General features: G+C 42.5%; 3 protein-coding genes across 6 annotated transcripts; 2 read left to right on the top strand and 1 right to left on the bottom strand.

Moving 5' to 3' along the window:
• Window positions 1–17,242: 17,242 nt before the first annotated feature.
• LOC115101223 (hamartin-like) lies at window positions 17,243–40,111 on the bottom strand. Of its 3 annotated transcripts, none has more exons than XM_029620547.2 (22): window positions 39,830–40,111; window positions 34,034–34,237; window positions 33,763–33,866; window positions 33,453–33,605; window positions 33,140–33,284; window positions 32,831–32,985; window positions 32,615–32,688; window positions 32,295–32,473; window positions 31,860–31,978; window positions 31,064–31,229; window positions 26,114–26,229; window positions 25,900–25,990; window positions 25,671–25,760; window positions 23,744–24,362; window positions 23,109–23,152; window positions 21,852–22,018; window positions 21,329–21,511; window positions 21,122–21,232; window positions 20,833–20,955; window positions 20,371–20,558; window positions 20,043–20,219; window positions 17,243–19,894 (listed from the first exon to the last, which is right to left on the bottom strand). In XM_029620547.2, exons 2-22 carry the CDS (start codon window positions 34,140–34,142, stop codon window positions 19,210–19,212), a joined length of 3,798 nt encoding a protein of 1,265 aa, XP_029476407.2. In that variant the 5' UTR covers window positions 34,143–34,237; window positions 39,830–40,111; the 3' UTR covers window positions 17,243–19,209. The 3 variants fall into 3 exon arrangements, with proteins under 3 accessions (XP_029476407.2, XP_029476406.2, XP_029476405.2); XM_029620546.2 differs by having other exon boundaries at window positions 39,852–40,111; XM_029620545.2 differs by lacking the exon at window positions 39,830–40,111 and adding an exon at window positions 39,492–39,578.
• A 4,010-nt stretch (window positions 40,112–44,121) lies between these two features.
• On the top strand, window positions 44,122–48,178 carry LOC115101222 (zinc finger protein Gfi-1b-like). Its single transcript, XM_029620544.2, is given in 7 exon segments — window positions 44,122–44,155; window positions 44,158–44,220; window positions 45,941–46,102; window positions 46,263–46,492; window positions 46,663–46,800; window positions 47,002–47,167; window positions 47,676–48,178. Coding segments are annotated over 7 exon segments (972 nt in total). The 3' UTR covers window positions 47,855–48,178.
• Window positions 48,179–53,241: 5,063 nt separating this feature from the next.
• Window positions 53,242–68,045, top strand: LOC115101220 (general transcription factor 3C polypeptide 5). 2 transcript variants are annotated; one of them, XM_029620543.2, is made up of 11 exons: window positions 53,242–54,145; window positions 54,886–55,084; window positions 55,566–55,764; window positions 56,049–56,244; window positions 58,035–58,139; window positions 58,639–58,753; window positions 58,880–58,960; window positions 59,063–59,148; window positions 59,254–59,336; window positions 61,997–62,134; window positions 67,769–67,883. In XM_029620543.2, exons 1-11 carry the CDS (start codon window positions 53,924–53,926, stop codon window positions 67,788–67,790), a joined length of 1,446 nt encoding a protein of 481 aa, XP_029476403.1. In that variant the 5' UTR covers window positions 53,242–53,923; the 3' UTR covers window positions 67,791–67,883. The 2 variants fall into 2 exon arrangements, with proteins under 2 accessions (XP_029476403.1, XP_029476402.1); XM_029620542.2 differs by having other exon boundaries at window positions 53,247–54,145; window positions 61,997–62,139; window positions 67,769–68,045.
• The last annotated feature ends 4,044 nt before the right edge of the window (window positions 68,046–72,089 follow it).

The following is a 72,089-nucleotide window of genomic DNA, read 5'->3' as shown; positions in this document are numbered from 1 at the left end:
TTCCTTAGGTGAGATAACAGATCAACAAGAGGACAGAGGTCTGGCATTTCCTTAGGTGAGATAACAGATCAACAAGAGGACAGAGGTCTGGCATTTCCTTAGGTGAGATAACAGATCAACAAGAGGACAGAGGTCTGGCATTTCCTTAGGTGAGATAACAGATCAACAAGAGGACAGAGGTCTGGCATTTCCTTAGGTGAGATAACAGATCAACAAGAGGACAGAGGTCTGGCATTTCCTTAGGTGAGATAACAGATCAACAAGAGGACAGAGGTCTGGCATTTCCTTAGGTGAGATAACAGATCAACAAGAGGACAGAGGTCTGGCATTTCCTTAGGTGAGATAACAGATCAACAAGAGGACAGAGGTCTGGCATTTCCTTAGGTGAGATAACAGATCAACAAGAGGACAGAGGTCTGGCATTTCCTTAGGTGAGATAACAGATCAACAAGAGGACAGAGCACAGAGCACAATACTCACGGTTGAAAGTATGGTTGGTCGTATGTCACAAACATTGTTTCAGAGGAGGTTTAATTAGGAAAGATTGGCATACAGTAAGGGTCTATATGCGTAAACATTTGTATACATATTACATTTACCATTGAACCATGAATAAAACATTGAAGCAGTGATTCTTAACTATCTAGAAAAGCGTCAAACCTCAGAGAGAGAGAGAGATAATTCATGATAATTAATAGACACTATCTTTCTCCTCGATAACAAACCAGCGCACATGTGGCGAACAAGTGCAAGTATATGTGTATTGTGGGCAGCAACCTTTATTAGATACAGCAACATATAGCTAATAAGGGCACTAGGGCACATTATTACAGTGTGGGTAATGAGAGATAACTTCCTCACCATGGAGGTAGCGAGTGCATTGCGAGTCAGTCCACCACCACTCCATGCATTTTGTATCAGTCGCAATTACTCAGAGGCTGTTGATATTTCCCATTCACTTTATTTGTAAAAATGTACATGAAATGACCAGAGGCCAGCTGTAGGGGATAGTGGCTTGAAGCACCACACTAAATAACAGGTCCCTGACAACATTCTGGGGATTTACTAATAACTAGGCTGCTTGTCAGGAAGGAGGGCTAGTCAGTTACATTTAAACTACGGTATATGGGCTAATGTAAATCCTCCCCACTCCTCCTCATGTCGGAAGTTGGAAGACTTTCCTCAGTCAATATGTTCTCTAAGAGAGATTGACATTTACACAATAGTTACCTGTAGGAAAATGGGGGAGGGTTTAGTTTTTTAGCCCAGGGAGGTTCATGTAATTTGTCTCAACCGGTCTCAACCTTTAAGTCTTTACTGAAGACTCATCTCTTCAGTGGGTCATATGATTGAGTGTAGTCTGGCCCAGTAGTGTGAAGGTGAACGGAAAGGCTCTGGAGCAACGAACCGCCCTTGCTGTCTCTGCCTGGCCGGTTCCCCTCTTTCCACTGGGATTCTCTGCCTCTAACCCTATTACAGGGGCTGAGTCACTGGCTTACTGGGGCTCTCTCATACCGTCCCTGGGAGGGGTGCGTCACTTGAGTGGGTTGAGTCAATGACGTGATCTTCCTGCCTGGGTTGGCACCCCCCCTTGGGTTGTGCCGTGGCGGAGATCTTTGTGGGCTATACTCGGCTTTGTCTCAGGATGGTAAGTTGGTGGTTGAAGATATCCCTCTAGTGGTGTGGGGGCTGTGCTTTGGCAACGTGGGTGAGGTTATATCCTGCCTCTTTGGCCCTGTCCGGGGGTATCATCGGATGGGGCCACAGTGTCTCCTGACCCTTCCTGTCTCAGCCTCCAGTATTTATGCTGCAGTAGTTTATGTGTCGGGGAGCTAGGGTCAGTCTGTTATATCTGGAGTACTTCTCCTGTCTTATCCGGTGTCCTGTGTAAATTTAAGTGTGCTCTCTCTAATTCTCTCTTTCTTTCTCTCTCTCTCTCTTTCTTTCTTTCTTTCTCTCTCTCTGAGGACCTTGGCCCTAGGACCATGCCTCAGGACTACCTGGCATGATGACTCCTTGCTGTCCCCAGTCCACCTGGCCATGCTGCTGCTCCAGTTTCAACTCTTCTGCCTGCGGCTATGGAACCCTGACCTGTTCACCGGACGTGCTACCTGTCCCAGCCCTGCAGTTTTCCTGTTGACCTGTTGCACACTCGACAACTACTGTGATTATTATTATTTGACCATGCTGGTCATTTATGAACATTTGAACATCTTGGCCATGTTCTGTTATAATCTCCACCTGGCACAGCCAGAAGAGGACTGGCCACCCCTCATAGCCTGGTTCCTTTCTAGGTTTCTTCCTAGGTTTTGGCCTTTCTAGGGAGTTTTTCCTAGCCACCATGCTTCTTACACCTGCATTGCTTGCTGTTTGGGGTTTTGAGCACTTTGAGATATCAGCTGATGTAAGAAGGGCCATATAAATACATTTGATTTGATGTAATTTGTGATCGATTAAATATCCTATTGATCCATAGCCTATACTACAGGCTATAGGTCTAGTTTATATGAAGAGCATGCTTGGAGAAGCACAGGGCAAAGTTAGATTTCTAAGAAAGATTATTCATACAGCACTTTTACTCGAATGGAAGTCTTTTCACCCCCCTTGTCTGCAGTGGTCTGCGAATCCACAACCTTCTGGTTACTTCGCCATGTGATGCTTACCAAATGAAGAACAGTTTCTAAACTGCATATCTAAGGCTCTGGTCAGTCCTAAGAGTGAGGGTAAATGGTAGGCATGTTCTCTGCTATCCACTTTACGTTCTAATGGTTATTTCGGGTGTAGGGGAGTGTCACTTTTTTTTAAAGCATTCAGGGAGGGTTGGGTAAAAATACACTTTACTGGAGGGAGGGCCATCCATTTTAATTCCAGAGAGATGAGATTTTCTCCAGGTATCCCTCATTATAAATAATATACATTCCCTCAACTGAACATTGCTAAGAGCTTCTCTTAGATTCAGTTACTAGTACTTGTACTGTATTAAGGTTGATTTATTGTGATAAGTTGGTGTTCAATCTCTCCCTCAGTGTGTGATAGGAAAGGGAGGAGGTGGATGGGTACTGTCAGGCAGACCTCTGCTCTGATAAGGCGATAACAGGTCAGATTCAGCCATCGCTCTGAGAGTTGCCTGTTGTGATTGACAAGTACAAAGAGACATCAGAGAGGTTTCCTGGTGGAGCTCCATGCTTTTATGTAGATAAAGACTTTCAAATGAAATAAACAGATAACTACTATCAGGCTTTTAGCCTGAGGCAATAGCATCACTACTAGATTAAACAAAACAATCATCTTCAAAAGTAGAAAAAGTAAATTGTCTTAACCGTCTTAATTATTTAACTCTGGGACAAAGCAATTCCCTGAATTCATTAGGGAACCACGAAAAGCATCATGGGCAGATTTGAATGACAGCAAATTCTTTCAACAGAAACAGTTAGACACCAGACGGATGATGATTATTCTTGATGACAGATTAGTGCCTCTGACAGAATACCTATCCATCATGCCATTACTGTGGTTTCAGGCGAGTCATATTTGAGGGGTGGACTACAAAACCTGTCCAAAACCTACCCACAAGGACAGCCCTTATTCCCTGAGCAGCCTACCAGTGAAGAAACCAGAGGTGGTATTCTGGAGGGAATTCTACAGAAGAATGCAAGAGAAAACAGACAGGGAATCAATTGAATCCCATACAGTGTTCATGTTCAAATAAATCCCATTTTCTTTGAAATTCAAATGAGCCGATAGTCTTCCATCCAATAACTAAGATGTGTAGTAATCAAAAGCAACTGAACTGCCGTTGGACTGCACTCGGATTGTAGTCCTTTCACACATGTTTTGCCTTTGAAACAGATCATGTATTGCGGTGAACGGCAGGACAGCGAGCCCAAGTCGCTGGCATGAAAGGAAAACAACACCACTGTCACGGCAACCCAGTTGGTGGGAATTGTAACGTGGCTTATATAGCAAGTATTGCTGCATTGCCCTCTGCGAACGGGAAGGCACGTCCCTGTGTTTTGACCTACCAAAGCCCCATCAGATGTCCAGACCGTACATTCCGATGGCCTCACGGCCGCCATCCCATTTCTGACACCAATGTAGTGAACAAAGTGGAAGGGAAGTGAACCTGGGTTGTTAACGTGAAAGGAAAACACCCTGCGCATCGCGCCATTAGAGTTAATCCACTTGGTGGAAACTGTAACGTGGTAGCTCGTATATATTTTTACCCGCAATAAAGTGACCAGGAAAACTTCAACTCTCATATCTCTAAACCCAGTGCAGTTTCACTTAAACACATAACTCCCCCTAAATTGACTAGCAAATTGCCCTGGGCCTCCAGCCCTCTCCCCCCTCCCCTTTTGACCTTCACCCTTACTGCGGTCCCAAACATCCCATATTGATTCTGAGAACTATCTGTTTACTCCTCGTAGGCCTCCACTCCCTCCCAGCTGTAGGAGAGGAGCATTGTTTGCCCCGAGGCAATCAGCGGGGCCCAGCTTGTTCCAGACTTTGATCATCGTTCAGTCAGAGGATTAACATATGCACGCTTTCTTCCTCCAGTTTGTCACCGTGCCTGATCATAAATCTATGGGCTCCCCTCTTTCCCTCCAATATGGGATGAGCCCCATGAATCAATGGCCGTCTCTTGCTCAACATAGATCCTAATGGTGGATGAATGTCTGTAGGTAAAACTGTGTTTATTCCAACTCCATGACTGATTCAGTATGCCGCCTCTCATCCACATGCATGCCAGGTAGTAGAAAATCTAATCACGGATATGAATATTATCAAAATGTATATGGGGGACGATGAGAGAGAACAATCTGAAATGATTTCTGAGAACACAGCGTACATTCAAAACAGACAAAGCAAAAAGCGAATTAAGTCAATGATTTTCTAAGTGTTCATGCTGGCTAAAATGGGACTACTATAAAAGGCACTGCAGTGCAGGGGTGCATCTGGCTCTCTGTCATGCCAGCCCTAGCTGTGAAGTAAGTGTACTAATTGCAGTGATATGGGCCTGCTACAGTCTCCACTGTTTGTCTGCACTAGCTAGAGGAACTAATTTAAGGGCTGGGGAAGAGCTGAGAATGCAGCCTGATAGGCTGAATGGCTGTGGAAGTGGGACACGGTGCCCTAACGGGGCGGGAGGGGGGGTTCTCCATTGGCCACTGTTGTGCTGTTGAGCTGGTATACCTACACTCCCAACTAACTGAGCCAATATCACCACGCTTATTATGACCTAATTAGACATTAGCTAATGTGCCTATATGCCCATCATCCTGCCCTAAATACCATAAATTATCTCATGGTCAACCTTTTGGTTATCATGTGAAAAGGCAGTCTCTATAGTCATGGGCAGATTGGCCATCTGGCATTTCGGTCAAATGTGTTAGAAATACCAGGGCCAATTTCCGGTCCCAGTCCGCCCCCGTCTATAGGTCATAACACAATTAACCATGGCTATTGATTCACATGAGCACCACTTCCATTGAGCCTTGCAATGGAGCCTCAAAAAATGCAATGAAATAAGAATTTCCAGGTAGCTGAGCTGCATGCAGTGAATAAAAACACAGTAACGACACGAGCCAAGGTTTGGCTGCAGATTCCAGGTTACAAGCAGCCCAAACTGTACGAGCTCTCATCCTCATCAACCTGCAGGTCTAAACTGAGCAATGAGCAGAGCGACCTGCAAGGTGTTGGAGCCCAGGCCCTAATAAACCTGGAGCGCAGCTTGCCGTAAGGATACATCTTTTCCTGTCATGGAAAAACCAATCCACCCGCCCCGACAGTGATACCATCAGCCGTGCTCTGGGCGGCGTGACACAGGGATGACCCGCTGTTTCCTGCGTGAAGCCGGCTCTACAGACTGATGAGCACAAACATCAAACAGGCCGTGACAGACCTCCCAGCGACGTCTCTCCACTGCCCTGTTTCACGCGCTCCCCTTTTATTTGGGGTTGATGTAGGAGGACGGATCGTCAAATATCGATCATGGTGTGCTCCGTAAAATTCTCTCTCCAGGTTTGAGAGGTGATTATAGACCCAGGCCCAGCTGATGCAGACAGTGGTGTGTGTGTGTGTCTCTCTCAGATGCTGCTACCCAATATGTTCCAATCATCCAGACACAGACACCCCAAAGAGAATGACTAGAGGGAAAGATATCTAAAATAGGCCATGGAAATACTGAGAATAATGCATATGAAATCCAATCATAAAAATTATAATGATTTGGAGCCATCCCTCCAACCATCCTCCTTTTCCTTGCCTGCCTTCTGTTGAAGAGGCTCCAGAATTCCCCATAAGATGCAGCTAGATTCCAACTGTTTGCAATAGGAATGGGCTGTTATTAATTAAGGTTGTGGGTAGAGTTTTTGACAGGGGCTCCAGAGTGCAAAGCGGTGTGATTCTTGGCGCTGACCTAGCCCAGCGGGGGTACTCGCTGCGTCTTTGAGGAGGGGGGAAGATAGAGGGTGGCAGAAAGGAGAGAGGCAAAGTCGTGGGGGCTGGCTCCATGCCGGCAACCAGGCCTGCCACGTCTGTGTTCCTGCTTTGAAGTGTCACCTTGAGAGAAGAGCCGATGGCCGGGAAGCAGGGAGGGCGGGAGCCGTGGAAAGGAGTGGCACTGTTGGCATTGCTAGACACGGCGTTTTAATATTACATGGGCTCCCGTCCATCTCTCTACACACATAGAAAATTCCTTCTGCTTGATTTAGTTTGAAAGTAGATCTTTGGGGTTTTTCTCCTCGCCGTGCTGTGGCTCAACACCTGTGCTGGTTCTGTGTCCACCCTGGCCTGAACAAATGTCAAGCTCTCAAAACGGAATATATTTAGTAAGGCATAATATCATTCAGCATAACACCAAATGGTCAATAATGTATGACTAGGTGCTTATATTCTGATCAATTTGATGTACAGTATTTCTACAAGAAAGTAGGCTTGAACCAAACATGTAAGTTGGCAGCAGAGGCAATATAACGGACTATAAAACTATACTGAACAAAAATGTAAACGCAACATCAATTCAAATCAAATCAAATGTTATTTGTCACATGCGCCGAATACAACAGGTGTAGGTAGACCTTACCGTGAAATGCTTACTTACAAGCCCTTAACCAACAATGCAGTTCAATAAATAGAGTTAAGAAAATATTGACTAAATAAACTAAAGTATATATATTTTTAAGTAACACAAGAAAATTGATGACTGGGAATACAGATATGCATCTGTTTAACCTTAACCAGGAAGGGCTCATTGAGATTTAAAATATATTTTTCAAGAGCGTCCTGGCCAAGATAGGCAGCACCAAGTCATTACAAAAATTACAGACAAACAACATGAAAAACTACAAGTAACCTAGTAAAAACCATAGAATTCACAAGAGCATAACAAAATCAAAAACAGCTCATTAAAAACATTGACAGGTCAGGGAATCAGTCTCAAGATCATTCATCAGTGATTTAAAAATACCAATCGGGACAAGTTCTTCCAGTTTAAAAGTATTTTGTAAGGCGTTCCAAGACGATGGCGCAGAGTACATAAAAGCCCTTTTACCAAATTCAGTTCGGACATTTGGAACAGTTAGCAGGATAAAGTCCAACGAACGAAGAGAGTACCCACCAAATTTCTGAACAATAAAAATGCCCAAATAAAAAGGTAGTAAACTCAAAATGGCTTTGTAAATAAAAAATATACCAGTGCCTGAGCCTACGAGTGACTAGAGAAGGCCAGCCCACCATGGTATACAAAGTGCAGTGGTGAGTAAGGGTTTTGCAGTTTAAAATAAATCACAAAGTGCCATGGTAAAGGGTGTCAATTGATCTCAAACATTGAGGGGAAGCATTCATATATAAAATATCCCCATAGTCTAGTAAAGGCATAAATGTAGCTGATACTAGCCTCCTTCTGGCTTCAAAAGAAAAACAGGCCTTATTCCTAATATAAAATCTCAATTTCAGCTTCAATTTTTTTGTAAGTTGTTGAATATGCAATTTAAAAGAGGCCGTCATCAATTAAAATTCCAATATATTTATATGAAGTTTCAACCTCAATCTCCTTTCCCTGACAAGTAGTAATAGGTGAAATGTTCAGAGGTCTATTTTTTGCTTTAGAAAACACCATTAGTTTAGTTTTGTCAGTATTGAGGATAATCTTCAATTGACACAAGGTATGTTGAACAGTATAAAAAGCAGTTTGCAAGTTCTGGAAAGCTTTTGTAAGAGATGAGGCACAACAGTAAATAACAGTATCATCAGCATAAAAATGAAGTTGCGCATTTTGGACATTTTGTTTATAAATAGTGAATAAGAGAGGACCAAGTACAGAGCCTTGGGGCACACCATTAAAGACATACAATCAAATTGAGTGCACTGAGTTCTATCAGACAGATAGTTAGCAAACCATGCAACTGCATGCTCTGAAAGACCTACCCTCGACAACCTCTGCCTTAGCACAGCATGATCAACTGTATCAAAAGCCTTAGAGAGATCAATAAAAAGTGAGACACAATGCTGTTTTTTGTCAAGGGCTTCAGTGATATCATTTAAAACCTTCATGGCTGCTGTAATTGTGCTATGCTTCTTCCTGAAGCCCGATTGGTACATTGATAAAATAGAGTTAGTAAATAAAAACTCTTTTAGCTGTTCACTCACAAGGGTTTCAAGTATTTTCACCAGGGGTGACAGCTTTGAGATTGGCCTATAATTATTTAAAAGAGTTGGATCTCCCCCTTTTAAAAGTGGTAGGACAAATGCTGATTTCCAGATTTTCGGGATTTCATTACATTCCAGGGTTAGATGGAACAGATATGTAAGTGGTTCAGCTATGAAATCAGCTGCCAGATTTAAAACGCAGAGATCCAAAAGATCAAGACCTCTAGGCTTTCTCTGATCTAAGGATTTCAGGGCTTTATGTACCACCTGCACTGAGAATGGCAAAAAGCTAAAAGTTTGACCAGCTCTCACTGGTTCATCCACACAGGGTTGTAGAGACAGAGGACACTGAATCAAACAGCCTACCAGATGATACAAAGTGCTCGTTTAAGCAATTCAGCATTTCCGTTTTGTCATATGCAGCAACAGAGTCCTTCAAAACACATGGCGGTAATTCATTAACATTACTGTTACAGACAGACTTAATAGCCTTCCAAAACTTTCTAGGGTCATTCAGGTTGTCAGTGGTAACAGACATAAAATATTCAGACTTGGTCTTCCTGAGAAGAAAAGAACACTTGTTTCGTAAGTGCCTAAAAATAAGCCAATCAGCATCAGAACATGATTTCCTTGCTTTAGCCCAGGCTAGATTACGGTCATGAATAATACAAGACAGCTCAGAAGAAAACCATGGATTATCCCGCCCTTTAACCCTGAACCTGCGGAATGGGGCATGTTTGTTTACTATTTGGAAAAAATCATCATGAAAGAATTTTCAGGCAGTTTCCACATCAGGGATAAACTCAATCTTGAAAGAAAGCCTGCTCATTAAAACACTTCAAATTTCTCTTACGAATTAAACGTGGGTTTGTCTTAGGAACCTTAATATTTCTAACAGCAACAACAACACAATGGTCACTTAAATCATTACAAAAAAAACACCAACCGCAGAATATTTATGTGGAACATTTGTCAATATCAAATCAATCAGGGTAGATTTATCTGGGCATTTCAGATTTGGGCGATTGGGTGAGTTAATCAACTGGGTAAGATTCATAGAATTACAAAACATTTTTCAATCATCAGACACCGGCTTTAACCAACACCAGGTGAGATCACCAATCAAGATCATTTCACTGAAAATAAGTTTAGACATAAGGTGTGTCAAGGGTAGCCTAGTGGTTAGAGCATTGGACTAGTAACCGAAAGGTTGCAAGTTCAAATCCCTGAGCTGACAAGGTACAAAATCTGTCGTTCTGCCCTTGAACAGGCAGTTAACCCACTGTTCCTAGGCTGTCATTGAAAATAAGAATTTGTTCTTAACTGACTTGCCTAGTAAAAAAAAAAGAAAAGAAAAGAAAAGAAAATGCATCACCGAGAGCAGAGGGGGGTCTGTAACAGCCAATCACAGTTATAGAGAGCAGAGGGGGGTCTATAACAGCCAATTACAGTTATAGAGAGGCCCTTTGAAACCTCAATATTCAAAGCAAGAAATTCCAAATAGTTTCAGACTTTGCCACACTTACAGGGAATTTAGTTTTTACATACCACACCTCCACCTTTCTTAACCCGATCAGTGCGATAAATATTGTAACGACTTATACAAATATCCTTATCAAAAACAGACTTGCTGAGCCAGGTTTCAGAAGACACAATTACATCAGCATCAGTTGATTTAGGCCAAATCCTAACCCCATCAATTTTTTGACAACAGGCTGCGTACATTTAAATGAAAAATACCAAAACCAGATCTTGATTTAAAATCAGAGGGGGTTTGGAGACATTGCATATCAGGGCCAGGGTTAGGTTGTATGTTACCTGATATCAACAAAAGAAGAATAACTAGGCACCTCTGTTCAAAAACCTTGCACGGCTTCTCTTTTTTTAAGAGACCTACTGCAAGCGAATTCTACAAGTGAGTTTCCAGACAATACCAAACATTCATTTAAAACCATTAGACTTTGGTAGTGACACAAATTCGTACTGTTCACATCATGCCACAAATACATCGGCACCTAGACGAGTGGACCGAGTGAAAAAGAGCTATCTGTTGGTCACAGATACCTTAAAAAAAGGTAGGGGCGTGGATTAAAAAAACAGTCCGTATCTGGTGTGACCAAGCAGCGAGACATCTCCTTCTCATAGAGTTGATCAGGCTGTTGATTGTGGCATGTGGAATGTGGTCCCAATCCTCTTCAATGGCTGTACGAAGTTACTGAATATTGGCAGGAACTTGAACACGCTGTCATACATGTTGATCCAGAGCATCCCAAACATGCTCAAAGGGTGACATGTCTGGTGAGTATGCAGGCCATGGAAGAACTGGGACATTTTCAGCTTTCAGGAATTGTGTACAGATCCTTGCGACGTGGGGTCATGCATTATCATGCTGAAACATGAGGTGATGGCGGCAAATTAATAGCACGACAATGGGCCTCAGGATTTCGTCGCGGTATATCTGTGACATTGAAATTGCCATCGATAAAATGCAATTGTGTTCGTTGTCCGTAGCTTATGTCTGCCCATACCATAACCCCACCGCCACCATGGGGCACTCTGTTCACAACGTTGACAACAGCAAACTGCTCAACCACACAACGCCGCACACGTAGTCTGCGGTTGTGAGACCGATCGGACCTAATAACAAATACTCTAAAACGACGTTGGAGTCGGCTTATGGTAGATAAATTAACATTCAATTATCTAGCAAAAGCTTTGGTGGACAGTCAGTATGCAATCAGCATACCAATTGCACATTCCCTCAAAACTTGAGACAGTTGTGGCATTGTGTTGTGTAACAAAACTGCACATTTTAGAGTGGCCTTTAATTGTACCCAGCACAAGGTGCACCTGTGTAGTGACCATGCTGTTTAATCAGCTTCTTCATATGCTACACCTGGGTGAATGGATTATCTTGGCAAAGTAAAAATGCTCACTAACAGGGATGTAAACCAATTTCTGCACAAAACTTGAGAGAAATAAGCTTTTTGTGCATTATATGTATTTCATTTCAGCTCATGAAACATGGGACCAACACTTTACATGTTGCATTTATATTTTTGTTCAGTGTACTTATTAGTTGGAGATAACTTGAATTAAGGGGTGTACACTCCATTTGATAGTACTACTATCATAAACTAAATCTATTTCAGTGATGCTAATTGCTAAGCTAATGTTACTCACTTGCCCATATAAAAAACACATCCTATCAAAATCTTTTAGCAATCTTCCCATGTCCCTCCCTCCTGCCAAGACTCAGTGTTGTAGAGCACACCAGAATATCAAGCACTGTGTCAGTCATTTCACTGGCAGTGTGCTGCGAGAGAATGAAGAGAGCTTCTCGGGTATGAGGGAAGTGTAACAGAGAATGAGGAAGGAGGTGTTTTGAAGTGAGGAAATAAAATTAAAAAATCTTTCTACCCACTTTAAAAACCGTCCCAGTTCACAAATAGCAGTTTTAACTCCCCTGATTAGCTCTGACATCTGCAGCCTTTCATCTTTCCCTCCATCTTGTTTTTTAAAAATCACATTAACCCAAACGGGCATCCTTTAATGGCCTCTTTTTTAGGAAAGCTGAAAGAGGAAAGATAATTAAAATAATTAAACCATAGGGATTGGCCTGTGCATGCTCCTCTTCTCTCTCTCTTTCTCTTTTCTTTTCTTCTCTCCTTTTTTAAGTTTTGAATCTGCTTTGCTTACTGATTCAAGAGAGAGAGAGAAAGAGAGAGTGAGACTCACCACCCTCATTTAATTGCATTAACTCTCCTCTCAGAGGTCCAATTTTTTCATCCAAAAACAGCAACCAATATAGTCTGATGTGGAGGTGCATGTCAGCTGTCTAAATGTGATAGTGGGGGAAGGGCACATGTTCTAAACAGACTTTATAGTGCATATTTATTTAGTCTATTTTAGGGTGTTTTGCATAAGACCTCGTATTTAAAAAAGGAACAAGTATATTCTTTAATGATTATTTATTCATGGACTTTTAAGCTTTTAATGAGGACAAATGAAGCCGTTTTCCACAGTGTCAGTATGTAGTATGCTTACCAAAAATGTTCTTGTTTTGCATTTTTCATCCAGTGTGTGACCATGTGGAATAAACACAAACATTTAAATAGAACTAGGCTTTTGAAAGGGAGACTTAGATAATCATGATTTTAACTTGATCCTGCATCAATTCCTTATCTTAAATATTTCTCCTATAAATTCTTATCAAATTCAAATCATGATACTTAACAGCTGCACAGTATTTTCTGCCTCTAAATTAGATTTCAATTCATGTAGATTATTGCATTAATTTAAGAGAACATCTTGAATTAATAAAAACTTTTGAGTTTGATGTCCAGTGCAATGGACAGAAAGAACTATTTCAAACTCATTATAATAGGATAGAACGTTGTCAAGTGCCTATAGACTTTCAAACAAAGTCTTACTTGAGGAAAACCTTCTTCTGGGCAACTTCAAAGAGCATTTCCTGGTCATTAAATATGTCATTATGATATTATTAGGAAAAGGAGGACATTAAGTATTGAAAAGTTTAAAACTTTACTGGCCACATGAATGTAACAGATGCTCCAGTTCATTGGAAAGTGTGGATATTATTCAGGAGATAGTTGCTGTAAAAGAGAGAGATGTGTTCGCCTGTATTCAAATATTTTATTTCTTCTCACTAATTGGTCTTTTGACCAATCAGATCAGCTCTGAAAAAGATCTGATATGAAAAAATACCAACTAGTGGAAAAAATATCAGAATTGGGCTTCCCGTGTAAATGCAACTACATCTGCTTGCAATTTTATACATAAATATCTTCTGTTGCTTTAACTAGCACCCCTGTATTAACCTATTTAGAAAAATCTGTAATGTAGTGTATTAATTGAGGTTTGGAAATTAAGGGTGGCTGTTAGCCTAGTGGTTAAGTGCGTTGGGCCAGAAACCGAAAGGTCGCTGGTTACAATCCCGAGCTGACTAGGGGGAAAAACTGATGATGTACCCATGAGCAAGGCACTTAACCCTAATTGCTTTTGAAAGTCATTCTGGATAAGAGTGTCTGCTAAATGACTAAAATGTAACTGTGTAAGAATCAAAGTAGCAAAGTAATACTCTGCATTACAGGTGTATTTCTGAAAATTGTTATGAAATAATTCAAACTTTACTATTTTTGTCTCTAAAAAAAAATATTATCCACAGGGCTTTACTGTTGGTAAGAGATAGACATTCTCCTTAGAGCCCAATTCTAACTTGAACTTTCCCTCATTCAGATCATTTTCACAGGGCTTCATTTCAAGTTGGCAAAAAGAGAAGAAACCCTTTGCTGGAAATACTTTAGATTTTATATTAAAATGTTCATGGAATCTATGAGAACATTGAGGAGCAATTTCACATTTGCACTGACATCGAATTTCTCAAGAAATGTTAAATCACAAATTGCCAAGGATTCCCTCTGTGCCCAATTATCCTGCATCAATTTCCCTGACCCCGTGGAGGACTGGTGAATTAATCATACCATCTTCTTTTTTTTACTCACTCATGAAATACATAGGCACATGTTTGATAAACTAATCATACTTGCTCAGTTATACCCACAATGATTCCTTTCCTTTCACAGACTGATATAGAACCAAGTAGTATTAACCCAGGGAACTAAGCTTTGTCGATGACACACACACACACACACACACACACACACACACAAAAACAAAATATCGGCATAAATCGGTCACTATTCATTTTATGGCTTTGCCCAATATATTCATATATGGATTAGAAATGTACTAAATAAAAACAGTTTCAGGTAATAGGAAGGAGAGGAATGTAGAATTATTTGATGCTTAGGAAATAGTCAGAATGGGCAGACCACACCGAACAAAGATATAAACACAACAACATGTTGTTCCCATGTTTCATGAGCTGAAATAAAAGATCCCAGAAATGTTCCACATGCACAAAAGCTTATTTCTCTCTTACATTTTGTGAACAAATTTGTTTACATCCCTGTTATTGAACATTTATACTTTGCCAAGATAATCCATCCACCTGACAGGTGTGGCATTAAAAAGCATGATCACTACACAGGTGCACCTTGTGCTGGGCACAATTAAAGGCCACTCTAAATGTGCATTTTTGTTACACAACACCACGGATGTCTCAAGTTGAGGGAGTGGGCAATTGGCATGCTGACTGCAAGAATGTCCACCAGAGCTGTTGCCAGATAATTGAATGTTAATTTATCTACCATAAGCTGCCTCCAACGTCATTTTAGAGACGGCCTCACAACCGCAGACCATGTGTACAGCTTCGTGTGTTCGAGCGGTTTGCTTATGTCAAAGTTGTGAACAGAGTGCCGCATGGTGGCGGTAGGGTTATGGTATGGGCAGGCATAAGCTACGCACAACAAACACAATTGTGTTTTATCAATGGCAAATACCGTGATGAGACCCTGACACTCGTTTTTTTTTAAAGATATCTGTGCCCAACAAATGAATATCTGTATTCCCAGTCATTTGAAGTCAATAGATTAGGGCCTAATAAATGTATTTCAATTGACTGATTTTCTCAAATAAACTGTAACCCAGTAAAAAAATATTTGAAAAGTTGCATGTTGCATTCATATTTTTGATCAGTATATTTCAGCAAGGTTGAAGTGTTATGATTGAGCTAGTTTGACTATTACATTCTATGCCGTCTTTTTGTACCACTAACCATTTCATATAGTTGACGAGTAATAATGCAACAGATGACATAATTGCACATATATATATATGTACACACATAGTGAGGGAAAAAAGTATTTGATCCACTGCTGATTTTGTACATTTGCCTACTGACCAAGAAATGATCAGTCTATAATTTTAATGGTAGGTTTATTTGAACAGACAGAATAACAAAAGAAATCCAGAAAAACGCATGTCAAAAATGTTATAAACTGATTTGCATTTTAATGAGGGAAATAAGTATTTGACCCCTCTGCAACACATTACTTAGTACTTGGTGGCAAAACCCTTGTTGGCAATCACAGAGGTCAGACGTTTCTCGTAGTTGGCCACCAGGTTTGCACACATCTCAGGAGGGATTTTGTCCCACTCCTCTTTGCAGATCTTCTCCAAGTCATTAAGGTTTCGAGGCTGATGTTTGGCAACTTGAACCTTCAGCTCCTTCCACAGATTTTCTATGGATTTACGGTCTGGAGACTGGCTAGGCCCTTCCAGGACCTTAATGTGCTTATTCTTGAGTCACTCCTTTGTTGCCTTGGCCTTGTGTTTGGGGTCATTGTCATGCTGGAATACCCATCCACGACCCATTTTCAATGCCCTGGCTGAGGGAAGGAGGTTCTCACCCATGATTTGATGGTACATGGCCCCGTCCATCGTCCCTTTGATGCGGTGAAGTTGTCCTGTCTCCTTAGCAGAAAAACACCCCCAAAGCATAATAATGTTTCCACCTCCATGTTTAACGTTGGGGATGGTGTTCTTGGGGTCATAGGCAGCATTCCTCCTCCTCCAAACACGGCAAGTTGAGTTGATGCCAAAGAGCTCCATTTGTCTCATCTGACCACACCACTTTCACCCAGTTGTCATCTGAATCATTCAGATGTTCATTGGCAAACTTCAGACGGGCATGTATATGTGCTTTCTTGAGCAGGGGGACCTTGCGGGTGCTGCAGGATTTCAGTCCTTCACGGCGCAGTGTGTTACCAATTGTTTTCTTGGTGACTATGGTCCCAGCTGCCTTGAGATCATTGACAAGATCCTCCCGTGTAGTTCTGGGCTGATTCCTCACCGTTCTCATGATCATTGCAACTCCACGAGGTGAGATCTTGCATGGAGCCCCAGGCCGAAGGAGATTGACAATTCTTTTGCGTTTTTCATTTGCGAATCGCTGTTGTCACCTTCTCACCAAGCTGCTTGCCAATGGTCTTGTAGCCCATTCCAGCCTTGTGTAGGTCTACAATCTTGTCCCTGACATCCTTGGAGAGCTCTTTGGTCTTGGCCATGGTGGAGAGTTTGGAATCTGATTGCTTCTGTGGACAGGTTTCTTTTATACTGGTAACAAACTGAGATTAGGCGCATTCCCTTTAAGAGTGTGCTCTTATCTCAGCTCGTTACCAGTATAAAAGACACCTGGGGGCCAGAAATCTTTCTGATTGAGAGGGGGTCAAATACTTATTTCCCTCATTAAAATGCAAATCAATAACGTTGACATGCGTTTTTCTGGATTTTTGTTGTTGTTATTCTGTCTCACTGTTCAAATAAACCTACCATTAAAATTATAGACTGATCATTTCTTTGTCAGTGGGAAAACGTACAAAAATTAGCAGGGGATCCAATACTTTTTTTATATATATTAGTATTTACACAAATACATCCTGTAGCTCCCACTGACAGTATTTGACATTAATAAATGTCTATGGACTTGTTTGCTCCAATCTACCAGACTGGTTTACCTGTTGATTGAACCACTGTGGGAAAAGGCTGAGTATTTAGAACAACAGTGCTCTCTAGTGGGGAATGAGACAAAATTGTTTAGGGGTCAGTTTGAGCCTTGAAGTAGAGTTGTGTGACTATAGAAAATCAAATGAAACACATTCAGAGGATCTGTAGTGCAAAACATTGAAGACGATTTTTATTGTTCACAGTTAAACGCAAGCAACTGCTTTTTAAGAACTTTGTTTTTTCAAAATCTCCAGCTCCAAAAGGAATCCCAGGTCAAGCTTTCCATTCAGTCCACGCTTGATTGTACCTTCTATCTTCTTGGGTTTGTTGTAGCCCCTACTACTATACTGTTGGCATTAAAGTGGATTGTTGAACATGCTTTAGATAGCAAGGCAGAGGGAATAACAGCTGAAGTTCACAGTGGACAACAGGATTTATGACCATTTAAAACACATGGAAGAACCCAAAAGAAAGAGGCAATTCTGACTGTCATTGGTCAGTAGTAGGACCAATAAGAATCAATTGGCAGAGACTTGTTTTTTTCTTTTCAGACTCACTGTAGCTATGACAAGAGGATGACACATGCAAACCTTTTATACAGCAATCAGCCCTTTTGAGAGACACCCAGATACCGAACTAGAAGAGGAGCAGTTGGTGAGGTCATTGAGTCATTTTGAGAGACACACAGACACCGAACTAGAATAGGAGCACTTGGTGAGGTCAATGAGTCATTTTGAGAGACACCCAGATACCGAACTAGAAGAGGAGCACTTGGTGAGGTCAATGAGTCATTTTGAGAGACACACAGATACCGAACTAGAATAGGAGCACTTGGTGAGGTCAATGAGTCATTTTGAGAGACACACAGATACCGAACTAGAATAGGAGCACTTGGTGAGGTCAATGAGTCATTTTAAGAGACACACAGATACCGAACTAGAATAGGAGCACTTGGTGAGGTCAATGAGTCATTTTGAGAGACACACAGATACCGAACTAGAATAGGAGCACTTGGTGAGGTCAATGAGTCATTTTGAGAGACACACAGATACCGAACTAGAATAGGAGCACTTGGTGAGGTCAATGAGTCATTTTGAAATGGTTGTATTCTGTATCTGGTAAATGTTTGGCACTGTCTTTCTGTACACTTTCAGTTAGTGAACATAAACAGAAAATACTGCTGCACACAGGTTGATGTACTGCAAATGATTTGTCAGAATTAACATAACAAGTCTGATTTAAAGTCAGGATAAGTGGTTATCAGCCACATTAGTTGCAGAAAGTTACAAGTACTTTAAGTATCATTTTTTTCACTACTCATAAAAAAAACACATTTCTAAATGATTGCAACGTGACTCAAACATACACTTGCATGCATGCATACACTCTCCCTCTTCAACACATACTAAAGGTCATTTCTGTCAGGAACATAATGAAACCAGCATGGGGGAGGAGAAAAAAGCAATCCTCTTCCTATATTTTATCTACAATGAAACAGTCAAACTCCCACGTTCCTCCCCAAGCATAGCAGAGGAGTTGGACTCATTGACAACAATCTCATACTTGGCACAGCTACTCCCCAAGCCTTGAGGATCACACCACCCCGACCCACCTCCTTCACACATCATCAGTACAGGTGCTCAAAACAATAGCCAACCAAAACCAGGCTTTCATAACCATCCCTTTCTCACACTCTACAAGACTAATACATACGAATGAAAAGGCCCTCATACTTTTCTTAGTGTTTTATACTTGTTTTGAACCCAATATGGCGTATTCTTATAACTTCAAACAACAAATTTGGAACTAGGGTCTCTATTTATATGAAATTGTTTCCGGAAAAAAATAACTCTCAGCTGTCTAAGTATATAAAATGCCTAAGTATAACTGCAGTCAGACCAGATAGATAATGTGGTCGATGCTGGTAGATTGTAAAATGACCTTATTTAAACCTTCCTTCATTCCCATCTTTACATCTGGGATTAAATCAATCAGTGGTTTAAATCCTGTTGTCCACTTGAGGGAATGGGATAACACTGAATTTAACAGAGCTTTGTCTTCAACTCTTACGGTTCTACTGCTTGTAGCTCTTGCTCCAGACAACCTCTTCTCTCGCAGTTTGGTGTCTCTTTAACTGTGCTCTTGTTGTGTTTCGTTGTAGTCCATGATCCTAAATTGCTGTTGCTGTCTGGGTTGTGCTTCGCTGGCCATTGCCCCTCCCCTTGCTCCTCCCATTTCCCTCGTAGGACTCTCCTGCTTGATAGCCCTTTGCCTGGTTTCAGGTGGGTGCTCCTTGGCAGGCACAGTGAGAGGGGCCCCTACTATAGAGGCAGGGACAAGGGTAGGGGCAGGGGTAGGGACAGGGGCAGAGACAGGACATGTCAGAGCATTCCCCAGTGGGGGAAATAAGGGCTCCACACACAGCTCAGTCTTCAAGCCCTGTGAAAGGCCGGCCAGGTGGGGGGGCTCCTCTTCACACTGGCTTTCGCTCTTGTTCCGGAACAGCTCCCGCGCCCTCATGCCCAGGAAGCTGTTGGCGCTGGGGTAGGAGCCAACGGTGAGGGGGACGGCGTCAGGGGGCAGCAGGGTGGCGGCCAGCGGGGCATGGGGACGGGAAGAGGGCTCCACAAGGAGAGGCGGGGGGATGTCCTGGGTGCTGCTGGCAGAGTTGACAGGGGGAGCTTTAGGTGGGTTGTTCGCCTTTGGTTGCCCTGGCAATAAAGTGCTGCCGTTGCCCCGTGGGGACTGATATGGTCTGCTGTCATCAGACCACTCATTGGTCCCCAATGTGACAGGTCCATCTGGTTCCATGATACTGCCATTACCATAGCGACAGAGGAAAACATGGAGGGTGATTACTTTAATATACATTTGGCTTCCAATGGCACAAATACACATTTCTGCATGTGAATTCACAGCAATAAACTGTTAGTTACATTTTCTTATTTTGACAGCCATCTTACCAAGAGTCTATAGGAGGACCAGGATCGGTACTGCTGCCCCCTGCTGCTGAGGGTGTGGCAAGACAGGCATGACCCTCCATCTCTAGTCTGCTGTAGAGGTGCAGCAGCTCCGTTTGCAGGAGCTGCGTCGCTCTCCTCTGGGCCTGGTACCTGCTCTCTGACGCCTGCAGCTCGCCCCTGCACAGACCGATGGATATGTTCATATCACACACTTACAGAGACAAGCTGCTATGCTAACACAGACATTTGTACAGAAAAACACAATCCAACTGCTTTGATGCAAATAAGTCTGAGGCCTTTTCCACCTCTAAACCCAGAGCGCACATACTTGGCCTGGCCCTTGACATCCTCCAGGAACTTCTTCTGCTCCACGATGAGGTGTTCCTTCTTGGTGAGCTGAGTCTCCAGCTCGCCCACTCTCTGCTGCGCTGCCTCCAGCTTCTGGCCCTGCTGCAGCAGGCTCTGCCTCAGCCGCTCAACCTCCTTCCCCCAGGACGCCTGCACCATCTGGGCCTCCTGCAGGGATAGCGAGATGGTGGTGGCGACAGGGGACTGTAAAACTAGTTTGGTATCTATAAGTTGTTGGTCTTTTCCAAATACATACGTATGGGAACAGACCTCAGACAACTTTTACTACAATGGAACACAATATGGAAGACAGGTATTCTCTCATGGTGCTTACAGAAAGAGAAATCCATAGCAACATTTCACTGATTCAGATTCGACACATGCTCTACTATCGAGTCGGTTATTTTTTCCCCCCCCGTCGGTGGCCCTTGGCCCCCCCTACCTTGGTGTTGTCTGATCCCGTGTGCTGCTGCTGCAGTACATCCAGCTTGTGGGCCTCCCCCAGGAGCAGCAGCTGCTTGTTCAGGAAACTCATCTGCTGCTGGGTGCTCTCACTGGTGCTCAGCTGAAGAACACACATAACCAATCAGAAGGGAGACAAACCCCACAAAGCCCTCTGTTTGGTTGATTTATGGAAACCAAAACACCAAGCTTCTTAGTCCTTTAATCTATGCACATAAAGACCGATACTTTACAGAGCAGAGCAAGTAGAGCAAGGTGAAGTGCCTCACCTTGATGGTCATCTGGTTGAGAAGGTGCCCCGTGTGACACACCTGGTTGTTGGCTCTCTGTAGATCTGCCTCCAGGTCATTCATCTTCTTCTGATACTCATTCAACAGACTCTGGAGAGGACATTCCAGAGCAGAGATAATTCAACACAGTGCATGGAAGACTTGATATACGGTATTCTGTGTGTGTAAATGTGGTCGTGCGTCTACCTGCAGTTCCTGGTTCTTGGTGTAGTAGTCGTCCCGGCCCTGTTGTAGCTGGCGGACCTGGCTGTGTAGTCTGGTGACCACGGTCTCTCGGTCGTCCCACAGCTGTCTGCAGCGCTGCTGCTCCACCTGCAGACTCTCCTTCAGAGTCACCACGTCCACACTCTGCAGGTTCAGCTGGTCCTTCTGCAGGCAGACACACAAAACAGGGAGCCAGGATGACACACCACTCACTGTTTCTGAAGTAATCTACAATGTCATGTGATTGAATAAAAACAGTTTTTTTCTCTCCACCATATGCAACACAGAGGAAAACCTACAATACTCTACTGAACCCTCACATGCATGTGTGAGTGAGTACAACCAAGTCGGCGAGTGAAATGGGTCAAGAGCAGGCGCCTGCTTCTTTCGGATTTTTTGAATGGTAACCGCTTTGGCAGTCAGGGCGGTTGGAATCTCCAAACAGATTTGCGCTGGTTCTGAGAAGCTACGGGACAAATCCAGGGAAGGGAGGAGCGTTCATTACCATGGCGTTGTTCTGCTCTTCCAGTGCAGTGGCGTTGATGACGCGGCGCAGTAGACGTCGGTTACGGACGGCGTGCTGCTCCCTCTTGTAGCGCTCGTACAGCAGCTGGCTGTGCAGCAGGAGCAGCTGGCTACGCAACGTGTGCAGCTCGTCCAACGGAGCAGAGCCTGGGGCAGGGAGGACAGGCACACAGAGGGTTAATGACCAGGAAAATGGTGTGGTCATAGACAGATAAATCAGGATAATAGACTATTTACACGGAGTGTACCAAACATTACGAACACTTAATATTGAGTTGCTCGATTGTATTTCGGAACTTATTTCTGATTATTCCTACTCACAGTTCCATCTCTCCCTCTACTGTTATTATGGGCTAAAATATCTTGGACATTGATTATTCATCCTCTTTTATTAAAACTGTATGACTAGTGCACTCTATGTAGTCAAACTAACAGAGGAAAGAGGGGACTGAGTAGGTGTACATAAAATAAGCTGCCAGATAACATTATGAGAATTTTACACCGAGGCCTCAGTCATTCCGGGAGCTCTTTGGTGGAGTTGACTTCACAATCACTTATATATTACTTCTATAAGTTGTATAACCAGGGGATCTTATTCAATTCCAATATTTGGCAAGCGGAGAGGGAGTTTTGGCCCAGACAAGGCTGTTATACAGTGATCAGCAGCTGGAGATGGTTAAGACAGAGCCCCTTCTACCCATCCAGAGAGGATCGGATTCTCATATAGCATCATGTGAACTCTGCTTGTCTTTATTATTGCTATTCTACCTCCAAGGTACTTAATGAGTCCAGGTTTTTTTCCAGGATCCAGGAAAAGGGGCTTAGCTGGATGCCGTGTTTTTGGAATATTTTATTTTAAAAAATTCTCCATGACTGTCCAAGCTTTTACTTTGGTGATTGTTAGTTCTCAAAGATGATAGAGAATATTTTTTTCCCATATCCTTTCTACATACTTTATATCAGGTTTTAGTTGTTTAAGTTTACTGAAAGCGTTTCCATCCCGAAAATGTATAATAATAAAATAAATGTTTCAGAAGCCCACCAAAGGATTTCAATGGCAGAAAAGTGTGAGCATACTGTCAAATGCCCTCTGTTTCTGCATGATGTAGGAAAACTACATTGTAGTCATTGTATGGTAAACACATCATGAGGCCTAAATAGCCTGAAAGCTTTCAGAGATCCCCTGTTGCACTAGCTAGTCCAGTGTTCCTGCAGTGCTCTGGTGCTGGTTCTATACCTCCAAAATGTGTCCAGTCAGCTGACTTGCTTGGCAAAGGTAATCTGTAAGAGAAAAGAAAAGGGGCAGCTCAACAGGGGCAGCATTGGGACAGTACATCAGACCCCATAGAAAAAAGACCCGAATGGTAGATCCCAGCCTTCTCGACCCATCTGGGCTTGGACACACTTGTGTGTAGGGTCTCTGTCCCAGTGAATTACATCCCTCAAACAGGGCATGGTCAGCTATTCATCTTTGGGGAAGATACTAAAGAGGTGGGGGGGGGAACGTGCAAAGCCAGATCGTTCTGTACAGAACGCCAACTCTGCTGACACGGTCTCTGCTGTTGTATTATTGGTTTAGGAGCGAGGACTGTGTGTGTGTGTGTAGGAGGGGAGTGGAGTGTGTCAGACAAAGCATGTAGTTCTCCACTGAGCATTTCCTGTGGGCTAGGGCAGTGGACTGGAAAGAACCCAGCGAGGTTCACATCACATACACTCCGTCTTCCCCTTGCGTCCAACACATACAGCACACAGAAACCCATGTTCTTTGACTAGGTACTAAGACAACCCATTAATGGTTTTGATAGAGACCGATTGGCATAAAGTTGATCAGACAGTTGTGACCGGATAGATATTAAAAGCTGGGCCCCTCACCTCTTGAGCACCTTGTCGTGGGTGTCGCTGCCCTGCTGAACAAGGTGATCTAGCACCTCCAGGGGGGAAGCAGTCACCATCCCCTCACCCTCCTCCAGTCCCTCCTGCTGCTGGCACATCCTCTCCAGGGCAGCTCTGCCCCGGGCTTCCGACGTCCTCCTCCCAACGAAGAGGGATGCAGCCCGGGGCAGAGCCAGGTCAAACAGGACCTCGTAGGGCAGGGAGGGGTTCTTTATTGGGCGGCTTGGCGAGAAAAGGCCACTGAACTTGGCCACCTCGTCCTCCAGGGCAGAGAGGCTCTGGTGGAGAGGGTGTTGGATGGGGCTGAAAGGACACACGGATTCAATAGACCAGGACTGGTCCAGGGCCGAGCCCCTACTACTGTCCCCACCTCCACCAATAGCCCCCTGGGCATTCTCCAGTGCATTGTCCGAGGTCGACACAGCATTGTGGGGGTCCTGGGGCGGCACGGGGACGCCCAGTGGGGGGTTGGGCAGGGGCTTCTCCTGGGTACCTGTCAGGGTCTCTGTGGTGCGGTAGAACGGGGAGTCAAAGACCCTCAGGCCGGCCAAGTCCTGCATGTCCTCCGTGATTTTCAGGAGCTCCTCTGAGATGGCAGCTGGTGAGTTTTTGGAGAAGTAAAACGGGAGACATGAGGCTTGTAGTGGAACAGGCTTTTGAGTCATTGGTGACTAATTTCTATGAAATGTACACACACACAAAAGTATATGGACACAGCTTCAAATTAGTGGATTCGGCTAGTTCAGCCACACCCGTTACTGACAGGTGTATAAAATCGAGCACACAGGCACGCAATCTCCATAGACCAACATTGGCAATAGAATGGCCTCACTGAAGAGCTTAGTGACTTTCAACATGACACCGTCATAGGATGCCACCTTTCCAACAGGTCAGTTCGTCAAATGTCTGCCCTGCTAGAGCTGCCCCGGTCAACTGTAAGTGCCGTTATTGTGAAGTGGAAACATCTAGAGGCAACAACGGCTCAGCCGCAAATTTGTTGGCCACACAAGCTCACAGAACGGGACCGCCGAGTGCTGAAGCGTGTAAAAATGGTCTGTCCTTGGTTGCAACACACACACACCGAGTTCTAAACGGCATCTGGAAGCAACGTCAGCACAAGAACTGTTCGTTGGGAGCTTCATGAAATGGGTTTCCATGGCCGAGCAGACACACACAAGCCAAGCGTCAGCTGGAGTGGTGTAAAGCTTGGACTCTGGAGCAGTGAAAACACGTTCTCTGGAGTGTTGAATAACTGTTCACCATCTGGCAGTCCAACAGACCAATCTGGGTTTGGCAGATGCCAGGAGAACGCTACCTTCCCCAATGCATAGTGCCAACTGTCAAGTTTGGTGGAGGAGGAATAATGGTCTGGGGCTGTTTATCCAGACCCCTTAGTTCCGGTAAAGAAAAATCTTAGCGCTACAGCACACAATGACATTCTAGAAGATTGGACTCTGGAGCAACTTGGTAACAAAAGTTTGGGGAAGGTTCTTTTCAGTTTCATGACAATTCCCCTGTGCACGAAGCGAGTTCCAAACAGAAATAGTTTGTCGAGTTTGGTGTGGAAGAACTTGACTGGCCTGCACAGAGTCCTGACCTTGGCTGCTTCTACAGGGTGGCCCCATCGAACATGGGGCCACCCATGAATTGGAATGCTGCCTGCAAGCCAGGCCTAATATCAGTGCCCGACCTCATGACTGAATGGAAGCAAGTCCCCGCAGCAATGTCCCAACATCTAGTGGAAAGCCTTCCCATAAGAGTGGAGGCTGTTATAGCAGCAAGGGGGGACGAGCAGTGTCCACATACTTTTGGTCATGTAGTGTATATGGTTCACTCTCATTCAACTGAAATGTTATGTCAACCTCATTTAGACCAGCTCACTCCCATTCTCAATCCTTGTACTCACTCTCTTCCCTCTCCTTCTCTGTCCTCTGCTGACGCTCCTGCTCCTTCATAAAGACTGACAGCGTCTTGGAAACGGTCTCACCACCATCATCTAGTATGCAAAAGACAGCCAATAAACATTGTTTTATGTAAAACAGAGAACATGGACTGACAATGTTTAAAAACCAAGGACTTTGCAAAAAGCATACAAATTGTAATATCCCTTTCCACATTTTTTCATGACGACTGACCTCTGTTGATGACTTCTCCCCCCATTTCAGGATCTCCGATTGGTTTCTGCCTCACCAGGCTGGGTTTGGCTGCTTCTACAGGGTGACCATCCTGAAAATGAACAGTTGTGTTATTCAGAAGTTTTTATTTAACAAGGAAGTCCTCCCAAGTTATCTACTTACTACACTACAAAAGGCCAGAATTCCCATTGTGGGAATTGATGTCATACTGTACCTTCTGTGGTGGACTGGTGGTGTTGGAGAGCAGGGGAGCAGGGATAGGGAAATCAGGGGGGGTGTGGGGCGGGGAAGAGGTGGCAGGAGTGCTGGAGGCAGGCGTGCCTTTGCCACCTGCTGACAGAACCCAGCAATTAGAAGAAAATACCAACCAACATGTCAGCTAGGATTAAACACTAGAACTGTTAAAACAGTCATTTTCACTGCGCATTAATATATATATTTTTTTAACACTGTCATTTTTTAAGTTCCCCTCCATCCTGGACTTTTCCTGAATAAGTCTACATACGGTCAGTGTTAGAATATGAATAAAGTTAGAACCAGTTTTAGGAGGGCATGCAATTTTTATTAAATGGTTTTCCCACGTTGACCCTCCTAAAAAAAAAAGTTACAAATAAAATAGGTCCTGCTCAGCTCCTTGTTCCAACAGTTGAAAAGTGCCCAGCTGATAATCGGCCCGTTAACGGCCTCGAAACTGAACAGAAACTACAACGAAAATAATTTCACACATAACAGATGAAAAATAAAGTATGATGGGGGAGAATGGGTGAGGTGATGGGAGAGAGAAAGCGAACAATGCCTAATTATGTAATCACCAATTGTGAATGAAGAACAGGGCGGGCCATTCTATTGTATTGAGCCATTGAAAAAACACTGAACAAAAATAAAAACGCAACATGTTACAATAAAGACTTTACTGAGTTACAGTTCATATGAAAGGAAATCAGTCAATTGACAAATTCATTGGGCCCTAATCTATGGATTTCACATGAATAAGAAACACAGATATGCATGTTTTTTTTTTTAAAGTAGGGGCGTAAATGAGAAAACCAGTCAGTATCTGGTGTGACCACCATTTGCCTCATGCAGCTCATCTCCTTCGCATAGAGTTGATCAGGCTGTTGATTGTGGCCTGTGGAATGTTGTCCCAGTCCTCTTCAAATGGCTGTGTGAAGTTGCTGGATATTGGCGGGAACAGGAACACGCTGTCGTACACGTCGATCCAGAGCATCCCAAACATGGTCAATGGGTGACATGTCTGGTGAGTATGCCAGGCCATGCAATAACTAACATTTCCAGCTTCCAGGAATTCTATACAGATCCTTGAAATTGGGTTATGCATGATCATGCTGAAACATGTGATGGCGGCAGATGAATGGCACAACAATGGGCCTCGGGATCTTGTCATGTGCATTGATTTTTATGTATTTGTTGTCCGTAGCTTATCCCTGCCCAGATCACAACCTCACCATGGGGCACTCGGGTTCACAACGTTGACATCAGCAAACCGCTGGCCCACATGATGCCATTCACGCTGCCACAGTTGATAACCGGGATTCATCTGTGAAGCGCATACTTCACCCACGTGCCACCGGCGGTGAGCCTTAGCCCACTGAAGTTGGTTGTGATGCCGAACTGCAGTCAGGTAAAGACCCTGGTTAGGATGATGAGCACGCAGATGAGTTTCCCTGAGACGGTTTCTGACAGTTTGTACAGAAATTCTTTGATTGGGCAAACAGTTTCCTCAGCTGTCCGGGTGGCTGGTCTCTGACGATCCGCAGGTGAAGAAAGCCAGATGTGAAGGTCCTGGGCTGGCATGGTTATATGTGGTCTGCGCTTGTGAGGCCGGTTGGATATACTGCCAAATTCTCTAAAACAACATTGGGAGGCAGCTTATGGAAAATAAATGAATATTCAATCCTTTGGACCGTGCATTTTGGTGTATTTTATTTCTAAAAAAACAAGTGTTACCGTGTTCCAACACATATGCTTTCAAGTTGTAACAAAACGCAGTCCACAGAAATGTTTTATTGAACACCTGATTAAAACTGTTTACTTTTTACATAATCCTACTGTATTACTTGGAAAAAAAAAAAAAAAAAAAGAGGCCCAGCGGTTCTAGTGTTAATAACAAAAAATCCCCCCCTATCAAATCTATTTAAAGCACACGTGGTAATATGCCCTTTTAGACTATTCCAGCTTTAAATCGGTTTAATAGAGAAACTGGTTCCACAACACATTTTTGAAGTGTAAAGAGACATTTTTGGTATCAAATCTGACATTCCCAAGCCACTTCGAGGTAGTGTGGGACACTTCTTCACCACATTACCCCCGCTGACTGGTACAGTGTAAAGGCAATTGCTTTCCAATGCCAGTCTATTTCTATGGTGCAGACACGCATAAAGTGTGAAGGTCGCTAATTTAAGAGTACTGTCTAACAAAACAGAGGGTGTTATTTAATGGAAACCTCTCCAACATAATCCAGGTAGAGTCTGGAATTCCCCAGGGCAGCCGTCTAGGCCCCTTACTTTTTTCAAACTTAACTAAATACATACCACTGGCATTGAGTAAATCGAGTGTGTCTATGTATGTAGATTACTACACAGCGAGTGAAATCACTGGAACACTTAAGAGCTGCAGTTAGTTTTAGAATGAGTGGCAAGGAATATGTTAAACCTAAATATTTAAAAAATAAAAGCATTGTATTTGGGACAAATCATTCACTAAACCACAACAATCTTGTAATATATCATTTGGAAATTGAGCAAGATGAGGTGACTGAACCACTTGGAGTAACCCTGGATTGTGTACTGTCATGGTCAAAACATGTTGATACAACAGTACCAGAGATGGGGAGAAGTCTGTCCATATAAAGCCCTACTCTGCCTTTATCGAGGCAGGACCAACAGGCTCTAGTCGTGTGGTCAGGTGGCACAAAGAGGGACCTCGGAAAATTACAATTGGCTCAGAACAGGGCAGCATGGCTAGCCCTTAAATGTACACGGAAAGCTAACAATAATATACATTTAAAATCTCTCATGGCTCAAAGTGGCAGAGACTTCATCACTACTTGTTTTTGTAAGAAGTGTTGACATGCTGAATCCACTGAGGTGTCTGTATAAACTACAAGCACACAGCCATGCATACCCCACAAGACATGCCACCAGAGGTCTCTTCATAATCCCCAAGTCCAGAACAGACTATGGGAGGCACACAGTACTACATAGAGCCATGACTACATGGAACTCTATTCCACATCAGGTAACTGATGCAAGCAGTAGAATCAGATTTTTTTTTTTTTAAACATAAAAATATACCTTATGGAAAAGCGGGGACTGTGGACACACACGGATGTTGTATTGTAAATATGTGATCGTGGAGTATTTTATTTGACCTTTAACTAGATAAGAACAAATTATTATTTTCAATGACGGCCTAGGAACAGTAGGTTAACTGCGTTGTTCAGGGGCAGAACGACAGATTTTTACCTCGTCAGCTCTGGGATTCGATCTTGCAACCTTCCGGTTACTAGTCCAATGCTCTAACCACTAGGCTACCCGCCACCCTATAGTAGTGGCCTGAGGGGTACACATTACATGTATTGGGTAAAGTGTTAAGAAATGTCGTAATATTTTAACCTTTATAACTGCCTTAACGTTGCAGGATCCCAGGAAGAGTAGGTGCTGCCATGGCAGGAACTAATGGGGATCCTTAATAAACCCCAGGAAGAGTAGGTGCTGCCATGGCAGGAACTAATGGGGATCCTTAATAAACCCCAGGAAGAGTAGGTGCTGCCATGGCAGGAACTAATGGGGATCCTTAATAAACCCCAAGAAGAGTAGGTGCTGCCATGGCAGGAACTAATGGGGATCCTTAATAAACCCCAGGAAGAGTAGGTGCTGCCATGGCAGGAACTAATGAGGATCCTTAATAAACCCCAGGAAGAGTAGGTGATGCCATGGCAGGAACTAATGAGGATCCTTAATAAACCCCAGGAAGAGTAGGTGATGCCATGGCAGGAACTAATGAGGATCCTTAATAAACCCCAGGAAGAGTAGGTGCTGCCATGGCAGGAACTAATGGGGATCCATAATTAAAACCGAGGAAGAGTAGGTGCTGCCTTGGCAGGAACTAATGGGGATCCTTAACAAACCCCAGGAAGAGTAGGTGCTGCCTTGGCAGGAACTAATGGGGATCCTTAATAAACCCCAGGAAGAGTAGGTGCTGCCATGGCAGGAACTAATGGGGATCCTTAATCAATACAAATAGTGTAAACAGAAAAGACAGATCGTACGTCATAGTATAAAGCTGTAAAGACGCATGTTGGGATCATTTTCTACAGCATATCATACAAATCAATATTGTTTATTCAATCTATATCAATCCCACAACACTTAATTCAGTCAAGGGAACCATTAGTTATCGATCTGATAAAGATGAGCAAAAAAATAAATACTGAGCCATTTTGTATGCAAAAAAAGGGGGGTAAATTATATTTTATGCCAACACAACTGCTCAGAGAAATATTTTGTAGTCAAACTTATTGGCACCCCTGTTTTCAACACACCCTGCGAGGGTAAAGACAGACCGTTTCTCAAATCTTTTATGAGATTGGAGAACACATTGGGAGGGATATTAGACTATTGGTCCTGCAGGGGCCCTTGTTAAGGTCAACAGCATCATGAACTTTACCAAGTAGCCAAAAAGCTGGTTCTCTCTGTCAGGACGATGACACTTGGCCGCAAGTGAATCTTTCAACAAGACAATCATCCCAAGCACTAATCAAAATCCATGTTTAGTCTCCAGACTTGAACCCCATTGTAAACCTGTGGTTTGAATTGAAGAGGGCAGTCCATAAGAACAGATGAAGGATATCAAGGATCTGGAAAGATTCTGTATGGAGGAATGGTCTAAGATCCCTCCCAATGTGTACTCATATCTAATAAAACATTTATCGCAAGGGGAGGGTGTTAGTTTACTGAAAGCAGGAGAGGCAATCATTTCAAGCCATATATTTTGTATTACGGTACTTGTTAAACAAAACAAAAAGTGCATACAAAATAGCTCAGTATTTGTATTATTTATTTTAGTATTTGTTGCTCTTCATCAAGGGTACAAATAATAATGGACCTGACTATGTTGTAATAGTTGAATGATCCCTTGTCACCTGATGTGCTGTGGACACGGGGGCCTGGGAGGTGAGAGGCACTATGGGAGAGCTCTTGGTTGGGTGACATGCCCCTAGAGGAAGGGGGAGAGGCCATGCCACACTGGGAGGAAGGGCTCCAAAGTTCCTTCACCCCACAGGTGGAGTCAGGTTCACAGCTAGAGTTCTATAGGAAGACATTCACAATGTTACAGGTTAAGTGATAATTACACTGAAATGTTTGATAATGACAGATGTAGTATACAATTGTATCTGTAAATTAGGTTAGTGTTTCCCAGGATCTCAGTTTCCTACCGACGAATCCTCAGACAACACCAGAACCCCCTGCGTGGGTGGTTCACAAAGAGAGGGACAGACAGTGTCGCCAGGGCAACCAGCTCCTGTGACAGACCATAGTAGAGTGGCAGGGCGGGGGCATGTTTTCTGCTTTCTAAGGCCTGACACCACCGCCCGCGCCGATGATTCAAAGCCCCACCCACCCACTCTGAAGCGCTCCCTCCCACCACTCCTCTCTGAAATAAAGGGGGCGATTCACAGGCCCGGAGAGGGTGGGGGGTACAGTGAGATTAGGGACAATTGACTAACCAGCATCTGACACAGCCAATATATCAAGTGTAAACAAACTCTGCAAACCAAGAAGTGAATTAGAGAAGAAGCAGCAGATAGCAGTGGCTACCCACTCAGGCTGGCAGTCTCCAACAAATCCTGTTTCCATCTAGGGACTAATCTGGACACAATTACTATAGGTCAGTGCAGTGAAATGTTGTGCAACAGAAATGCTGTGTGACTGTGTTACCTGACTTCTGGAGGTCTGGGGGCTGCGATACAAGGACTGTGTCCCTGGGAGAGGGGCCAGGGACAGGGGAGGTGGCAGTGGCTGGCGGGGGGTAGAGAAAGGGGTTGAAGAGGAGCTTCCTGTGGGGAGGAGAGGAAAATAATCAAATCAGTCTGACTCACTGACTACCATATCCATGTGTTAAATCTTCCATTCATTCACCATTATTATCAACAACACCATCACCTCATGACAAGTCATAATTACAATCCAACTAATGCGTCTGGCAGCCAAACAACATTAGACACATTTCAGATGATTAATAGTCTGAGCATTCACATGACTCAGAAAAACAGAACACATTTTAGACATGACCAATGAACAGTGAGAACACCAATCAAACTTATGACATTCCTATCCACCAATGGGAGGTGAGGGAGGGGGGTGTGTTCTCACCATAGCTGTTGTGGAAGTCTGTGTAGGGGCTGGAGACGGACTCTTGTGGCCGAAGCTCCGGGTGGGGGTAGAAGTTCCCGGGCATGGTCGCATAGCCCTCCTCACACGACGCCTCCTTGGGGTCCAGAGACACTTTGGCACACTCTATAACGATGTCATGAATCTCAAACTTTTTCCACCTGCAGAGGTCCAGCATGGTCAATCACATTGAGGAAAACTATGTAATAATATTAATCTGTCAGCAGATAAGCTCTTTTTTTGGTTGACAGAATATGGTGCAAAAACAAGTGAGTGAAGCTGGAGAGCTGTGATTGACTGACCTGGTGGGATCAAGCTCATGGTCTTTAGTTCCAGTCACTAGTTCTGGATGTATACGGACATGTTCCAGCATTGGCTGTAAAAAAAATACATAAAAAAAATATTGGGGAAAACACAAAGGATTAGATCAATTTCTATGGGTAGAACATCTTCCTGAAGCCAAAATCAATAGAATAAAAATCTAAATTAAAGATTGCTCAAAATCTCAACTCTTTCACCTTCACCACTTCCTCAAAGGTGTCCACGTTCTCCTTCATGTTGTAGTGGGAGCGCAGGTAGGACACAAAGTTGCAGGGGTACATGCCGTAGAGACGGTGGAAGAGCGAGTAGATACTGGCGTGTAGGTGGATGAGGTACACCTCAGAGATGTGCCCTGGGGGAAGCAAGAGTAACATGATGTCAGGTCAGAGGCAGTGTGAACAAAAACAGTCCATCTAAAACCATGCCTGGCTCTCAACCATTTCCAATATTTTTATTGTCTTCTATCTTAATAAAATAGCTCCTCTGAGGCTTTTCTCAGGGATTACCTGGGTTCTTCAGGTTCCAGGAAGCTAGGCGACCAAAGATGTCAAAGAACTCATACAGGTGTTGTTTGCCAGCGTGGGGGATCATGGGGAGGAGAGTGATCAACACCAGGACTCCAGTTATGAGAACCACCACGTCTAAATCCGTCTGTACACAACAGGAAGAAAAACATTCAACATTAGCATACATATGAAAGATGTCCAGGACACTCAATTTAATAAGCTTGTGCTACCAAGTTTAAAAAAAAAAAGTTTTTTAACAAAAGCAGTCTATATAGGAGACCTCTGTGGCCAATGGCCCATCTTTCCCTCTTACCTTGAGGCATTTAAGCAGTGAGAGAAGCAGCGGGTAGCGGGCGATCTTGTGGATCCAGGACGGCTGCTTGCGGACCACATGGCCTAGCAGGGTGAGGGTAGGCAGCCGGCAGGCCTGTTTGGTCATACACTCGTTCATCTTGTCCAGTAGGTGCTGTGGTGGGTAAATGAAAAACATTGAGCTATAAGACAATCATATGTATTCATTGTTTCACAATGCATGAGTTGAAGTTATTGAATTAACATCTGATGAAAAATGGGGTTACAGTCTCTTGCAATATAAGGTGATGGTGGGGTTCGGCAGAACTCACCTTATCATGTGGCTCTCTGACTGAGGAGAGAATATGAATGGCCTGGGCCGAATTAGTCTCCAGGAAGTAGTCCACCAGTCCATTCAGCAGCATGGCCCCTCGCTCTGCACAGAGAGGAGGGAATAATTAACATAGTCCTAACATCCACATTATGGTCCACAATATGGCTGCATAATTTAAATGACCAGAGCCCTCTAATACAATCAGAGTACAGGATAAAAGGTTGACTGACCAAGTCCAAAAACAACTTATTAAAAAGCCAAGTTCTCACCAGTGCTGAGATGCTCATTGATAAGGCCTTTAATCTCCTCCAGTTGGTGGATGTCAGAGGACTCCAGGAGAGGGAGGAGGTCCCCTACGTTGGGCTGCTCTCTCGCCATGGTGACAGTGGTGGAGGGGGAGGTGGTGGTGTCTCTCACAGTGTCCTGCCTGGAGGGCTCCCTGAGCCTCCGGCCAATACAGTCTCCAGGCACCACTACAGGACAGGGCAAGCAACAGGACAGGGTCAAACCTGACTCAACACAAGTCAGAGAACTTCAGTGATATGGAGGTTATTAGATACAACTTCACACTGCCGGGATTCTAGAAAAGCATCAATTGTATTAACATATGATTATGACCCTTGTAAAGCCTAATCTAAAAAAAAAGTCACAGCGCACAGACAATTAAGGAAAATAGCAATGTTATTAATGACACTTATCCTACTGTAGCTAGATACATAATGGTATTATTAGGCTTGTTACAATGCATCTCCTAATTGCTAAGGGTATATACATAAAATATAAGGCCACCGATAGGTACACAGTGTGCCTAGCACAATAGTTTCAAAGCAGTGAAACACTGATAAATTTCTCGGACCCCACTTGGCCCAATGGAACAGACAAAAACACAATCTTAGTCATCTCTGTGCCCACAACTTAAACAACCATGCTTAATACAAGTCAGAGAAAATAATCTCCTCTCCAGCTAACAGCGGTTTGTCATAATATTCTGAGCGTTCACAGAATCTCTCTCCGTCTCAGTGACTCAACCTTTCAAAGGAAAAGAGGCATCCAAATCTCCAGCTGACAAGTGGGCATAAATAATTATGATAGGCAGGTCAATATCACCCGGATGTCAATCACCCATGGTCCCTGGTGGGTAGGACAGTTGGGCCAGTAACCTAAAAGGTTGCTAGATCGAATCCCCGAGCTGACAAGGTACAAATCTGTCATTCTGCCCCTGAGCAAGGCAGTTAACCCACTGTTCCCCGGGCACTGAAGATGTGGATGTCGATTAAGGCAGCCACCGCACCTCTGATTCAGAGGGGTTGGGTTAAATGCGGAAGACACAATTCAGTTGTACCTTGAACCTAGTCCCATTCCAATGCCTAGCCTATTTCTGACACTCCATCTTGAAACTAGGCTACTCCGTTTGAATCTTTATGGTGTCAGTGTGTGGCCCTGCTGAGAAGAAAGGTTGACAGGCAGGCACAGCTGTTAGCCTATAGACTACTCTGTTACTGAGGCTCTCCCCCACTAGTCTCCCAATGTATCAATTAGCTCCTTGGTCTTAGCATTGGTCTAGGATTTTAATATTTGTTTGACTTTACTAGGAAAGTCAATTAAGAACAAATTATTATTTATGTTGGCCTACACCGGCCAATGCAGGGCCAATTGTGCACCGCCCTATGGGACTCCCAATCACAGCCGGTTGTGATAAAGCCTGGATTTGAACCAGGGTGTCTGTAGTGACGCCTCTAGCACTGAGATGCAGTGCCTTAGACCGCTGCACCACTCGGGAGCCTAACGGGTGTGTTGAATTGAATTAGGGTGTTTTCAGTCAGTGGCACAACCAGGAACAACCCTCGGAGTGACCTCAAGCAGCAGCAGCTCTGGAGAACACAAAGAGCCTTTATGCAGCCCCATGCACTTCCATGTAAACACTGGAAATTACATTTGGCTGTGTGCAAGCCGTTAAGCGCCACCCTCATTCTCTCACAAATCATTTCACAAACAAAATCCATTTGAAGCCTTAGGCTAGATCTATGGACTCAACTGGACTAGGATTTTATAATAATTCTGTCATTGATCCCTAGTCCTAACCACAATCTGCAACAATGGACCTGATTTTTTAAAATGTCACCTTTATTTAACCAGGTAGGAGAGTTGAGAACAAGTTCTCATTTACAACTGCGACCTGGCCAAGAAAGCAAAGCAGTGTGACAAAAACAACACCGAGTTACACATGGCATAAACAAACGTACAGTCAATAACACAATAGAAAAATCTCTATACAGTGTTTGCAAATGAAGTAAGGAGGTAAAGCAATAAATAGGCCATAGTGGCGAAGTAATTACAATTTACACTGGAGTAATATGTGCAGATGAGGATGTGCAAGTAGATATACTGGAGTGCAAAAGAGCAGAAAAACTAAAACAAATATGGGGATGAGGTAGGTAGTTGGTTGGATGGGCCATTTACAGATTGGCTGTGTACAGCTGCAGCGATCGGTAAGCTGCTCAGGTCGCAGTGTTGGGTGGTATATGGGGCTTTGGTGACAAAATGGATGGCATTGTGATAGCCTACATCCAAGTTGCTGAGTAGAGTGTTGGAGGCCATTTTGTAAATGACGTCGCCGAAGTCAAGGATCGGTAGGATAGTCAGTTTTACGAGGGTGTGTTTGGCAGCATGAGTGAAGGAGGCTTTGTTGTGGAATAGGAAGCCGATTCTGTTTAATTTTGGATAGGACATGCTTAATGAGAGTCTGGAAGGAGAGTTTACAGTCTAGCCAGACACCTAGGTATTTGTAGTTGTCCACATATTCTAAGTCAGAACCGTCCAGAGCAGTGATGCTAGTCGGGCGGGTGCAGGCAGTGATCGGTTGAAGAGGATGCATTTAATTTTACTAGCATTTAAGAGCAGTTGGAGGCCATCGGAAGGAATGTTGAATGGCATTGTAGCTCGTCTGGAGGTTTGTTAACAGTGTCCAAAGAAGGGCCAGATGTATATAGACTAGAGGTCGACCGATTATGATTTTTCAACGCCGACACCGATTATTGGAGGACCAAAAAAAGCCGATACCGATTAAATCGGCCAATGTTTTTTTATTTGTAATAATGACAATTACAACCATACTGAATGAACACTTATTTTAACTTAATATAATACATCAATACCATCAATTTAGCCTCAAATAAATAATGAAACATGTTCAATTTGGTTTAAATCATGCAAAAATAAAGTGTTGGAGAAGAAAGTAAAAGTGCAATATGTGCTATGTAAGAAAGCTAACGTTTCAGTTCCTTGCTCAGAACATGAGAACATATGAAAGCTGGTGGTTCCTTTTAACATGAGTCTTCAATATTCCCAGGTAAGAAGTTTTAAGTTGTAGTTATTATAGGACTATTTCCTTCTATACCATTTGTATTTCATTAACATTTGAGTATTGGATGTTCTTATAGGCACTTTAGTATTGCCAGTGTAACAGTATAGCTTCCGTCCCTCTCCTCGCTCCTCCCTGGGCTCGAACCAGGAACACAACAGCCACCCTCGAAGCAGCGTTACCAATGCAGAGCAAGGGGAACAAACACTCCAAGTCTAAGAGTGAGTGACGTTTGAAATGCTATTAGCGTGCACCACGGTAACTAGCTAGCCATTTCACATCGGCTTGAAGTCATAAGCAGCGCAATGCTTGACTGACAAGGAAGAGCTGCTGGCAAAACGCACAAAAGTGCTGTTTGAATGAATGCTTACGAGCCTGTGGCTGCCTACCACCGCTCAGTCAGATACTTGTATGCTCAGTCAGATTATATGCCATGCAGGACACGCTAGATAAACTAGTAATATCAACAACCATGTGTAGTTAACTAGTGATTATGATTGACTTTTATAAGATAAGTTTAATGCTAGCCAGCAACTTACCTTGGCTTACTGCATTCGCGTAACAGGCAGTCTCCTTGTGGAGTGCAACGAGAGGCAGGTGGTTATAGCATTGGACTAGTTAACTGTAAGGTTGCAAGAACGGTTCCCCCGAGCTGACAAGGTGAAAATCTGTCGTTCTGCCCCTGAACAGTTAGCAGTTAGCAGTTAGCCCACCGTTCCGAGGCCGTCATTGAAAATAAGTATGTGTTCTTAACTGACTTGCCTAGTTAAATAAAGATTAAATAAGTGTAAAAACAGGAAATCTGCCAAATCGGTGTCCAAAAATACTGATTTCCGATTGTTATGAAAACTTAGGCCCTAATTAATAGGCCATTCCGATTAATCGGTCAACCTCTAATACAGAATGGCGTCGTCTGCGTAGAGGTGGATCAAGGAATCACCCGCTGCAAGAGCGACATCAATGATGTATACAGAGAAGAGTCGGCCTGAGAATTGAACCCTGTGGCACCCCCATAGAGACTGCCAGAGGTTCGGACAACAGGCCCACCGATTTGACACACTGAACTATATTTGAGAAGTAGTTAGTGAACCAGACGAGGCAGTCATTAGAGAAACCACGGTTGAAGAGTCTGCCAATAAGAATACGGGGATTGACCGAGTCGAAAGCCTTGGCCAGGTCGATGAAGACGGCTGCACAGTACTATCTTTCATCGATGGCAGTCATGATATCGGTTAGGACCTTGAGAGTGGCTGAGGTCCACCCGTGACCAGCTCGGAAACTGGATTTGCATAGCGGAGAAGGTACGGTGAGATTTTAAATGATCAGTGATCTGTTTGTTCACTTGGCTTTCGAAGAATTTAGAAAAGGCAGGGCAGGATAGATATAAGTCTGTAACAGTTTGGGTCTAAAGTGTCTCCCCCTTTGAAGAGGGGGATGACTGCGGCCGCTTTCCAATCTTGAGGAATCTCAGACGATACGAAAGAAAGGATGAACAGACTAGTAATAGGAGTTGCAACAATGGCAGCGGATAATTTTAGGAAGAGAGGGTCCAGGTTGTCTAGCCCAGCTGATTTGTACGGGTCCAGGCTTTGCAGCTTTCTTAGAACATCAGCTGTCTGGATTTGGGTGAAGGAGAAGCAGGGGGGGCTTGGGCCAGTTTATGCAGGGGGTGGACTTTACAGTGTCCTAAAACTTTTTGTAATTAGTGCTGCAGGATGCAAATTTCTGTTTGAAAAAGCTATCCTTTGCTTTCCTAACTGACTGTGTATATTGGTTCCTGACTTCCCTGAAAAGTTGCATTGCTCAGGAACTATTTGATGCTAGTGCTCAGGAAGGAGGATAATGAGTTAATCTATTGCACTAAATAGCCAACTGCAAAGGGACACCCTATCTAGCCTAGTAATGCAACTTGTATCATAATTTAGAGGTGTATAGTAGCTAGATACCAAATACACTATGATATTCCTTTTTATTTACGGTTGCATATGATGATGAATTACCTATGGCCATCTAGTTATAAGTAGGAATGTGCTGTAATATCAAATGCAATGAGATATAACGTTAGCTAGCTAAATTAGTACCTATGACGCCTACGCCCCAAGCTTTTCTCAAAATGTGATACTGAAAGCAGCTGCAAGATTGCAAGAAGTTGCAGCTGAATACAACAAATATATCTAGCTAGGGAACGTTACATCATTCACCTGTAACGGGCCATGTAAAAATCAATCTGCAGTCAAAAGCAAGTAGCCAAGAATCCTCAACTACAGTATCGAGGAGTTAAGTATTATTGGCTAAACGCTAGCTAGTTGCGTCGCCAGCAAGCAGACTACTGTAGCTAGCTAACGTTATCTGGAATGACCACTTACTGTCGTAAACAACTCAGGGGGAACAATGGGAAGGGCTCGGTTTGTTGTATCCGAGTATCTTACATTAGTTCATCTTGGCAAGCTGAAAACGATTTCAACAGATGCATGTTCATGAAAGTAGCTAACTAGCTATGACTCAAACCATTATTGTCATCGTCTACAGAAATAGAATTAACGTTAGCTGACAATCCAAAAAAAAGTCATTATAAACAACTACGGCGAAGGGAAACAAAACATGCATTTGACAGTCATGAAAGAACATCAGAAACACATAATTACCCACGCCTTATATTAATGACATTTTAACATCTGAAATTCACCATTATATATTTAAGTACCTCAATACATGGACCTGTTTACCTGTCAGAGTCGCTGCACTCCACAGGGCGCCGCCATCTTGAACACCTCACAGCCCCTTCCTCTGCAAGCAGCCTCCGCTGACTCGCACGCAAAGTAATCCCTGAGACATTCAGTCTCTGCAGTTGCACACTGCCTAGTCTATTTATCTAAATAACGCTACAGCTACGCTTATTCAAATTGTTCCATTCTGCTGTAATCATATTTTAGTGCACCAAACGACTAATTTCCTCACTCTACGAGAAATGAAGCATTGTTTTTCTCAGGTGGAGGGATGAGTTTATATGTAATGCGTTTTCGCGTGACTCAGGTAGTGAGCGCATGCGCTCAAAAGAATGGACACATTAGGCGTTATCTGTAGCACTATATTGAATAACTCCAATATCATATCCCATACTCGCCTCACAAATTGAAATATGCAACACAGAAATATTTTCGCTGATGGTGTTATTAACCTACATAGGCATATTTATACAGATCAAACATTACCCAACATAAACCAAGCATTCCACTCAAAGCAGTTTTAACTACTTTTTGGGGCCCATCATTAGGATTTCATTGACTACAGTTACTACAGATATGATTAAAAAAGACTTGTGAACATCAATCTAATTCAGGAGTTCCCAACCTATTTCACACAGGGTCCCCTATTTCACAACCAAAAAAATAGCTGGAAAGAGAGAAGACATGGTTTTATGTTTAACTAGGCAAGTCAGTTAAGAACAAATTCTTATTTACAATGACAGCCTACCAGGGAACAGTAGGTTAACTGCCTTGTTCAGGGGGAGAAGGGCAGATTTTTATCTTGTCAGCTCTGGAATTCAATCCAGGAACCTTTTGGTTACTGGCACAACGCTCTAACCACTAGGCTACCTGCCGCCCGTAAACCATGCCTCCCCTCTTTCTATTAGCTTTTTATACACACTTCATTTTATTAACTAAATTGTGTCCTGAAAAGTGCAAAGTAGAGTTTGTTTCTGCAGTCCACACGTGTTATGGAACGAACAATGGCAGTATGAGATGACAGGTAGCCTAGCAGTTAGAGCTTTGGGCCAGTGATCGAAAGGGCGCTAGTTTGCAATATCCTAGCCGACAAGGTGAAAACTCTTTTGAGCTGCTCTTGGCCCTTTGAGCAACGCACATAATCCAAATTGCTTCAGGTAGACTCTGGCTTTGACCACACTGGGATATGTATAATACATATATGTGTGATGTAGGAAAAACATAAGCAACCACAAACATTTTGGCTTGTAACCGTTGGGCAAGTAACCAAAAGGTTACCGGTTCAAAACCTGGTGCTGACAAGATGAAACAAATATGTCACTGTGCCCTTGAGCAAGGCATTAAACCCCAATTGCTCCAGGGGTGGTGGACAATGGGGACCCTGGCTGTGACCCCACTCTCTTTTGGTATCTCTGGGGGAGTTGGGATATGCAAGAAAGACATTATCCACTACACAATTATGTGTAACAAGACAAATGTAAGCACCCCCCAAATTATTATCATCATCTTAGGTACATTTCTATTGTGGGGCCGTAATTGGATGACTTTTATTTTGATAGCGGATGCTGTTGAACCGGGACTGACCACAGGCACAACAGTCTCTTGCACTGACTCCCTGCATTTTACACACATGCACTCCCTCACATAAGCACGAACATACACACACCACATGAATGCTGCAACTGGACACCTATTTATTTTACAACAATATGTCTATTTAATATTGCACAATCTATTACACAATTCCCTGGCACGTGTAAATATCTTACTTCAATTCGTTTGAGTGCCTTCTTGTATTATATTTGAGCTAATTTTAATCCTATTTCTATCCATTGAGCTTTAATTTTTTGTACTCTTTTATTCACTTAATTAGTCTACTATTCTACTGTTGTTGCATTGTCAAGAGGTAAAGATGCAAGTAAGCATTTCGTTGCACTGTGTATTCTACATATATCATATATGATTAATAATCGATCTTGAACTTGAACTGTTGCTTTGGCTATACATCGCAGGGGTTGCTGGGATAGCCCTTCAGTCTAGAGTTTGGTGCCATAGCTCTGCTGGTTTTATTTCTCCTTATATTTAATTTGTCCCCTGAAGTTGAGTGGTTGCTCTAATCAAACCATGATCTATATCGGAGTGCATGCATTCGGAGTGCATTTACCCTGCCTGGGCTTATATCGGGTGGCAGCTGGCTGTTCTTTCAAGAATGAAAGCTAACAAACTATCACCACTGGTGATCTAGACGCTAGACTAGAGTCTTGTGAAGGCCCTATAGAGTTAGATAGAGGACTTTAGATGAATAAAACCTATTCTGGCATGAACGGTCACCATTGAGGGCTTCAAGAATTTTAAAGTAGTCAAGTGGGTGGGACTTCCTTTGGGTTAAGGCAGGATCACATGATTCCATCCGGGTCATTAGGAGGGATCAGCCAATTAATTATACTAGTCAGCAAACACTAGGCACTCTTTTAGTTTATTTGCCAAATCAGAAGTAGTAGAAAATGGAATAATTCGACAAGGGGATTCCCTCAATGGCGCTCCCCGTACGCTCACAGACGCCATAGTGGGACAAAAACAAACATGATATCTGTGTAATTCTCTGTGAGGCTCCTGCATGAGAAAAATGTATTGACCAGAAACTGCCACGTGATGTCGCAAGTGTGCCTCTGCACTTCATTGCGGTGTGAGTTAATGCACTTAAATACTCGTCTTGGCAAGATTCAGTATATTAGTGTCGTTTACAAAGATTACATCCATTGTTTTACTGTTATTGTAACACAAAATAACTAAATTGTATTTGTTTTATTCAAAATAATATTTTCATTATTTTCAACGCACTGATCCATTAAGATACATATTTATGACAGTTTGGATAGAGTAGACCTACTGTCTGACAAAAGTTATGAGAAACAAATCTAAGCTATGTCAGTAACTGATGGACAGGTACACAAAATACAGTCCAGTGCAAACAAGACTGTGTAAACATGAATAATCGGAGACTGGTTTGGTGTGTGTATCTATGGAGGAGCTGGTGTCTAGTTTTGCTTATTTAAATCTTAAATCACCCAAGACAATGTATTGGCAATTTTATTTACACAACACAGAGAATGTAACGACTACTGTAAATCTTGTAAATCAAATATTGCAAGTTGTAGGCTAATGTGTTAAACTTTTGGATTGGATTTATTTTTATTTCTCTAATCGATTTTAATAGCTGTAAAGTATTCTGTAATTGGTGAAATTACCTTTGTTCCTTCCAATTTGAAAACCATTATATGCCAAACAAAATATAATCACGTGGGAGACATGATGTTCAATCATTATTTCAATTTATTTGTGAACTGTTTGAAACTTAAAATCGTTTGTAACAGTTTGAGGAGCTGTGTCTACGTTCATATATGTTTTTCTACGCAAATTTCCACCTGTGAGTTGGCGCTCTCATTGGTTGAAACCACAGTCAGATTCCACCACAACACTATCTGATTGAAAATCAGGGAGGGGAGCAAAATAAAAGAGCAAAAAGTGCGATGTCTTACAGTGGTTTGGATTCTGAGTTTTGCGAAATGATTTTAGGAAATATTTACAGTATATATACAGTAATACGACCACTATCCTACCTAGCCTACTTGTTATGAACTAACGGTAAGTGCAGCAAGTGCATATTATTATAACGATTTTTTTTCCTGTCGCATAATTTATGTAAATTTGTATTGATAATTCGAAAAAAATTAAATTACGATAGATTAATTTAGGTTATAAATAAATGAATGCATTTTACAATTAGCCTATCCAAGTCAGTAATATATTATTATTATTTTAAACATCACAAGCCTATCTATCATATGCTTTTATTTCAGTCTTTTACAGCGTTACTTCATGATAACTCAAAATAGTAATTGATCATTCTGTTGTATTGGATTTGACAGCATATTTATTTGTGGCATATTCTGGGAATTAGTTGGTATGTCTTGGTTATTTTAAATGTGCAATTCATGTAGGACTACAGTTTATTTAGCCTACATTTAAAACATTCATGTCAGCATAAAGTCAAACAACCTACCTAAACATATAATAGTTTATTTAGCCCATTGTTTCCCTCGCTCAAACTCGCTCCTTCAAAATGTTTATATCAGGCCACCTAAAAATGTTGAAAGTTCAGACTCGTAAACTGCATTATAACATGTTAGACCTAGGCCTTCATAATACCTCAAATATTTGGAGTTGCCTATAAGCATTTTCCATAATTATTTTTTCCAACAGCGTTGTCATGCCACGATCCTTTTTGGTGAAAAACAAAGGTGCACATCTTACAATGTGCACCAATCTCACGAAGATGAAGCCGAACCGAGGGACCCGGCATTTACAGGTTAGTTAGAATGCCAAGATTATCATGGAGACACATCAATACCTTTACACGTGTATTATGAGAAGTGTATAATGATTTGCAAGTTATTTCATGCATTGCCACAGTTTATAATTCATCAATTGACAATGACAAGTTTACATTTCCTTTACTCACATGTGCATCACAGACATCAGTATTTTTTAAAGTATCTGCACCACTATAGGCTATTGCAAACAAATGAAAAACAAATTACATTTATTTGACTTGAGAAAAGTGAATCCATAATTATGAGTTGCAGCATGCAGTGGGACTTTTATAAATGTATGTTTCATTAACATCATCATAGAAAATACATCAAATTGAGGACAGAGGCAACACCTGTTGAACTATTAGACGAAGTATCGTCCAAAGCAAGGGAAATATGCTCCGACTTTTATTGATGGTCGGATTTGTCAATGCGTTCACAATTCGCTGAATTCTTTTAATTCATTGGAATTCGCCTATTGAAACTGAGCGGTTAGGGCTGGTTTCACGGATATGCAAAAGATACATTTTTCTGAAGAATAGCCGTCAGAGTTTGCACTGTACATGTAACTGCCAAAATAAAGGAAACACAGCATAAAGCGGTTGAATAGTGCGTTGGGCCACCACGAACCGCCAGAACAGCTTCAATCTCTATTGGGGGAAGCGACACCATTCTTTCACGAGAAATGCCATCATTTTGTGTTTTGTTTGTTGGTCTGTCTCAGGCGCCACTTCAGAATCTCCCATAGTGTTCCATTAGCTTGAGATCTGGCAACACACACACACACACTTTAAACCCTTTGAGACCCCTGTTTCAAAGTCACTTGCCGTGTCCGAATACCCATACTAGTGTACTATACTGAAGAAAAATATGAACGCAACATTTTCAAATGTTTTACTGAGTTACAGTTCATATAAGGAAATCAGTTCATTGAAATACATTTATTAGACCCTAGTCTATGGATTTCACATGACTGGGCAGGGGTGTGGGCCTGGGAGGGCATAGGCCCATCCACTTGACAGCCGGGCCCACCCACTGGGGAGCCAGGCCCCACCAATCAGAATGGGACCAACACTTTACATGCTGCGTTTATATATTTTAGTTCAGTGTACATACTTAAACTGCATACTCATTTCGGAGTTTGATCTAATTTAATTCACTTGTCTTTTCCAACTCAACAGTTTCACAACAGCTGATAATCAGATCAATTGATGCACTGTACCAAAATGAACGAATGGCGGGAGTCAACGCAATCGTGCATTAGATGATGCATTGGGAATACTATTTTCTAAATTTCGCACACTATAAAATTATTTGATTTAGCATACTATTTAGTATGCTAGTATGGTTATTAGGACACGACCACTGAGATGTCTTCTTCTAGCCATGATTGCCAACATAATGGGAAACTGTGTATTTGTATACATGAACCTAAGCATAATGGGATGTTTTAATTGCTCAATTAACTCCGGAACCACAGCCACATCTGTGTGGAAGAACCTGCTTTTAATATACCTTCTATCCATCATTTACTCAAGTGTTTCCTTCATTTTCGCAGTTACCTGTACATTTATGTACATTTTCACAGATAAACGTTTTTCATATAAAACATTTTTTATTACTTTTTAACTCTCCATTGTTGGAAAAGGGCTCCATACCTGTTGTATTCGGTCCATGTGATAAAAAAAAACATTCTATTTGATTTGATCTTGTCAGAACCAAAGAGTCCAGAGTCTCCTCGGTCACTGGGTCAGCCCACTCATCCCGACCCCTATTCTTACATGAAAAATGAACAGGAGCCTGAACGGCCAGTCCCCTTTCACCCTGACCCAACAGGACAACCTGTTACCCGTGCTCCACCACCATACTACTTATCAGGTGAGAGACCCTCCAACTGGGCTGGGATGTTGTGAAGAGACAAAAATCGTTGGGAATATAATAGAACCTTATTGGTCCTAAATGGGACAACGTATGATTCAGAATGTTTTTTCAGAGGAAGTGTTCATTGAGTCAATTTTCTTATTACTTCTACCCTCAGAGGCTCACATGGCAGAGCTCCCTGCATACTACAAGCCCTCCTACACCTGGGACTCTGTACCTGTGCCCTATGACCTTTGTCCGATGGGCTTCCCCCCCTCCCTCCTGCAGCACTCCAGCAGCCTGTTTGGGGCTAAAGTCAGCCACAGCCCTGAACCCCAGCAACCTCTGGACTGCAGCACACACTACTACCCCACCTCGGGAACTTATCACTGCATCACCTGTGACAAGGTACATATGCAGGAGTGGTGTTATAGCTTTCTCTTTACACTGTGTAACTGACAATAACTAATGGGCCTATACAGAATTAGACTGCCAGAACACTTGTTTAAAAGACTACACATTGACATTGTGACTTCATGGCAAGCTCCTCCTAGCCCTGTTCTCCTCTGCCACGGCAGGTGTTCTCAACCCCTCATGGTTTGGAGGTGCATGTCAGACGCTCCCACAGCGGGACCAGACCATTCGGCTGCAGCATCTGCAGGAAAACCTTTGGTCATGCTGTCAGTCTGGAGCAACACATGAACGTTCACTCACAGGTACCCACAATGCACAGTGTCCTGTTGGAGATGGTTAAGGAGACAAGACAGACAACCAGAGATGTGTACTCTGGCACATTGTCCAAATTGCCCTAAGTCATGTGTATACTTCCATAGAAAAGTAGTCTTAAGGTACATACTTTCATGACAATGATATTTGAGATGAGATGATAAATTAAGTACATGTTTCCTTAAACAAAGAAAAGAAGTTATGAATGCAAGATGTGTGGAAAGACATTCAAGCGCTCCTCCACCCTCTCCACCCATCTACTCATCCACTCCGACACCAGGCCCTACCCCTGTCAGTACTGTGGAAAGAGGTTCCACCAGAAGTCGGACATGAAGAAACACACCTACATCCACACAGGTGAGGAGAGAAGAGCATGCACAGAGCATCAAAGTTATAGGGATCCAACCACTGATTTGATTGTACTGTAATTTCTCAGAAAACTAAAAAGCAATGTTAGTGATTGCATCACACTGTATTTCTCTGCTTTCTAGGTGCTGTTAACATGAATTGTTTCCTAGAGTAGTATAACTGCTGACGAATCAGAAAAATAAACTTAAACAAATGTCCATCTGATTTGCATAGCTGGTTTTACCACTTTGCCAAGGCCTCTGTGAAAGGAGCTCTGTGCAGGTGGAATATGTCTCCAATGAATGTTTGACAAATCTTAACAATGGCACGATTCTTTCCTCCCAGTCACTGATACTGACTTTACAGCACAGATATATGCATAACATGTTATCGGTTTTCATACTTTTTATACTACATGTACAGCAAGAGCATCAATACAAAATGAAACTGTGATATTTGATTCTGATAGATTTGATAATGCCACTGTTTAAACATGTCTTTGTATGTGTCTATTTAGGTGAGAAGCCCCACAAATGCCAGGTGTGTGGCAAGGCATTTAGCCAGAGCTCCAACCTCATCACACACAGTCGTAAACACACCGGCTTTAAGTCCTTTGGCTGTGAGATCTGTGCCAAGGGCTTCCAACGCAAGGTGGACCTCCGCAGACACCGTGAGAGCCAGCATGGCCTGAAGTGACGAGGTTGAGAACAATGGATAGAGAAGAAGAGGAGAGAGTGCCTTAGGGAAACAACATAGCAAAGAAAGGGAAAGAAAGACCAAACATGTGCCTTAGTGGTGAGCATCATGACACAAAATGGCCACTACGGACACAATCATTTTGTTTTACACATATCATATCGAATCTTATCCTTCTTGTGAAAAGGCATTTTTAAGTCAATCAGAGCCAGCAGCTAACCAGCATAAATTAGACAAGGCAAATTATGAAGATATTTTTTTCATAAAGTATTTGCTATCACTTAAGGAGGAACAGCCCTTTGGAATAAAATATAATTCAACTGATATCCTTTGGGTGCATTATGATGTTGTATACTTATGACAGAGGCCTTTAAAGTCAAATGTGAAGAGAGATAGGTCTCATGATTTTGTTGCATAATGTATTTAAGAAAAAGCTTTATATGTTCACAAAGAGTGCGTTTGCCATTCATACTATAGTTATAAATGAATCTTGTGTCAAATAAAAGGAAGCCATGGTATGAATGAACAAATGCTCTCCAAATAACGGTGAGATTTTATTATAATCCTCGTAATCACTGTGGTTTGCGGAGAAAAGACAACTCGCACTCCGCCCATATTTAACATAATCATGCATTCACTGTCGTGTGACAAGTTGACGAACATTGTGAAGGAAAGGAAAGAAACAGTCAAAAGGTCAAATGCAAGCAGCATGTTAGCTTAGTAAGATGAGATGGCTCACGGTAAAGCCTTTATGTGTGACCGTTTACTCATGGCGCAGATTGCATGCAGACTGTCTTCCAACTGGCTCTGTAGCAGTCCTCTGCAAGGCTGAGCTCATGTTGTCTGGGGCTGAAATCTCTAGCATGACCAGTCAGAGATCATTCCAATCTATACCTGGAAAACCATGCAAATCTCAAGTCCACCGAGTTTTCAAATGTCACACAGAGGAATGGACTGTCCATGCATGCCCTCATGCTCACCAAAGAGCAGAGAGGGAGGATCAATCCCCCTAATCCTTCCAAAATCTCAATCACTAATATACAAACTGCTTAGGCCTTCCCCATGTACGATGCAGTTCTTCACACCCGTAAGCAAAGGTCTGCACTATCAACTTCATCTCTAGTTAGTCACACTGTTGGTCTTCAAGTGGGAAGAAGTGTGTTCCCTCTGTGTTATGATATTGGATATACTCTATGACAACAGACAGACAGAGGATGGAGTACTAAAACAGCCTGTCTCCATACTGTACCACACCCATCCATTCTGACAGGTTTGCTTTGACATACACATTGCACTTCTCACGAAGACACAACACCTTCCTCAAACACCAAATCCAGTTAGGCCATTTAAGCTGTTACAGTCAAATCAGACCATTTCTTAGTAAACATCTGTCATCAAATACTGTATACGTAGCTGGCCAAGTACAACTATGGGTTAAATCAGGTTTTGAGGTTTTAGACCTACCACTGTCCACAACTGTTTGCTAATTTCTAACAAAAATATATTAAATTCCCACTTTATGCTGCAGGGTAGTAGAATTCCATGAACTTTCAATAAATTCCCTGGTGTTCCGGAAATCCTGTTTGGAGGGTTCCAGATTTGCCTAAAAAACTGATTTCAACCACCAAATTAACACTCACAGAGAAATTGTCAGGAAAGTAATTTCAGTGGGTGAAAAATACAACACCCATACATGGTCACAGCAGCAGTATGAGTCTGTTACAGAAATCAGTGTCTAGGTGCGGAATGAAACATACAGCCTGTCCACTGTCTGGTACAGTTGGTAAACAAATCTGTGGTGCCATGCAAATGAGTGTTTATATAAACCAGGCAACAGGGTCCGTTGTGCTCAGGAGAAACAGTTATAGTTGCATCCTGGTGTGAGGGTACAGAGCAAATCAAAATACTGTACAGGCAGCCAATGGCAGAGAGAGGAGCAGGACGAGCGGGCCTAAACAAACATCCTGCATTGGAGGGGTGGAGCCCAGACTGTAGCCTGGGGGGAAACTGGGAAAATTAGGGGACCAGGTCCACCCACACACACCTGAGCTGAACATTCGCATACAGGTGTGTGTGAGTGCTTTTTATCATTTAGTACAACACAACGCAGGGTTTTAATTAAAACAACACAATATAGTAACGTCTCAATAGCATATATTAATTATTGTATGCTTTTATGCTCTCTCTCTGTCTCTCTCCTCCCCCTCTTCATTTGCATCTCCTGTGCCGGCCTGGGGCACAGTGGCATCCTAATCCTTCAAAGCACTAAACTGTACGTTTCTCTGGAACTTCAATGTAAAACTGTCCACTCTAAGTAAAGCTAAAATTAACATCTTTAAACACTTCCAGCTCAACAACAAACTTAAGCTAAATCAAGACAAATTATTTTCCCCTCGTTTGATTTGTTTTTTTTTAAACTAAAAGATAATGAAACAAAAGGTGAAATCAACAAAGCAAACTGCTTTCTTTTCAATTGTGCAGCACTAATTTGTCTAACAGCCCATGCCTACTGCCTTGCCAGCAAGCTTATGGACGAATCAGATACCAGAAACCGACTTAACACTGACAAACACATTAACAGAAAACAAGAAAAAAACTCAAAATCTGTTCCACCCAGCCAAGACCCTGTAAAACACAAGAAAATCATGGCACACATCTGCACACACACACACACACACACAGGTAGAGAGCCAGAAGATGAATTAAATTTGTCTTGCAAATGAGTATGCAAAATATCCCTGGTCTGTGCCCTGGTAAAGGGTTGGAAGGTGGAAAGGTGTGTCAAGCCCGAGGCTAAAAGCTAGGGCAGACATGTTGAAGAACGGATATCTCCCATGGGCTGCTCTATCTTAAAAAATATGTACTATTTTATGTACTACTTTAATTAGCATACACTGAGTATTTACTCTGTTTCAAACAATGGAAGCCATAACATCGATGTACAGTCATATAGTATTATATTTACAGTTAACAATGCTTGACATAGAAAGTCCATGGAAAGTATGAATTGACAATATATATATATTTTTAAAGTTAAACATCCCTAGCTACATGAACTGCCCCACTCCAAATCAACTGAAGGACAAAGAACCCTATCATCCATGTTTATGACCTCAGAGCCAGGTACTGGATGATATGAGATAGAGAAGAGACAGAGAAGGAGAGGAGTGACCAGACCAAGTCTAACACAAGCAGATTACCAAAGAAGAGAAGATAAAAGGCAATCATTATTTAAATCAAGGGAGGTGATTATTTGTTTGTGTAAAGCATCAAATTATAAGGTCAAGTCATGCTCTTCTCCAGAACCCAGCTGGGAAAGCTGAAGAGGTAAAACATTGAGGAGGCATGAAGCTTGATTTGATCTACTTTTGCTAATACAACATTCATATCATCCTTTTGCTAAATTTATTTGACTTTTACATGTTTATCTTTAGCCTTGACTCTCAATGCTATTGTACTAGTGAACTAAAGAAGAAGCCAAACTGAGGCAGCTTTCTTCCATTTGCCTAGACACAGAAAGTAGGTCTCTGCTCACATGAGAGTGGCAGCCTGGTGATACCATTTGAATGACAGTTATCAGGGGGAAGAGTGCAGTGGATCAGAATGACAATAATGGCAGCAGCCATCTTCGCTGCAGCTCTGAGGCAGTTCATCATCCAAAAATGGCTTTGCCTTTCCAACCACCACACAATCAGCTGCAAGGCATGGGCTTCTGACTGCACATGATGCATTGAGAGAGAGAAGAGGAGAGAGGGAAGGGAGAGAAGATGAAAAACGAGTGAGGACTGAGCAGGGTCAACAAGGAAAGAGTGAAAATGTAAAAGAGATAGAGAAAGAGGTGGAAAGAGAGAGGGTGAAATCTGGGGCTATGCAGCAGGCCTTGCTGGACAATGGTGGGTGTGTGATAGTCTTATCATGGCTGCCCCACACCGTAACGGTCGGAAACATGCCAGCGGCTCGACAGGGAGGAGTGCAGTCCCTCCACAGAGATAGCACCCAACACAGCCGTAATCTGGGAGACACAGAAGCACGGACCAATAGACACGAGGTGCTAGATCCCACTCCGTGTGACACCCCGGCTCCACCACACCACATGACAAATTGTTTCTCCCAGCATGACCTCTTCTACCGTCTCATCTCCCGCAAAGCACAGAACTTCATAATACGTCCTGACGCAGGAAGCACAAATGCCTTATCTGGCTCTACTCTAGAAAATCATGGCACTAGGGTTCTTATTCAAACAGCTGTTACACACCAAAATCATCTCCATTTCAGGGGATGGAGTGAAATGTAGTTATTTGTAATATACACTGTGACTGTGTTGGAATGAATCTGAAGTGGTAAAACTGAAACAGGATGTCAAAACAAAAGTTTCACGACTTGACTATCTATCAGAAGGACACCAGCCATCATCAAGCCTACAAAAAAAACAAGAAGCCAATGGAAAACATATACTGTTTATCTTGAGTCACATCATATTAGATTATATTGCCCTTAAGGCACAGAAGTCGGATTTTAAAAAAGTAAACAGAAATGTCTATCACTAAATAGAACATTGCTAAATTGTAGGCCTTTCCAACATATTCTAACACAACTTGCTTTGCTGATCTAATATTACTTCTCCTCTGTATAATCAGATTCTCTCTTTCTGATGGAGGATATTATGAGATTATACAGATTACACCACACTTGAGGGAGGAGGACATGAAACAAATGCACAAACCACTGTTTCAAAGTTTCTAACAGCAAGACCAGATCACTCCTTTTCTAAATAACAAGGAAACTCTGGGGGCAGGATCCCAAATTGGAGTTTAGCGTAAAGTAAACTTTTAAAATGGTGATACAACTGATATAGCATTTCAATTTGGCAAGAGAAAATGTATCAATGGGGTGAGGAAAATTACAAGTGGCTTTATCAATCGGAGACAATATCCTAACATTTCAATTTTATGTGTAAGACCGAAGTATACATTAAAGGGACATTTCAGGATTTTGACAGTGAGGCCCTTTATCTACTTCCTCAGAGTCAAATTAACTTGTGGATACCATTTTTACATCAGTGTTGCAAACGGAACCTTATTTGTCTTTTTACCAAAGTACAGTACTTGGCTTGCGTGGGAGCACACCGGAAGTGAGTACCAGATGGCCCACCTAAACACGAAAAAAAGTAACTTAATGGCAAAGTTGGGTTGGAGCTCGTAAGATATCGCCATCTTCTGTCGGAGGAATCGTGCATTATGACTAACAAAAGCGATAAAACATCAAAATGTTTATGAAGTCTTTAGCGCATATATATTAAAAACATAATAACTGTTTATAAAGTGGTGGAAATGTCCGTTCGACTTGTAGCTAGTGTAACACAATTAAGAACGTGCCATAAACTCACTCCACAGCTAACGTTAGCTTGAAATGTCCAGGATGGAGCCATCCAGTTGATAGCTTTCAGGTGGTTCAACCTGTTGGAATGTCAAGTAGAGGATCACTGGTTTAAGCCCAGTATGGGGAAGTTGGTAGGTGAAGGAAAGTTAGCAGCACGAGAGAGACCACAAGGACACACCTGATGCTTAAACCAAAACCTGACCTTAACTTAATTTGTATATTCTTTTTTTCTTACAGTACAGACTGACAATCGTTACACTAGTCTGTCTCTCTCCTGCCCCCTTCTGGCTTGAAATTGCTTAGACTTCAGATCTAGTTTGAGGGTCTGTGCTATCAGGATACTTGGGCTGTTTCAAGGATCACGCATAATACTGGCCGTAGTGAGAATTATTAGACCTGGCTGAATATAGCCTAAGAGGTTTATAGGGATAAACTAAATATTGGAGCTGACATTAAACATGCTTCTTCCATAGCCGATATTCGTCAAGTCTAATCATTCTCTCTGGTCGGAACTATAAACACGTCCAATTGTTTCCACCCGTAGGGATTTATTGGTCGAAATGTTTGAGCTTTTTACGAATCAGAAAACCACACTTCAATCTGTAAATTGTTTAGCTAATTAGTCAACTTAAAGGCATTCAAATAACGCAATCAACTCAAACTGTGACAGTTATTTATCCAAAAGGTGAGATGGCAGCATCGGGGTTGGACGATTTGAATTTTACAATGAAAGAGATAACTGGCTCCGGCAGCACAAGTGATGAGACGTTCACTGCCAGTGTTGTGCCTGAGAGTTCGTCGACTCTTTCCCTATCAGAGGACAATAAACTCGTCTGTGTGGAATATCCAGGTATTATCTCCAATGTGGACAAGATGCTGGAAAGTATTGGGGGTATACAAGGGATGTCCAAGGTGAGCAAGCAATTCTAGCTAGCTACACACGCTGATCAGCGCATGCGCGACTTGTCACTAGTTTGCTACGTTACTCTGCTTGCAATGTTTATGCATATATATGCATGTATGTGTGTGTGTATATAACTAGCGACATTTTAATGAGACATTTTATAATTCACACCATATTAGTTTACATTTACATTTAAGTCATTTAGCAGACGCTCTTATCCAGAGCGACTTACAAATTGGTGCTTTCACCTTATGACATCCAGTGGAACAGCCACTTTACAATAGTGCATCTAGGTCTTTTAAGGGGGGAGGGGAGAAGGATTACTTTATCCTATCCTAGGTATTCCTTAAAGAGGTGGGGTTTCAGGTGTCTCCGGAAGGTGGTGATTGACTCTGCTGTCCTGGCGTCGTGAGGGAGTTTGTTCCACCATTGGGGGCCAGAGCAGACATTTTAACTGGGCTGAGCGGGAACTGTATTCCTCAGTGGTAGGGAGGCGAGCAGGCCAGAGGTGGATGAACGCAGTGCCCTTGTTTGGGTGTAGGGCCTGATCAGAGCCTGGAGGTACTGAGGTGCCGTTCCCCTCACAGCTCCGTAGGCAAGCACCATGGTCTTGTTTACTGTAGGTAACCGGTGTTAGCTATTTCAGACACACATACCTGTTCACATGTTGTTCCCATAATCACCACCAATATTTGTGTTGTTCATAATAATGATGATGATGAACTAAAAAGGAAGTGCTTCTCCACAGACCTATGCTGACCCCAGCAGACGGTTGGAACTTCGCTTTCGTCCCCAGGACCCGTTCTGTCACCCTGTCTGTGGAAACCGTTACCCCTCCACCAACCTGCTGCTGCGCATGAAAAGGAGGGTGCGTAAAGGCAACCCCAAGGAAGCCCAAATCAGCATGGACATCCTGGGTGTCATTGGGACAACATACAAATTCCAAGGTTGAACTTCTTAAACTTCAAACACTTGAGTGTCTGTGACCCCTTTATATCGCTTTATGATTCCTTCCCATTGCCTCCCTACTCTGCTCTGTGCTGTTATTACTCTTAATTGTGTATTTGTTGATGTAAGTTGTACACTAAGTGTACAAAACATTAAGAACACCTGCTCTTTCCATGGCAGACTGACCAGGTGAATCCAGGCTAAAGCTATGATCCCTTACTGATGTCACTTGTTAAATCCACTTCAGTGAGTGTAGATGAAGAGGAGGAGAGGGATTAAAGAAGGGTTTTTAAGCCTTGATACGGATTGTACGTTTCAATTGAGGGTGAAGGTGCAAGACAAAAGATTTTAGTGCCCTTTAACTATGGTCGTAGGTGCCAGGTGCACTGGTAGCATCCCTGTAGAATGCTTACGACAAATTTAGTTTGGGGGGGGTTCTTAATGTTTTGTACACTCAGTGTATATTGTGAATTGTTGCAGGGATGGCAGACTTCCAGTATCTTGCGGTGCATTCGGCAAAGGACGGCTCACACACATCCCTCTACGATAAGATCATCTTGCGTAAACCAGAGAATAATGAGTTCTTTGAGCAGCCTGTGCCCCTCTTCCTTCCTCCACCCATCTTCTCTCGCCTGGACAGTGCTGTGGACTATAACTACCGACCTGAAATCCAACACAAGTAAGCAGGGGCATTGGAGCAGTGTTACACTACACAGTTTCACCCTCATCAGAGGTAGTGTGTTCAGCTCAGAAACAAATATGCCAATGGAAGTCAACATGTGTGTCAGCAATTATGCATAAGAATTCCCAACAACAACTTTACAAAATGGTGTGTTCCACAACAGGAGCAAGACAGGAAGCCCCGTATTTAGTTATAAAGATGCAGGTGCTAATAGATTTGGCCATTGGCCAACCCGTAGGGGTTATTAGCTAAACCATTGTGGTCTTGTGTCTTCCGTGCAGAGAAGGCCATTGTCCCCCAACAGTCTCCAGGGATAATCTGATTGGTTTGAGTCGAGCCCGTCGGCCTCATAATGCCATCTTCCTCACTTTTAACGACCAGAACATCCCCACTGAGCCCCTGGAGGCTGCCAAGGTCAACTGGAAGAGAGTGTGTGTTCACCCCAGTGACATAAAGGCAGAGGAACAACTGAAGGAGGTTAGTATACTTTACATTGGGCTACTGAGGTTATTTCACAAGCCATTGTGAAGACTGCATGAAGTCAAAAGCAGGGGGGCATGTTTTCATGTTTGAAACAATGTTTTATTATGTTAATCACATATGCATAGGAACATAGCTTTTTTTCAGTTTGAGCCTTTGTTTTTTTTATTCTACTGCTATTTCAAGACAGAAGTGTTTACTTAAGTGTTATTAGTCTGTAGGGTAGTTTGTATTTGGTCTCTCTGATTTAGATGCAATTACAATGGACACTCAGACCTTGATGACGATACCCAGTGTGCTAGTGGAGGGTGAACACAGTTAACCCAGTTTTTTGTTGTTGTTGCCCAACAGTTTACCCACCTTTTTGTTGAGAAATACAGTACCAGTCAAAAGTTTGGACACACCTACTGATTCAAGGGTTTTTCTTTATTTTGACTGTTTTCTACATTGTAGAATAATAGTGAAGACAAACAATGTCATTTTTTTATTTTACCTTTATTTAACTAGGCAAGTCAGTTAAGAATACATTCTTATTTTCAATGACGGCCTAGGAACAGTGGGTTAACTGCCTGTTCAGGGGCAGAACAACAGATTTTTACCTTGTCAGCTCGGGGGTTTGAACTTGCAACCTTCCGGTTACTAGTCCAACGCTCTTAACAACTAGGCTACCCTGCCGCCCCTAAAACACATATGGAATCATGTAGTATCCAAAAAAGTTTTAAACAAATGCATTTTATGTTTGAGATTCTTCAAAGTAGCCTCCCGTTGCCTTGATGACAGCTTTGCATCTCTCAACCAGCTTCATGAGGTATTCACCTGGAATGCATTTCAATTAACAGGTGTGCCTTATGTTCATTTGTGCATTTTCTTTCCTTAATGCGCTTGAGCCAATTAGTTGTGTTGTGACAAGGTAGGGTTGGTATACAGAAGATAGCCCTATTTGGTAAAATACCATGTCCATATTATGGCAAGAACAGCTCAAATAAGCAAAGAGAAATAACAGTCCATCATCAAGAACATTGAGTCACTTCAAGTGCAGTCGCAAACACCATCAAGCACTACTATGATGAAACTTGCTCTCATGAGGACTGCCACAGGAAAGGAAGACCCAGAGTTACCTCTGCTGCAGAGGATAAGTTCGTTAAAGTTACCAGCCTCTGAAATTTCAGCCCAAGTAAATGCTTCATAGAGTTCAAGTAACAGACACATCTCAATATTAACTGTTCAGAGGAGACTGTGTGAATCAGGCCTTTGTGGTCTAATTGCTGCAAAGAAACCACTCCTAAAGGACACCAATAAGAAGAGACTTGCTTGGGCCAGGTAATAAGAGCAATGGTCATTAGACCAGTGGAAATCTGTCCTTTGGTCTGCTTTTTGGTTCAAACCATCGTGTCTTTGTGAGATGCAGAGTAGGTGAACGGATGATCTCCGCATGTGTAGTTTTGATGCTTCACTATTCTACAATGTAGAAAATACTAAAAATAAAGAAACCCTTGAATGAGTAGGTGTGTCAACTTTTGACTGGTACTGTACATTGAAAGTATAGGGAGCGTTACTTTTTTCACTGCGACCGGTGATCAGAGTTTACCCGCTTATTTTTATTTTTACAACTACATCACTGCATTACCTGTCCACCTATTTTTATTTAAAACAATGTTTTACATCACCATGTATAAAAGATGTTCCTATGGTATTTTTCTATGGAAATTGTACATATCAGAAATGTTTCGCCCTATTGCTTTGATATCCCATCTGTGTTAACTTTTCCCAAACCACACTGTGTGTAGATGTTTGAGAGCCGGCCCATCTGGTCCGGGTACGCGGTCAAGGCCAACCTGGACCTCCACCCTGATAAACTGAAGCTGCTGCTCCCTATCATGGCCTACTATATGGTGAGGAGACCTAGACCAGCCAATGGAAAAAGCAACAGGAAACACACCTCCACAAATAGCGTATGTCTGCTATCTAACTGTCACCATGGATACTACAGCCCAAGCTCAAGGTCACGCACCTGTATACCATTCATCAGGATGCCAATTTTTTGGCTGTCTGCATATTCTCTGACACCTAACTAATCTATAAGGTGAGCAGACCCAGACCAGCAGGGGGTCAATAAAAGGAAATAGGGCATCTCTCTATTTACATGCCATGTCCTATTCAATTCACTTGACTTGAAATGAACCTTTTGAGAGAAATAGAAGTGGATGGTGGCAAGAGAGAAAGAAGACGCAAACATGAAAATCTATTTGGTCAATAGAATATTAAATAAAAGTGTAGTGGGAAAAACAGAACGAGTCCTCGCAATATAATCATTGAGTGAGTCAACAGAACAGCCCATTGTTCTTATTTGCCATACAAATTCTATTGAAATCTGATATGTGTATCCTCTAGGTGACAGGCCCCTGGAGGAGCCTCTGGGTGAGATTTGGCTACGACCCTTGCAAGACACCAGAGGCCAAGAAATACCAGGTGCTGGACTTCAGGATCCGCTGCAGTACCAAGCACGGTGAGGAGTGGGGGCAGGGTGGAGGTTTGGTTCAATCTAATTTGGAGGGACAATTTAATTCCACAGCCTTTGCTAATCATGCGTTGTTTTATGAGACTGTGTTTCACCCCCTGTGACTGTCTTTAGGATATACTATAAATGACATGCCAGTGAAGGCCAAGAGGAGCACTTTCAACTATACCCTGCCAATCACACTTAACAAAGCAGGTGGGTAACTGGGCATATGTCTGGTGTGTGTGTCTGTGCTTGCATGCGTGTGTGTGTGTATTAGTGAGGATTGTCTCACTAATGTCCCTCTTTGTTGTTCAGTGCCCCAGGCTGCTAATGTTACAGATTTACCTCCTGAGGGCCCTGCTGGTGGACGTAGTGCAAATGTAACCAGATACCAGCTCAAGGTAAGAGACTATAGACTTCCCCACAACTTACTCACTCTATAAATATTATACAGTAATAAGACCTCAGATACCAACCTCCTTTTACCCTGTCTCCTGTTTGTCCAGGATTCCTCATACATATTCCGAGATGGGACCCTGCCCCCCCACAGGCAGATGTTCTACCAGCTCTGTGATCTGGATGTGGAGAGGTAAAATCTAACATGGTGTATACGGGCGATTCCATTAGAGATTGGCCCAAATATATTTGTTTTCGATCTTTCTGAAATAAAATCCATAGAAAGGTCCTTTGGGGGAAGGATGTTTGGCATACCTTTAAATAAAATCTGTATCCAGAATAATTATGTTTAACATTTTAGCCTTACCAAGTCTTCTTTAAGACACTACAACAATGAGTCAGTAGATGCTACAAAGCCAGACTTAGTGTCATTTGAAACAGTACTGTGTGCTCTGAAATATTACTAGTGTTGCGATTAAGAATACCATTTCTGTACATTCGTTTATGGTTCTTTAAAAATACAAACCTAAGTACCCTTTTTGATGTTCATTATTTGGCATATTGTTTTAAACAATATACTCTACAAGTACATAACATTTCCAGAGTTGGTTCTCTGCTACTTTTGAAGTTATGATACATTTTATGAGCAACACCAATATATTGAATGGGAAAATGGATTCAAAGGAACTCCTTCTGCTGGTGACTTACTAAATATGCAATCCTAAAGGAGGGCTGTGAATGGCCTTTAATTTCAATAATTAAATGGGTTTGAGCACACGGTAAGGTTTCAAATGACACCAAGAATGGCTTTTTAGCATATATAGAGTCATTGTTGTAGTGTCTAAAATAAGGTGTGTGTGTGTGTAAGGCCAAAATGTGAAAAATTGCCTAACTTTATTAATTATTCTAAGGTATGCCAAACATCCTTTCCCCAAGGGACCTTTCTCTGGATTTATTTAATAATAGTCTAAACATAACTACAGTGCCTTCAGAAAGTAATCAGACCCCTTGAATTATTCCACATTTAGTTGTTTTACAGCCTGAATTCAAAATGAATTAAATTTATTATTTTTCTCACACAATACCCCATAATGACAGTCATACATTTGATTTTTTTAGAAAAATACAGAAATATCTCATTTACATAAGTATTCACAATCCTGGGTCTGTACTCTGTAGAAGCTTCTTTGGCATTGATTACAGCTGTGCGTCTTTCTGGGTAAGTCTCTAAGTGCTTTCCACACCTGGATTGTGCAACATTTCCCCATTTTATTGTTTTCAAAATTCTTCAAGCTCTGTCAAATTGGTTGTTGGTCATTGCTAGATAAACATTTTCAGGTGTTGTCATAGATTTACAAGTAGATTTAAGTAAAAACTGTAACTCGGCCACACCATTCACATTCTTCTTGGGAAGCAACTCCAGTGTAGATTTGGCGTTGTGTTTTAGGTTATTGCCCTGTTGAAAGGTGATTTAATCTCCCAGTGACTGTTGGTTAAGCAGACTGAAGCAGGGTTTCCTCTAGGTATTTGCCTGTGCTTAGCTCCATTCTTTTTCCAGGAATAACTCCAGTCCTTAACAATTACAAGAATACCCACAACATGATGCAGCAGCCACTATGCTTGAAAATATGGAGAGTGGTACTCTGTAATGTATTGGATTTGTCCCAAACATAACACTTTGTATTCAGAACAAAAAGTTAATTATTTTGCAGTATTACTTTAGTGCCATGCGGCAAACAAGATGCAAGGTTTGATTTTTATTAGATTTTGTTCTGTACATGCCTCCTCCTTTTCACTCTGTCAATTAGGTTAGAATTGTAGAGTAACAACAATGTTGATCCATCTTCAGTTTTCCCGGAACACAGCCATTAAACCCTGTAACTGTTTTAAAGTCACCATTGGCCACATGGTGAAATCCCTAAGCGGTTTCCTTCCTCTCTGGCAACTGAGTTAGGAACAATGCCTGTATCCTTGTAGTGACTGGGTGTTTTGATACACCAACAAAAGTGTAATTCATAACTTCACCATGCTCAAAAGGATATTCATTGTCTGCTTTTTTTGTTTTTACCCATCTACCAATAGGTGCCCTTCCTTGAGAGGCTTTGGAAAACCTCCCTGATCTTTGTGGTTGAATCTGTTTGAGATTTAGTGCTCGACTGAGGGACCTTACAATTATCTGTATGTTTAAAAAAAAAATGTAACCTTTATTTAACTAGGCAAGTCAGTTAAGAACACATTTTTATTTACAATGACGGCCTACCCCGGCCAAACCTAACCCGGATGACGCTGGGCCAATTGTGTGTCCCCCTATGGGACTCCCAATCACGGCCAGTTGTGATACAGCCTGGAATCGAACCAGGGTCTGTAGTGAAACCTCTGCACTAAGATGCAGTGCCTTAGAACGCTGCGCCACTCGGGAGTGTGGGGTACAGAGATGAGGTAGTCATTAAAAAATCATGTTGAACACTATTACTGCACACAGTGAGTCCATGCTACTTATGTGACTTGTTAAACAAATGTTTACTCCTGAACTTATTTAGGCTTGCCATAACAAAAGGGGTTGAATACTTATTGACTCAAGACATTTCAACTTTTCGTTTGTAAACATTTTGAAAAACATAGTTCCACTTTGACATTATGGGTTTTGGTGTGTAAGCCAGTGACAAAAAAACATCTTAAGTTTAATCAATTTTAAATTCCAGCTGTAACAACAAAATGTGGAAAAAGTCAAGGGGTGAGAATACATTCTGAAGGCACTGTATATTTGGACCAATCTCCTTTGGAATTGCAGTGGCAAAGGTCTCTGCATGTTGTCTGTTTGTGTCTAATGTTTTGACCCTGCTCCTGGCTCAGCATAAGGAACGTGATCAGTCGGAACGATGGCCAGGAGGAGGAGTGTGACGAGAGGGATGGCTGGTGTCTGTCCCACACCTCTGATGACCTCCGAGATATCATGTCCTCCATGATCAAGCAGGTTATCCGTGCCAAGAGGTCAGGTGAGACCTCTCTCTATAACACTGGTGCAGCATTCACATATGATCGACCTGGCAGAGTTTGACTTCATGGTGTTTAGGTGGTTTTGAGTGTGTGTGTTGAATTGCAGTTCTTTCATAAGAGTTGAAGGAGAACCCCCTGGGGAGGGATAAAACTGTTACTAAACACAACAAGTGATGACTACAGTCCTTCCCACAGGTCAAGCTGCTTTTTATTAATGTTCAAATGTTGTGCATGAAAAAATAGTTGCTATGGCTATACTTTTTACATATAAATTCCAACATTTGGTAGGCAATTTTGTTATTCGAAATGTCCAATGAACCTCAGTTTGACTGGTTTTAAGGAAATGAAAGGCTGGGGAAATGATCCAACTTGTTTCTGGTAATATTGCAGTTCTTCTTGGATGCATATTTTATGTGGTTGGTTGGAATACTGTCAGCTTTTATATTGCTGAAAAAGATAGCATTTCTACACTCCTGTTCCCGAGACAAAATTGACATTTGGTTTATGAATTTACTGCAAGAAATGCATAATTCAGCAGGAGTTAATATTATATATTGCTTCATGTGAGAGGTTATAGGCCTACAGTTGATGTCTATTTCAACCATCTGACCAGGGGGGTCGGCCACACCTTCAGCAACCCTACTTCCGCTATCCCTGATGTAAAGTGAACGAGTGTGGTCCAAGATGAACCATGCTGTAGGCCCAGTCACCATGAGAATACTTTCCACTAGCTCTGGACACAACAGTCTGTCTGTCTGAGGTTTTGGTTACTTCCCCACTGCCGGTGTGGGAACAATGGGTGCATCTATACTGAAGAAAAATATAAACACAACGGGCATCTTCAAACAGTTTTCAAATCAGTCAATTGAAATACATTCATTAGACCCTAATCAATGGATTTCACCTAACTGGGAATACATAAACTCATCAAAAAAAGAACCATCCCTTTTTCAGGACCCTGTCTTTCAAAGATAATTCGTAAAAATCCAAATAACTTCACAGATCTTCATTGTAAAGGGTTTAAACATTGTTTCCCATGCTTGTTCGATGAAACAATTAATGAACATGCATCTGTGGAACGGTCATTAAGATACTAACAGTTTACAGACGGTAGGCAATTAAGGTCACAGTTATGAAAACTTAGGACACTAAAGAGACCTTTCTACTGACTCTGAAAAACACCAAAAGAAAGATGCCCAGGGTCCCTGCTCATCTGCGTGCGTGAACGTGCCTTAGGCATGCTGCAAGGAGGCATGAGGACTGCAGATGTGGCCAGAGCAATAAATTGCAATGTCCGTCCTGTGACTTGCTTAAGACAGCGCTACATAATGGACAGCTGATCGTCCTCGCAGTGGCAGACCACGTGTAACAACACCTGCACAGGATTGGTACATCTGAACTTCACACCTGCGGGACAGGTACAGGACGGCAACAACAACTGCCCGAGTTACACCAGGAACGCACAATCCATCCATCAGTGCTCAGACTGTCCGCACTAGACTGAGAGAGGCTGTACTGAGGGCTTGTAGGCTTGTTGTCTGGTGAGGCAGGTCCTCACCAGACATCACCGGCAACAACGTCACCTATGGTCACAACCACACCGTCGCTGGACCAGACAGGACTGGCAAAAAGTGCTCTTCACTGATGAGTCACGGTTTTGTTTCACCAGGGGTGATCGATCAAATTCGCGTTTATTGTCGAAAGAATGATTGTTATGAGGCCTGTACTCTGGAGCGGGATCAATTTGGAGGTGGAGGGTCCGTCATGGTCTGAGGCGGTGTGTCACAGCATCATCGGACTGAGCTTGTTGTCATTGCAGGCAATCTCAACGCTGTGCGTTACAGGGATGACATCCTCTGCCCTCATGTGGTACCCTTCCTGCAGGCTCATCCTGCCATGACCCTCCAGCATGACAATGCCACCAGCCATACTGCTCGTTCTGTGCGTGATTTCCTGCAAGACATGAATGTCAGTGTTCTGCCATGGCCAGCAAAGAGCTCGGATCTCAATCCCATTGAGCACGGCCGTGACCTGTTGGATTGGAGGGTGAGGGCTAGGACCATTCCCCCCCAGAAATGTCTGGGAACTTGCAGGTGCCTTGGTGGATGAGTGGGGTAACATCTCACAGCAAGAACTGGCAAATCAGGTGCAGTCCATGAGGAGGAGATGCACTGCAGTACTTAATGCAGCTGGTGGCCACACCAGATACTGACTTACTTTTTACCCCCCCCTTTGTTCAGGGACACATTATTCCATTTGTATTAGTCACATGTCTGTGGAACTTGTTCAGTATGGCTCAGTTCCAGAAAGCTGATGTTCTGAAAAAGCTGCAAAATCTGGACCCCTACAAATCAGCCGGGCTAGACAATCTGGACCCTTTCTTTCTTAAATTATCAGCCGAAATTGTTGCAACCCCTATTACTAGCCTGTTCAACCTCTCTTTCGTATCATCTGAGATCCCCAAAGATTGGAAAGCTGCCGCGGTCATCCCCCTCTTCAAAGGGGGAGACACTTTAGACCCAAACTGCTACAGACCTATATCTATCCTACCCTGCCTTTTCTAATAGAGGTCGACCAATTAATCGGAATGGCCGATTTCAAGTTTTCATAACAATCGGAAATCTGTATTTTTGGGTGCCAATTTTAATTGTTATATATATACCTTTTATTTAACTAGGCAAGTCAGTTAAGAACACATTCTTATTTTCAATGACGGCCTAGGAACGGTGGGTTAACTGCCTTGTTCAGGAGCAGAACGACATATTTTCACCTTGTCAGCTCGGGGGACCAATCTTGCAACCTTAGTTAACTAGTCCAACGCAATAACAACCTGCCTCTCTCGTTGCACTCCACAAGGAGACTGCCTCTTACACGAATGCAGTAAGCCAAGGTAAGTTGCTAGCAAGCATTAAACTTATCTTATAAAAAAACATCAATCATAATCACTAGTTAACTACACATGGTTGATATTTCTAGATATTATCTAGCGTGTCCTGCGTTGCATATAATCTGACTGAGCACACAAGCATGCAAGTATCTAAGTATCTGACTGTGCGGTGGTAGGCAGAAGCAGGCGCGTAAACATTCATTCAAACAGCACTTTCGTGCGTTTTGCCAGCAGCTCTTCGTTGTGCGTCAAGCATTGCGCTGTTTATGACTTCAAGCCTATCAACTCCCGAGATGAGGCTGGTGAAATGGCTAGCTAGTTAGCGAGCGCTAATAGCGTTTCAAACGTCACTCGCTCTGAGCCTTCTAGTAGTTGTTCCCCTTGCTCTGCATGGGTAACGCTGCTTCGATGGTGGCTGTTGTCGTTGTGTTGCTGCTTCGAGCCCAGGGAGGATCGAAGAGAGGGACGGAAGCTATACTGTTACACTGGCAATACTAAAGTGCCTATAAGAACATCCAATAGTCAAAGGTTAATGAAATACAAATGGTATAGAAGGAAATAGTCCTATAACAACTACAACCTAAAACTTCTTACCTGGGAATATTGAAGACTCATGTTTAAAGGAGCCAACAGCTTTCATATGTTCTCATGTTCTGAGCAAGGAACTGAAACGTTAGCTTTCTTACATAGCACATATTGCACTTTTACTTTCTTCTCCAACACTTTGTTTTTGCATTATTTAAACCAAATTGAACATGTTTCATTATTTATTTGATGCAGTTTATCACAGTGCCATCCGTTTTGTCAACAAAGCCCCATATACCACCCATCACTGCGACCTGTACACTCTCGTTGGCTGGCCCTCGCTTCATATCCGTCGCCAAACCCACTGGCTCCAGGTCATCATCTATAAGTCTTTGCTCACTGGTCACCATAGCAGCACCCATCCGTAGCAAATGCTCCCGCAGGTATATTTCACTAGTCACCCCCAAAGCAAATTCCTCCTCCTGCCGCATTTCCTTACAGTTCTCTGCTGCCAATGACTGGAAAGAACTGCAGAAATCACTGATGCTGGAGACTCATATCTCCCTCACTAGCTTTAAGCACCAGCTGTCAGAGCAGCTCACTGCACCTGTAAATAGCCCATCCAACTACCTCATCCCCATACTGTTATCTATTTGATTTATTTTTTGCTCCTTTGCACCCCAGTATCTCTACTTGTACACTCATCTTCTGCACATCGATCACTCCAGTGTTTAATTACTGTATTATAATTATTTTGCCACTACGGCCTATTTATTGCCTTACCTCTGTTATCCTACCTCAGTTGCACACACTGTATATAGACTTTTTCTACTGTATTATTGACTTTGTTTGTTTGTTTCCTGTGTAACTCTGTTTGTGTTGCTTTGCTTTATCTTGGCCAGGTCACAGTTGTAAATGAGAACTTGTTCTCAACTAGCCTACCTGGTTAAATAAAGGTGAAATAAAAAAGTTGTTGAGTCTTCTGTTCATACAAATATTTACACATGTTAAGTTTGCTGAAAATAAACTTAGTTGACAGTGGGATGACGTTTCTATTTTTGCTAAATTTGTGTGCATCTGTTGGTCATAGATACCTTAGGGGCATGGATCAGACAACCAGTCTGTATCTGATGTGACCACCATTTGCCTCATGCAGCACGACACATCTCCTTTGCATAGAGTTGATCAGGCTGTTGATTGTTGCCTGTACCATGTTGTCCCACTCCTCTTCAATGGCTGTACGAAGTTGCTGGATATTGACGGGAACTGGAACACGCTGTCTGACACGTCTCAAACATGCTCAATGGGTAACAAGTCTGAGTATGCAGGTCATGGAAGAACTGGGACATTTTCAGCTTCCAGGAATTGTGTACAGTTCCTTGCGACATGGGTCTGTGCATTATCATTCTGAAACACGCAGTGATGGCGGCGGATAAGTGGCACGATAATGGGCTTCAGGATCTCGTTATGGTTGCTGTGTATTCAAATTGCCATTGCTAAAATGCAGTTGTGTTCATTGTCCGTAGCTTAGGCCGAGCCCATACCATTACTTCACCGCCAGCATGGGGCACTCTGTTCACAATGTTGACATCAGCAAAATACTCGCCCACTTGACGCCATACACGTGGTCTGCTGTTGTGAGGCCAGTTGGACGTACTGCAAATTCTCTAAAATGACATTGTAGAGAAATGAATATTACAATTTCTGGCAACAGCTCTGGTGCACATTCCTGCAGTCGGCATGCCGATTTCACACACCCTCAACTTGAGACCTCTGTGGCGTTATGTGACAAATGGCACATTTCCGAGTGGCCTTTTGTCCCCAGCACAAGGTGCACCTGTGTAATGATCGTGCTGTTTAATCAGCTTCTTGACATGCCACACCTTTCAGGTAGATGGATTAACTTGGCAATAGAGAAATGTTAACAGGGATTTAAACAAATTTGTGCACAGCATTTGAGAGTAATAACTTTTTGTACGTATGGAACATTTCTGGGATCTTTTATTTCAGCTCATGAAACATGGGTCCAACACTTTACATGTTGCTTTTTATATTTTTGTTCAGTATAGCATGTTAGATAACGTGTGCATAAATTAATTGTCCATTAAATAAGTGAGTTTATGTGTATCTTTTGACTTGTTGCTGTAAGATTTGAATCAATTATGGGGACATTGAATGTTTTAGTCCATCATACAGTATATCTGTGCTTTCTGCAGCTCCATACTCTTCTGGGCCTGAGAGTTCTATTACCAGTCGAAAGACCCCAGAAAGTGGAGAGGATGATGAAGAGGAGAATGAGGAAGATGAGTTTCATCCCTCAGAGGGGAGTGACAATGAGATGCAGACAGAGATGCTGGATTATATGTGAGGATGGACACGGTCTATCCCTGCCCTGAGAAATGGACTGGAATTGTACAAACTTGCTTCATTCTCTATACAAACATACATTTTTGTGTATTTGCAAATTAGTGTGAATAAATGTGTTTAAGTTGAGGCGTGATCTTTCCTTCCTTATTGTCCACAATGGAAAAATGTATTCAGGAGAAGTGTATCAGTTATTAATAAGCTATTAGTTGGTGAGTTTCTGGCTGTACACATAACAATAACCAATGGAAAAAGTGACAAGAAACACTTTCAACACACCTCCAAAAATAGCATGTGTCTGTGTCTAACTCTGTCACCATGCATACTGCTGCCCATACCCACAGTCACATACCTGTACACCATCCACCCAGGATGCCATTTGTTTAGCTGTCTGTATATTCTCTGACACCTAACTAATCTCTAAACTGTATAGATTAAGTTACATGAGCTGCAAAATATTTAATAACGAGATGAGCTCTGCTTTGTATTTATTATGGATTCCTGGGGTCCAGCAAAATTGTCAGTTATACAATTTTTAAAACATTACAATACATTGTGTGCCCTTAGGCCACTCCTCCCACAGATCTACGACTCAAAATCTACGCGTGTGCAAGTGCCTGTGTTTGTTTCTCTTCACAGTCCCCGCTGTTCCATAATGTGTATTTTTATTTTAAAATCATTCTACTGCTTGCATGAGTTATTTGATGTGGGAGAGTTTCATGTAGTCATGACTCTATGTAGCACTGTGCGCCTCCCATAGTCTGTTCTGGCCTTGGGGACAATGAAAAGACCTATGGAGGCATTTCTTGTGGGGTATGCATGGGTGTCTGAACAGTGTGCTAGTAGTTCAAACAGGCAGCTTAGTGCATTCAACATGTCAATACCGCTCACAAATACAAGTAGTGATGAAGTCAATCTCCTCCACTTTGAGCCAGGAGAGATTGACATGCATATTATTGTTGTTAACTCTCTGTGTACATCCAAGGACCAGTCATGCTACCTTGTTCTGTGCCAAGTCCCTCTTTGTGGCACCATGACCACACGACTGAACAGTAGTCAAGGTGCAACAAAACTAGGGCCTGTAGTGCCTTGTTGATAGTGTTGTAAAAAAACAGACAAGTGCTATATTATGGACAGGCTTCTCCACATCTTAACTATTATTGTATCAATATGTTTTGATAATAACAGTTTACAATCCAGGGTTACTCCAAGCAGTTTAGTCACCTCAACTTGCTCAATTTCCACATTATTCATTACAAGATTTAGTTGAGATTAGGGTTTAGTGAATAATTTGTCCCATATACAATGCTTTTAGTTTTTAAAAAATATTTAGGACGAACGTATTCCTTGCCACCCATTCTGAAACTAACTGCAGCTCTTTGTTAAACGTTGCAGTCATTTCAGTTGCTGTAGTAGCTGACGTGTACAGTGTTGAGTCATCCGGTAGACCCACTATATTGTGGATAAGGAGTTACCTTTCTAAGAGAACACAGAGGGTGTTCTTTAATGGAAGCCTCTCCCAACATAATCCAGGTAGAATTAGGAATTCCCCAGGGCAGCTGTCTAGGCCCCTTTACTTTTTTCAATCTTTACTAACGACATGCCACTGAGTAAAGCCAATATTGCTATGTATGTAGATGACTCAACACTATACACGTCAGCTACTGCAGCAACTGAAATGACTGTAACATTTCACAAAGAGCTGCAGTTTGTTAAAGAATGGCTGGCAAGGAATAAATTAATCCTAAATACGTTTTTCCAATAGTAGACTATGATCGATAATGTCAAAAGCCGCACTGAAGTCTAATAAAACAGCCCCCACAATATTTTTTTTGCATCGATTTCTCTCAGCCAATCATCAGTCATTTGTTTAGGTGCTGTGCTTGTTGAATGTACTTCCCTACAAGCGTGCTGAAAGTCTGTTGTCAATTTGTTTACAGTAAAATAGCATTGTATCTGGTCAAACACAATTATTTCCAAAAGTTTGCTCAGGTTTGATAACAGGCTGATTGGTTGGGAATTTGAGCGAGTAAAAGGGGGCTTTACTATTCTTAGGTAGAGTAATAACCTTTGCTTCTTCCAGGACTGAGGGCACACACTTTCTAGTAGGCTTAAATTGAAGATATTGTCCACTATTATCCTCAGTAATTTTCCATTTAAATTGTCAGAACCAGGTGGCTTGTCATTGTTGATAGACAACAATAATATTTTCACCTCTTCCTTTTTATGGAATTGAAAATTGCCATACTTGTCTTTCATAATTTGGTCAAATATACTTGGATGTATAGTGTCATCATTTTGTTGCTGGCATGTCATGCCTAACTTTGCTAATCTTGACAATGAAAAAAACATTAAAGTAGTTGGCAATATCAGTGGGTTTTGTCATAAATGAGCCACCTGATTCAATGAATGATGGCACGGAGTTTGCCTTTATGCCCAAAATGTAATTAAAGGTGTTCCAAAGCTTTTTACTATCATTCGTTATATAATTTATATTTGTTTCATCGTATAGTTTCTTCTTTTTATTCAGTTTAGTCACATAATTTCTCAATTTGCAGTACTTTTGAAAATCGGTTGTGCAGCCAGCCTTATTCGGGAAGTTTTCAGACCATATTTGCCACATTTTGTTACGTTACAGCCTTATTCTAAAATTGGTTACATACATTTTCCCCTCATCAATCTACACACAATATACCATAATGACAAATAGAACACTTTAAAAACATTTTTTACAAGTTTTAGGTAATTTATTCAAAATAAAAAACAGATACCTTATTTACATAATTATTCTGGTGCATCCTGTTTCCATTGGTTATCCTTGATATGTTTCTACAACTTGAATGGAGTCCACCTGTGGTAAATTCAATTGATTGGACATGATTTGGAAAGGCACACACCTGTCTATATAAGGTCCCACAGTTGACAGTACATGTCAGAGCAAAAACCAAGCCATGAGGTCGAAGGAATTGTCCCTAGAGCTCCACGACAGGAGTGTCGTGGCACAGAGGGTACTAAAACATTTCTGCAGCATTGAAGGTCCCTAAGAACACAGTGGCCACCATCATTCTTAAATGGAAGAAGTTTGGAACCACCAAGACTCTTCCTAGTGCTGGCTGCATGGCCAAACTTACCAATTAGGGGAGAAGGGCCTTTGTCAGGGACCTCCAGAGTTCCTCTGTGGAGATGGGAGAACCTTCCAGAAGGACAACCATCTCTTCAGCACTCCATCAATTAGGCCTTAATGGAAGAGTGGACAGATGGAAGCCACTCCTCAGTAAAAGGCACATACAGCTTGCTTTGAGTTTGCAAAAGGGCACCCTAAATGACTCTCAGACCATGATAAACGAGATTCTCTGGTCTGACGAAACCAAGATTGAACTTTTTGGCCTTCATGCCAAGGGTCACATCTGGAGGAAACCTGGCACCATCCCTACGGTGAAGCATGGTGGTGGCAGAATCATGCTAAGGTTTTTTTTCTTCAGTGGCAGGGACTGGGAGACCAGTCAGGATCAAGGGAAAGATGAAATGAGCAAAGTACAGAGAGGTCCTTTGATGAAAATCTACTCCAGAGTGCTCAGGACCTCAGACTGGGGCAAAGGTTCACTTTCCAGCAAAACAACGACCCTAAGCACACAGCCATGACAATGCAGGAGTGGCTTCGGCACAAGTCTCTGAATGTCCTTGAATGGTCCAGCCAGAGCCCGGACTCGAACCTGGTCGAACATCTCTGGAGTGATCTGAAAATAGCTGTGTAGTGACGCTCCCCATCCAACCTGACAGAGCTTGAGAGGATTTGCAGAGAAGAATGGGAGAAACTCACCAAATACAGGTGTGCCAAGCTTGTACTGTCATACGCAAGAAGACTCGATGCTGTAATCGCTGCCAAAGGTGATTCAACAAAGTACCGAGTAAAGGGTCTGAATACTTATGTAAATGTGATATTTCAGTTGTTTAATTTGAATGCATTTCCAAAAATGTCTAAACCTGTTTTTGCTCTGTCGTTATGGGGTATTGTGTGTAGATTGGGGGGGGAAACAATGTAATCCATTTCAGAATAAGGCTGTAACGTAACACAATGTGGAAATAATCAAGGGGTCTGAATACTTTCCGAATGCTCTGTATTTGCCATACCTTTTGCCTCATCCATCTCAACCATTACATTTTTCAATTCCT

This window comes from Oncorhynchus nerka, linkage group LG19 (assembly GCF_034236695.1).
Source record: "Oncorhynchus nerka isolate Pitt River linkage group LG19, Oner_Uvic_2.0, whole genome shotgun sequence".
Lineage (NCBI taxonomy): Eukaryota > Metazoa > Chordata > Actinopteri > Salmoniformes > Salmonidae > Oncorhynchus > Oncorhynchus nerka.
This window is presented reverse-complemented; position numbering and strand designations above follow the sequence as displayed.

Excerpts from the sequence above, each read along its gene's own strand:
- LOC115101223 (XM_029620545.2), bottom strand. Across the intron at positions 24,363-25,670 it reads AGAGAAGGAGAGGGAAGAGA|CTGCCATCTCAGAGGAGCTC; the intron begins GTGAGTACAAGG and ends AAAACTCACCAG. Across the intron at positions 20,956-21,121 it reads TCAACCAGATGACCATCAAG|CTGAGCACCAGTGAGAGCAC; the intron begins GTGAGGCACTTC and ends TGTGTTCTTCAG.
- LOC115101220 (XM_029620542.2), top strand. The coding sequence starts at position 53,924 with ATGGCAGCATCGGGGTTGGACGATTTGAATTTTACAATGAAAGAGATA. Across the intron at positions 55,085-55,565 it reads GACAACATACAAATTCCAAG|GGATGGCAGACTTCCAGTAT; the intron begins GTTGAACTTCTT and ends GAATTGTTGCAG. Across the intron at positions 55,765-56,048 it reads CGACCTGAAATCCAACACAA|AGAAGGCCATTGTCCCCCAA; the intron begins GTAAGCAGGGGC and ends TCTTCCGTGCAG.